The sequence below is a fragment of the Cornus florida genome, unplaced genomic scaffold (assembly GCF_030987335.1).
Source record: "Cornus florida cultivar Cherokee Brave unplaced genomic scaffold, ASM3098733v1 CherokeeBrave_3.0.0_Hap2_Chr02, whole genome shotgun sequence".
NCBI lineage: Eukaryota > Viridiplantae > Streptophyta > Magnoliopsida > Cornales > Cornaceae > Cornus > Cornus florida.
In genome coordinates this window covers 35,995,701-36,067,789 of record NW_026775572.1, presented here as the reverse complement: position 1 = coordinate 36,067,789, position 72,089 = coordinate 35,995,701, and the positions used below count along the sequence as shown (strand labels likewise).

Sequence of the window (72,089 nt, the reverse complement as noted above, 5' to 3'; positions counted from 1 at the left end):
TCTCTCCTCTCTCTTGGCCGGATCTTATGGCAGCCATGGCTGCCGGTCTTCTTCTTCTTCTTTTTCCGGCCACTACCCTTGGTTGAAAAGGTGTAATACCTTTATGTTTATTGTTCCCCTCGACGTGCTCTTTCATTCCCCCGAATTAGAATTCAGTTTTGGCCATTTCTTAATTTCAGGTTTGAAGTCAAGATGTTAAATTGATGGGGCTTCCTTGGGGGTTATGTTCACGGTGTTGTCCCCAACAAAACCTAGAAGTTTCGTTGGATTCGGAGCACATTCATTTTGGTGGGGATTTGAGATTTCATCTCAAATAGAGGTAGGAAATGTTTTAGGATTATTTGTGTGTTGTATTATGTGTTTCCCATGATTATACAACTTATATGTTTGCCTTGTATCAAATCTAGAAAGTTAGTAATTTTTATTTCTTTGCATGAGATTTAAAATTCATGATGATATATAACTTTGATTTGGATTGTGGCATGCTAGAAAGTTTAGTTTTAATATGTTGGTTAACATATATTAAATTGGGATTAATTAAATAAGGATTGCACTTTTTAATTAATATTTATCTTTTGTGAAAGATTAAAGTTCATGGCCGTACCTTGCATGAATTCAACTTGTGTTATGCTTTTGAATCATGTTTTAATATGTTCTTTAACATACTTTAATTTGAGAACATTTGGTTGAGTATAAAAATCTAGAAGGTTTAATTATTTTTATTTAATTAAATTATATCTTATTGTTCCATGGATTTAATCATGTTTTAGGAGTTGCTACTATTTTAAGATCACGAATTTAGACTTGTAGTGTATTCAGAGGTGCGCAGAACTGCCTGGCAGCAATAAAATTCTGCCTTGATCTTCATTTTTGACTAACCATCCTTGAGAATTGGATCTCCACCAAAACATGAAGTATTTAAAGATCTGAATTAGCTCTTCAAATCTTCAAACGGTTCGTCATTTGGAGTTCGGAGCGGAAAGTTATGGCCATTTCATCAAAGTAGGTCTGGGCAGAGCAAGTGAAGCATGGAGCTTTTTACACTAAATTTGAGTGCTCGAGGCCTTGCTTCGAGTGCTCGAATTTTGGGCAGAATTGCATCCGGAAATGGCCCATTTTCAGCCACTTGCATCTTGGGTTCCTCAATTCTAATTTTCCTCTTTAATGGTTGGCTGGAGATGTTGGTTGGTGGGGGTTTTTAGAGCCTTATCTATACAAGAGAAGGCAAGGGAGGCCACATATCATTAAGCTTGAGTTTGGATCAGATTTTGGGGGGAGAAGAGAGCAAGGAGATAGAGTTCTTCAAGCTTGAAGAAGGGAGCACGAAAATGGAGGAGGTCTTCAAGCTTCTTCCTTCTTCCATTGCTCCTATGGGTAACTAAATCTTCTCTAGGGAGGTGATGAAGCCTCCTCTTTTGATCATGTTCTAGATTAGGCTATACTTTTGGGGACTATAATGTATAATGTATGGTAGTTTCATAGTCTAAGAGCATATTCCTTCTTATAATGAATTTTAATGTGTAAATGGTTGATGTAAGTTCATTGTCATATCTTTGATGATTCTTGGATCAATCTTATTGCTTTTATTTTCATAGTGACAATGAAAATATAGACTATGAATGTTTTTCAAGGCATGTTGATTTTGAAACTTGATATTCCATTGCTTAGGTACCTCCTTTGATGGTTTATACTTGATTCCTACCTTCATGTGCTTCACCATTTGATTGAAAGCTTGATGGTCTTTTGCTTGAGATAGTGTATTCGATTCTACACCTTAGTTTAAGTAGTTTAACTATGGTAGCTTTTGATGGATCATTCTTGTTTTGATTAAGTGAACTTCTTGATGATTATTAAGCAACGGAGTTGCTTTATATTTCTTGACCATTGCATATATACTATTTATCCCAAAATTTAGACCTAATCTAGCATGTACTTAGGGTGTAGTGTGGATTCATCTCCCTAGTCTTTTCTACTTGTATCTCACTTCTTCAATTTCATTGCAATCTATTGTTTTATGCATTTTAATTTCTTAGTTTAGTGATAAACACACAAACCCTTTATAAACCCCTCATCACTCTAAAATGACTTTAGATACTTAGGTTGCTTTAAGACTAGCGTAGTCCCAGTGGTTCGACTTACCCGTCCAATAGCCCTATTTTACAATGATTCGTGCTATTGCGAAGAGGGTTGATTTATAATTGATTTCGATCGTCGATCAATTTTTGGCGCCGTTGCCGGGGACTTGCATACGGTTTAGCAACCAAAGTTCTAGGGTTAAATTTAGTTTGATTGTGAATACTTTGTTTTGTGAATATTTCTTGTGTGGTTTAACCATTTTTGTGTTGTAAGTGAGATTCTAGTAACTCGAAGCTCGCCGTGGGGAATGCTAGCAAATTGTAAGTCTAGAGGACCCCAAGTAAGTCTCTTGACCTTCTAGTTTCGAATTGTGAATATCGTGCATGTGTTAAGCTTAGAAGTAGATAAATTGCAATCCCTTGTCGAGGCTATTTCAATTGTGTATTTTCAATTCCAAGCATCGGTCCTTGTCGTGGCCATTTTAATTTTTGTCTTGATAATTGAGGACAAAGGGAATATCATTGTATGTGGAGTTGATGATAAAGAATTGTTGTGTTGATTATGTTGTGTGTTGTTGATGTTTAACTCCTAGATGGAGAATAATTATCTCCCAACTCAATTCTACACACCACATGCGTTTTGTGCTTTTTGCTCTAGTAATTCACATCATACAAGAGATTGTCTTCCAACGAGACAATTCTCGGATTTTTATCTAGAGCAACCAAATGCAAATTTATCTGAACCGGGTAGTGATCCATACTTCAATGGTTATGACTCGGGTAGGGGAGATCACCAAAATTTCTTGTGGCATGACATAGGAAATTCAACCCCACAATCTCATATGCAACCTTTTCAACCCAATGATCATCCTTTCCCGCCCTCTTCTCCTTTTCCACCTTCTCCATTGGATGAGCTAATTGTTGCTAACAAACAAATGATGGAGTCTATGCACACTCAAATGATGGACTCCAACAATCAACTATTGGCCTCCCTTATTAGCATGCAATCCACAGTAGAGTCTATCAATCAAGTGGTACCATATCACCAGTCCCAAGTTAGTGCAATGATAGATGACCAAATATCTCAAATTCAACAAAGGATTAATGCTAAAAATCATGAAGAGGCGGAAACATTTTCATTTGAATTTATGGCCAATCCAAAAGAAAATTCTATGAATGATGAGATTACTCCTAGTAACTTTCATCATGAGAATGATCAAGTGGTTATTACATGTGAAAATGATGAAATGGTGGTTGAAGATCAAATTGTTGCCACTCATAAAATGGAAGAATTTGTGGTTAAAAATGAGGAAAAAGATGATGAGATTGCATCCTTTAAAACTCCAGAACAACCCCTAAATAATCCTTTGCTTGATGCACCTCCTTCAATGGAGGATCCTCTAAAAGCTTGTTTTGCTCATTTCAATTGTGAGGATTTTAATGTTGACAATTCCATTTCGGAGGTGAATTCTTTGCTTAATATTCATCCACCTATTCATTCTCTTCCTTGGTCAACATCAAATGTATCTCTTTCTTGGGAGCTTGCATCTCATCCCATTCCCTCACTTGAGTTGTCTCAAGTTGTTGAGCCCGAACCGCCGGATAAGTGTGAGGAAGATGTTAAAATTTTGAAGGATAAGTTGTCGAGCATTCCCGTGCTCAATATGACCCTTCAAAAGCCTTTGCTAGGTGCACTCTCACCTACTCCATCTTCCTATAATCCAAATAAGCCCCATAATCCAAAGTTTTTCATTGAGGATGAAGAGTGGGTTGAGGTCTTTCCGCTACCTCTTTTCCACTTTTGTCTTCAAGCTCTTCCTCCTTCGCTTTTAAAAGAATTATCCTATTTGGGGAAGCTTGAATCTCTTGAGAGACATGGTATAGGGTAAGGAGGACTAACCTGATCTCGGTGTGTCTAGCTATCGAGATTTTTGAGGATTAGTACCTACTCTAACTTCGTCTAGCTATCGACATTAAATTTAGCAAAGCAAGGGAAGCAATTCTTTCAATTTCCAAGCTTCCTTCTCTTTGAAATTGCTCGTGCCTTGCAAAATTTTCTGGGAAACAGTTTAGAAAAGCCAAAAAATTTGATTTTTCTTAGACCTTCTCAACTCTAATTTTCATTCCCGGAAATTTCCATCGCGCAATTTCATCGAATCTTGGGAATGCTACTCATGTGCATAATGTCTCATTTGTAATACATTCTTGAAAATTTTCGCAAAATCATCCATGCATTGAAATTCTTACACTGTTTAAAATTTTTCCATGCATTTGCAATGTTTGAAATTTTTTCAAAATTCCCCATGCATTGTCCCATGCAAAATTTCAATTTCTTTCCATGCATGCAAAGCTTCAAAAATCCATCCATGCATTAGATTGGAATAATGTGCAAAGTTTTAAAATTTTCCATGCATGGCTTGAATTGAAGCTGCTGCTTGCAATGATTTTTCAATGCATTGGAATGACATGAAAAATTTTCGATGCATGGAATGGCATGCAAAGTTTTCAAATATTTTTCTAACTGCCATGCAAAGCTTTAAAAATCTTTCCATGCATGGGAATGGCATGCCAAGTTTAAAAATTTTCCATCCATGCATTAGAATGGAATGAATTTGTAAAGTTCAAAATTTATCCATACATTGGAAATGTGTTACATTTTGAAAAAATTTCCAATTATATTCATGCATTAGCAAGATGTTGCAAAGTTTGACACATTTGTTTCAGCAATTGCATCCACTCAAAATGCTCACTGGGCCAAGATTCTAGTGCTCGAATGATCTAACCAAAATTCCATGAGCTACTACCCATTTTGGAGCACTCTAAATTCCATTTGGATTGCTCCAAATGTCTTCACCATCAATCCCAAGCTCACTGCCCATTTTTGGAGCACTCTAGCTTCCATTTGGATTGCTCCAAATTACCACACCAACTTGCCGAAGTCACTGCCTTCATTTCGAGCAATCTAGCTCCATTTTAGAGTGCTCTAATTGTGAACCAATCTTGCATGCACCACTGCCCAATTTTAGAGCGCTCTAAATTCCATTTGGATTGCTCCAAATTTCAGTCCTCACAGCCGAGCTCACCCCCTAGCCTACTGAGCCATTTTCGAGCACTCTAAATTCTAGTTTGAGTGCTCGAATTTCATGCACCAACCCACCCAACTCACTGCTCTCAGTTCGAGCATTCGCCGATCCTATTTGGAGTGCTCGAACTCCACCTTCTTTCTCTCTCCATAGCCAACCCCAACATACCGAACCTACTGGCTCCATTTCGAGCACTCGAGCTCCCCCTAGCGAGTGCTCGAACACCTCATGCCAACGCCCCGAGCACTCGTTGCCTCACCCTCATCGCCTTCTCTTCCTCTCGGCCGTCTCATCTATAAACCAAACCACCCATCAACCATCCCATGCATACAAACCCAGTCCTCACCACCCACAACCCACCTTTCCCCCAACACAACACCACCCCTCGGCAAAACCAACCAACCCTTCCTAACCCCATGACCTCACACACACAGCACTCTCTCTCTCTCGGCTACCTCACCAACAAATCAACCTCACACAACACCAACCCCTCGGCATCTCACCAACCAAAGCTCCCACATCCAAACCTCTCTCTCTCTCGGTAACTTCAAGCTCCATCAACCTACCAATCATAAACCACCTCAACCATGCAAACCAAGCATCAACCAACCTCACAACACCCTACCCTCTCGGCATCCACTCCTATCTCCCTCTTTCAACCCACTCCACCATGCCATCCTTATGCAACCCAAGCAACCCACACCTCATTTCCCTCAGCTTCCAACACCAACCCCACCCTCTCGGCATCTTGCATGCACCATCAACTTCCACCACCTCAACCCACAAACTAACCTCTCGGCAACCCCTCATCATCCTCAACCATACATGCCACCATCTCTTTCTCGGCACCTTCACTCCCTAACCACCCACCACCCTTCACACTCAATCAACCCCATCCTCAATTCCTCCACAACACCCTCATGCATGCCATTCTTTAAAAAAAAAAAAAAAAAAAAATGGCACACTTTTGGCATTATTTTGTTATCTATTTTAAACTTGTGGCTAATGTCTGCATTTGTGTTTTGTTTGGATTTTTATCTTGCACTAAAATTCAGGTTAGTGTTTTTATTTCTGTTTTGGTTTTTCTTACGAGCCTATGCTTTTACCTGTGTACATTAGTTATGTTTTGATAGGTCTTCATGTCCAAGTTTGGGGGACGCCGTTGCGCACTCACATGGCTGCACATCTACGTCGTCGTCATTCCACTTGGTATTATTGTTCTTTTCCCCCCTTTGCTCTTATTTTGGTATGCTTGTCTTCACACATTGAGGACACTGTGTTATTCAAGTTTGGGGGTGCATTTATGCATTTTTAGTTTTACATTTTTGCTAAGCAATGATAGTATAACTTGACACTAGTTGGAGATGAAGCATATATTTAATACCTTGAGTATAGAAACAATTGAAATTTTTGAAAATAAAGAAAAATTTGAGTTGAAATGATCATGTAGATTCAAATTAGTCTGTATAAATGTCTCAATTAAATTCTCGCTGGATTTGACACTCTTTTAAACTTCACAATGCACAGATGCACATTGGAAACTTAACTGTGAGGCATACAACTTGATTGACCTTAACCTTGGCCTAGTTAATCTGATTTGATGAACCTAATGGATGAATACTTTTGGCATGAATCTAAAAAAAAAAAAACTGAGAAAGAAAGAAAATAATGATCAGTTGACGTTCGTAGCCTTTCCAACTCGAGTTATTAAGCCTAGGAGTGTCTCTACACTTAGCACCCTAAAACAGTCTGATTTGGGAGTTGTTGGCCTAACGCTTGCTACAGGGGTTGGTTATAAAGCGTAAGGGACTTAAACATTGCACGGTCATTCAAAAAATAAACAGGTAATAAACATGGTTCGTTGGAGTTCGTAGCCTTTCCAACTTGAGCTATTAAGCCCTAGGAGTATCTCTACACTTAACACCCTAAAGCCATCTGGTTTGGGAGTTGTTGGCCTAACGCTTGCTACATAGGTTGGTTAGAAAGCTTAAAGGATTCCAGCATTGCACAACCATCTTATGTTTTACTTCTGAGTTACAATAAATTGCCAGCTTTGTTCTGTAATAAATTCATGCCTTAGGGACCTCATTTAAAGGGGAATTCAATGATTTGTAAACTTGTGCTTGGGAATTGGAAAAGAAAGTAAAAGCCGCATGTTGAGAATCCAATTCACTTTCACTGAAGCTAGAGTTGATTTCCATTCAAGAGATGATAATTGAGTTATTTATATAGACTTTGATGTTGATGTATGTATATGGAAATGTATTTAGCCAATTTTTGTATCAATGTTTCATATATGCAAGGTAGTCTTCCCAATGACCCCATCTCCAGCTCTTTTTCTGTTTTAAGTTATTTTTGAGCTATGTATATATCTCATTTTACCATGGATGATATTTTTGTAGTAGCATGCCCATGGTTGTCTTTTCATTAAGTTTTTCATTGTAGTTTTGCTAAGGGACTAGCAAAATGTAAGTTTGGGGGTGTGATAAGCGCCGAATATTGCATATTCAAGCGCCCTAAATTGCATTAGTTAAGTCCATTATTTGATTTTATTATGTAGATTATCTTCATTTGTGCATTTTTGTTTATTTTCAGGTTCATTGGCTTAAAAGAAGCAAGAATGATGTTTTGTTGAAATTTTGAATGCAAAGGCACAATGCTGAAGCTTGGCAGCAGTGGAACCTGACTTTTGTCACCATTTTCGACCTAGAAAACTCAAGAACTGGACTTCCATCATAACATGAAATATTTAGAGCTCTGAATTAGCTTTCTAAATCTTCAAACGGTTTGTCATTCGGAGCTCGGAGCAGAGAGTTATGGCCTTGTTACCAGAGGTGCGCAGAACTGCCTGGCAGCAATGAAATTCTGCCTTGATCTTCATTTTCGACCAACCATCCTTGAGAATTGGATCTCCACCAAAACATGAAGTATTTAAATATCTGAATTAGCTCTCCAAATCTTTAAACGGTTCATCATTCGGAGTTTGGAGCGCAAAGTTATGGCCATTTCATCAAAGTAGGTCTGGGCGGAGCAAGTGAAGCATGGAGCTTTTTACACTAAATTCGAGTGCTCGAGGCCTTGCTTCGAGTGCTCGAATTTTGGGCAGAATTGCATCCGGAAATGGCCCATTTTCAGCCACCTGCATCTTGGGTTCCTCAATTCTAATTTTCCTCTTTAATGGTTGGTTGGAGATGTTGGTTGGTGGGGGTTTTTAGAGCCTTATCTATACAAGAGAAGGCAAGGGAGGCCACATATCATTAAGCTTGAGTTTGGATCAGATTTTGGGGGGAGAAGAGAGCAAGGAGATAGAGTTCTTCAAGCTTGAAGAAGGGAGCACGAAAATGGAGGAGGTCTTCAAGCTTCTTCCTTCTTCCATTGCTCCTATGGGTAACTAAATCTTCACTAGGGAGGTGATGAAGCCTCCTCTTTTGATCATGTTCTAGATTAGGCTATACTTTTGGGGACTATAATGTATAATGTATGGTAGTTTCAAGTCTAAGAGCATATTCCTTCTTGTAATGAATTTTAATGTGTAAATGGTTGATGTAAGTTCATTGTCATATCTTTGATGATTCTTGGATCAATCTTATTGCTTTTATTTTCATAGTGACAATGAAAATATAGACTATGAATGTTTTTCAAGGCATGTTGATTTTGAAACTTGATATTCCATTGCTTAGGTACCTCCTTTGATGGTTTATACTTGATTCCTACCTTCATGTGCTTCACCATTTGATTGAAAGCTTGATGGTCTTTTGCTTGAGTTAGTGTATTCGATTCTACACCTTAGTTTAAGTAGTTCAACTATGGTAGCTTTTGATGGATCATTCTTGTTTTGATTAAGTGAACTTCTTGATGATTATTAAGCAACGGAGTTGCTTCATATTTCTTGACCATTGCATATATACTATTTATCCCAAAATTTAGACCTAATCTAGGATGTACTTAGGGTGTAGTGTGGATTCATCTCCCTAGTCTTTTCTACTTGTATCTCACTTCTTTAATTTCATTGCAATCTATTGTTTTATGCATTTTAATTTCTTAGTTTAGTGACAAACACACAAACCCTTTATAAACCCCTCATCACTCTAAAATGACTTTAGATACTTAGGTTGCCTTAAAACTAGCGTAGTCCCAGTGGTTCGACTTACCCGTCCAATAGCCCTATTTTACAATGATTCGTGCTATTGCGAAGAGGGTTGATTTATAATTGATTTCAACCGTCGATCACTTCCGCATTTCGGACTCGTTATTGGGTTAACTTTTGGTTCATCATTAACGAACCGGGTTGAAAAACTCGGGTCACTACAAGTGGTATTAGAGCTCCTAGGTTCGAAAACCTTAGGACGATGGGTTTTGGGTGCATATCATGCTTCTGTTTCCATGTTCTATGTGTTTATATGCTTCATGATAACATGTTTTGGTTTGATAACATGTTTAGGTGCTTACGTGCTACATGTGGTGTGCCGTTTGTTTAAGCATGATTTTATTCTAATATAAAGAGCATGACATGTGATGTATGCTAGATTAGAATTGCATATGCATAACTGCGTTGCATATTTGGCATGACACGGGATTGGTCATTGAGACACGAGTTGAGGTTGATGGTGATTATGGTCACAGTCTCGTGGTGGTATAGGTTACCGACCTAGCATTGGTTTTGAGGTAGGTGTGGTCACCTTTTGTTTAGGCTCTTATGAGATGAGTCATTTGGAGTTACCGTAGCACTGGATTTATTGGTTTTGGGCCATTATGAGGTTATGGACCTCTTAGGATCCTTGATTATTCAGGATCATTCCTCTGGAACTTGCATTTTTCGTAGGCGGGTACGTTTGTGGGCGGGTGTATGGCACTGTCATGTTACCGTACTGGCAAGCTACAAGTGTAGTTCGGATAGAATCAGTGTTGGTTTTGTTTTGATAGGCGTTGTCCTTTGACCGATGATGATGATGGTTGTTTTGGAGATCAATCGTGGTGATTGATTTGGTTGTTACTGGTATGGCCATAGTTGCCATTTTCTTTGGAGTTCTCCTTGCGTGGTGACATTTTTTGGATCAAGTCAATTGATTGATGTTTCGGGTAGAGAGAGCATTACATTATTAGTGTCACTTGTAGTGTCACCTCTAGATTCGGAGATGGATTGTTAGAGTCTTACCATTGTGGTGAGGGCTCACGTTTATTTTGAGACAGGTTATTGTCGCATTGTTTTGGAGTCAGTTCATGGCTAGGAATTGTCCTTCCTTTTACCTAGACACTCTAGGACACGATGTCCATATGGTTCATTGTTGTATCATTTTGTCTTATGCAGTTTCGTTTACTACCATGTTAGTAGTATGATTTATATTATTATGATACATGAGTAAGTGGAGGTCTACCCACATTTACCTTTTTGTCGCGTGGCATTAGCATGCCTTCTTTATATGCTTAAAGATACCATGTTGTTAATGTACCTTAATGACATGCTTTTGTGTTTATGTGGAGACGTGCAGCATGTACTCTTAATTTTTATCTATGTGAGTAGATTTCTTTCTGGTAGTTACATTCCTTGTCACATGCATGACTTCTAGGTTTGGGTTCCCTTTTGTTTCTCCTCAATCGCACGTAGTGTGTATGTGGGTTTCCGTAAGAGTTTCGTTGTGAGATTCCTTGTAAAGGAGTTGTCACATTTGTTCCATCTTGAGCTGTCCACTTCCCTAAGGTGGGAAGGATGCTCCATTTTCGTGTTTGTCATATCAACACTTGTGAGAGGATAAGGTTTCTCCTCTTTTCTTGGTTTCGACTAAGGGACTTCACAAGGAGTAAGTCTTTTCTTTTCGTTGCGTTGTGCACTGTTTTGGGGTTGGCTGATATGTAAGGGTCACTATCATTGTCTTGAGTCCTTGGTGAGGATTTGATGTATTTTGGTCGACTTACTTCCATGTAGGGGGTGAAGTCTTTGACTTTGCTGTCTTTCATTTCAGAGATGGAGTCATGGTGTTGTCCTTTTTAGGACTGGCGGTTCTCTTTCTACCGTGTCTTCCCCTGGGGAGTTTCTACCGTGGTTGTTGACAATTGTGGTGCTCAGAGTGAGTTAATTGATGTGAGATCATTTTATGGGGACTTGTGTCCATACCATTGAGGATTTTTTTGATTCGAAAGGTGAGCTCGATACTCTTTTGAGAATGTCTTTTGGAGACTTGTTCCAGTTTTGGAGGCCTGGATGTGGTTGACTATTAGGAGAAATTTTGGAGGATCGCTGTTGGATATATCTTGTTTATGGAGTTTCTCGTCCTAGTTATAGCTAGGCGTGGTTTTGAGGAATAGTAGTTCTGATGATTGGTTGTAGATCAAAATTTAGGAATTTTGATTTAGCTTTGTGTTGCTAAGCACGGTTTTGAGAGACTCATTTTTGTGACCTTGGTTATTGGTATTTTGATGTGTGTGCCCTTTGGTGGATTTGTATTTTGAGGATTTAGTTATCCGTGATAGGGATGTGGATCTGAAGTTTGATCATGGTGATTGGTTTTATAGTTGATCTGTTTCAGGGAGAAATGTAAGACTTTCGATGAAATGTCTTGTGGTGAGGTTCGTTTTAATTTTTAGAGGTTTGATTTGCTTTTCAGGTTTTGGATTCTCGATTGATGTTATTGGTAGTAGCATTTTGAGACATTAGAGATATTGGTTTTGCCGTATTGAAGATTTGGGGCCTTAAGCATAGTGGTGCCTATGATATTGTTGTCAGAGTTTGGTATTGGCCGAGATGGTCCGAAACGTCTTTGGACCATATTCCAACTCTCACAGATACCTGGTTCCCATATTGCCTTTGGCCATGATCGTTTTGCGACATTGATGTCATTTGTATCGAGAGTTTCATGGGTAGACCTAGTGGGGGGCAGGTTATGAACTAGTGCCTTATACTGTCATGCTACCGTACAAAGTTGTGTGTTATGGGCGAGTACTAGTTGTCGTCGATGCTACCTTACTAACGAGTAAGTGTGGGCGGGCATTAGGTACTGTCATTGCTACCACACTTTTGAGTACGTCATGGGCGAGTTTTGGTTGTTATTCGTACTGCCACGTTGTTTTTCTTCCGTACCTTGGTTCGATATGTGGTTATCTTAGAGTTCTTTTGGTTGTTGTTTTTGAATCGGTTTAGAGGTTCATCAAGAGGAATGCTTACGATTGTTATTTTCCATTCTTTTGTCTGACCTTGGGTTCTGCGTGTGAGTTCTGACTCGTCGTGTGGCCATGTAGTCACTTTTCCTTTGAGAGGTTGTCTTGTCATGAGCACGTGGGTGCAAATGACACTGGTTTGTGTGTTCCTTTCAGCTTTGAGGTCGCTGGTGTGGCGTGTTGTGTGGGGTACTCAGAGATGTACTCCGTAGTTATCCTGGTTTCGCCTTTTATTTCGTTTGAGGCTGGATTTCGGGGACGAAATTCCTTTAAGGTAGGAGGGTTGTAATGACCCGGTCATTTTCATTCATTTCCCTTTCTCAGATTTTCATGGATATTTTTTTCCGTTGATCTTTTCTTTTCTGAGTTCAGTTCCTCGTCGCTTAATGTCATCTCGAGTGCTCTGGAGTGATTTCCGAGACTCTTTTCTTTAGATTGACAACTTCCTTTGAGGACCGAGTCATTTTCACATTTTTCGTTTTTCAACACTATTCACTTTTTGTCCTTTTCCCCATTTCGTCTTTTTTCCTATTTTATCTTTTCCCCGTTTGTCACTTTGTTGGCATAACCATACTTCTTGTGTTCGAAGTTGGTTTCTGACTTCAGATATCTTTAATCTCAGTGGTTTCCATGAAATACGTATCTTTACTTTTACAAGAAAGTACTCTAGTTGCTCCCGGTGCCCATAGGGGCATGGATGCAAAATTCTTTGGAAATTTTTTCTTTTCTTGGGGTGTTTTTTGTAAATATCTTTTGAAGATATTTTATTTCAGGGGTTTTTAAGAAAATATTTTTTGAAGATATTTTCATTCTGGGCCATTAGTGCAGTTTTCACTTTTTGGAGGGGTCATTGTGCAATTAATGAAAGTTATTACAAAAATACCTCGTCTGGAGCCTGGATCCTCATACGGGATTCATTTTCACTTTTCGTCAAGTCGTGTACTCTTAGAATTTCCTCCCGGTCGATGTTTTCCAGTTTCAGGATTTCTGGCTCCGGTTTGCGCCGAACTTATTTTGGGCATAACTTTCTTCTGTTGTTCATATTTTCTCATTTTAAATCTTTTTTGTTCATGGAGTTTTGTCGTTCGAGTATGTCTGCTCAAATTTCATTTTTTCGGACCCGACAGGGGCATTTCGGGACACTTTTAGGGTTTTTCTATAAATAGGGTGTGAGACAAGAGAAATTAGATATTTTTCTCTCTCTCTCCTCTCTCTTGGCCGGATCTCATGGCAGCCATGGCTGTAACAACCCATTCTACCACATGGTATGATATTGTCCGCTTTGGGCCTGAGCCCACACGGTTTTGCTCTTGGGCTTCACCCCAAAAAGCCCGACGTCCCCGTCGGCACACTTCCGGCTGGGTTAAGCTCTGATACCATTTATAACGACCCACTCCACCACATGGTATGATATTGTCCGCTTTGGGCCTGAGCCCGTATGGTTTTACTCTTGGGCTTCACCCCAAAAGGCCTCATACCAATTAGAGATGACACACTTACAAATAAGCACTTCACCTTTCCCTTCCCCAGGAGATGTGGGACCTATGCACCCGTAGCTCGCCAGTGTGGTGGTTACGGTTCGTTATAGTCGTGCTAATGTTTGTCTTTCTATGTTAACAGCATGGTTAACACTAGAAAATGACATAATCTGAACAGTCGACAGAGGAGAGTGGCACGTAGGCAGCAAGAACACCTGCGGCATCAGCAAATGGAGGAAGAGCAGCAAATGCCTGGGTTTCAGTATGATGATGGGCAGTTTCAGGAGGAGCAGGAGGCAGTTCAGCAGACTCGGGATCAGGGAGGAGATCCAGAGTATCCTCCTCATATTAATGACCTCATTGCTCGGGCTATAGAAGCAGGGGTAACAGCTGCACTTCAGAATCAGCCTCAGGTACAGCCGGCACAGTTACCACCACCAATTGTCCAGACTGATACTTGGGAGAAGGCTAGGAGTTCTTTCACAAAGGGGAGCCCACCTGAGTTTACAGGCTCCACTGATGCGAAAGCAGCTCATCAGTGGAAGAAGGATATTAAGCGACATCTTCGTCTGGTTCAGTGCACGAAGGTTCAGAAGCAGATGCTTACTACCTTCAAGCTAATGGGAGATGCACTACAATGGTGGGAGTCAGTTACCACCACAGAGGAAAGGATGACATTGACTTATGATCAGTTCAGTACTCGCTTTGATGAGAAGTATTTTCCTTATGCAGTCAGGGCAGCTATGAAGACTGAGTTTCTAAATTTGCAGCAGGGGAATATGACAGTGGCAGAGTATGAGAAGCAGTTCATGCGCTTATCTCTTTTTGCTCCTGGGGAGGTGGATACAGAGGAGAAAAAACGTACTAGTTTCGTTAAGGGATTGATGTGGTCTATTAAGCGATCTATTACAGGTAGTCGAGCCTACACTACTTATACTCAAGTGGTGGACGCAGCTTTGCAGCTTTATCAGCTGAATGAAGATTTCAAACAGACTAGGGGTGAGAAACAGGGTGGCAGAGACGCTGTTATTCAGCCAGCTGAGAAAGTGAATGATAATGGGAATCGACAGAATAACAAGAGCAGATTCCAGGGCCAGCAACCTTGGAAGAAACATAAGGGTAATTCAGAAGTTCAGAGAGATGGAGTTCCCACTCAGCAGAATGGAGCACCTCAGACTGGACAGGAACAGCTACAGGGTAATCACCAGGAGGGGCAGTCAAATATATTTAGGGGTCATTGCTATAAGTGTGGAGATTATGGACATTCAGCCAAACGGTGTCCTGGGTTGGCTCAGAAACAGCATGGGCAACAGGGACAGCGGCAACCATTACCTACTCCACAGATTCCACGAGTGTAGGCTCAAACATTTTTGGCCTTACCAACACCACCGCCACCGCAGGGACAGCCTATACAATAATTGCATCAGGGCATGGTGTACAATGCCACGCCTTGTAATGCATGGGCACCTTAGAAGAATTGAGGGTATGTTTCTATTTGAGATAGACATAGACATGATTTATTAGATACAAGTGCATTATGTTCATTGGTATCTGGATTTTTTTGATTTATGATGGTGATATATATAATGATATATATATAAATTTTGGGGCACATTACTATCGATATGTTCATATTGGATATCTAAGATGGTAAACGTATCGGATTGAATAAAGTGAAAATTTGGGAGAAATAACCAGAGTTTCATTTCGTGGATTCGTGAATTCCGAGGACGGAATTCCTTTTGTTAGGGGGGAAGAATATAATACCCCAATATTTTTAAAGGATTTATTAATTAAAATTAATTATTTTTATTTTATTTTTTTAAAAATAATTTATTTTATTTATGATTCGTTTTATTTAATTAAGTCCGTAGATAAATTGTGGTTTGTTTTATTTAATTAAGTGTGTAGATATATTGTCTTGTTTTAATTTAATTATATTTTATAATTTTATTTGTTAAATTTGTATGGTGTTTGATTTGCGAAATGCTAATGAGTGAATTGTTTATTGGATTTGTGTGTAGTTACGCTTGTGTGTATTATATATTTAGTTATGTATATATATACACTGGAAAGATGCAAATCGGCGCACTCAAAAAGGATTCAATCCAGTGCGGCGCGGCATATAGTAAGCGTGTGTATGCGCGGTTGTGGGCCTTTGATGCGGCTGATGGAGGAGGGATGGTTTCGGTGCTTCGTGGTGCATGAAGGGCTGGTGTGCGTGAGCTTATGGACCGTTTATTGGGTATAGTCAACGGGGAGATTATCCGATGTAGTGCGGGTTACCAAAACCCAAGCAGCAACCAATTAGAGGCTGTCAGCACGCGCTGAGAGTGGATTAGGTTTGTGAGGGCGCGTGGCAGCACGTAGACGCGCCTGCCAATGAAGGGTGGCGCATAGAGGCGTGTGCAGTGGGTCTAGGTGTGTATGGCGGCGCGTGGGAGCGCGTGCGGGGGTGTTTGAGGTCCCTGAAAGTTCCTGTGTGGTCCAATGAATTCCCAGAATTGGTTTTTAAGCTGTTAAGGTTGAAAGCAACCATTAAAGGATGTGTTCGTGGGGTTTTGGGAGGTATAGAGTAGCATTGCGGTATCTAATTGTGTGTAAGTGTTAAATTAATAATTGGGGATGGAGGAAAGTGTGCATATATATATATATATATATATATATATATATATATATATATATGCATATATAAGAATTAACTAACCATACATATATACATATAACATATATAACCATACATATATGTTAGTTAATTCTTATATATGCATATATATATATATATATATATATATATATATATATATATTATTTTAATAATCAAGGATTTTTGTAGAAGGTGTTTATACGTATATTTATATTAGATAATATATGTGTATGTGTATATACTATTTAAGATGATTAATCATTAATCTTAATTGGTATATCTTAATAGGCTGGTTGTTATATTATATGGTATGCTTATAATATGCAGGGAGTGCCTATGAGTGATTTGGTATATGGTTGAATTGTAGGCATAGGTGAATTGCCAAAGGCGTAAATATTTGGCCTTATTATTTATGATTAAATTTCACATATGAGAGGTATGGATGAATTGCCAAAGGCGTAAATATTTGACCTTATTATTTATGATTAAATTTCACATATGGAAGGCATGGATGAATTGTTATTCAAAGGTATAAATAAATATACCTAAGGAAGCATGGTTGAATTGCTAATATATAAAGAAATATATTTGTAATGGCATTGTTGAGTTGCCATTTAATAATTAAATTATTATGTGTTAGGTGATTAAAATTTCAACTGTGATGATTGTATGCATAGGTTGGGATAGGACTAGAATAATGTAGTACTTACAGATTAATGCATTATTTTATATATAGCAATAGAATAATGTTGGTGTGACGTGGATGATTTGGCAAGGCCTAGGTATTCGTTATGTGATTTAAATAACTAGAAATCACTATTGGGCTTTGGATTTAATGTATTCCTCTTTTAATTGTAATTTATTGCTTAAATGATTAAATTATTATCTAGGATGGAATTAAGGAATTGGTGTGCTTCTTTTAAAAGAAACATATATTGGCAGATTAGTGTAGGTATGATTAGTAATCAATCATTGGTTAATGGTTTGGCAATTTAATGAACCTATTAACATATTGAATTGTTGTATTACATATATAAGTATTTATATATAGATTCGTAGCATAATATATTAAAGTTAAAGTTTTGTTAGGGATGGTTTTAGTATAGATGATCTGTTTATTAGTTTTCAGAGACTTGATAGAGAGAGCTTGCTCGTAGGATTTAACCCGCGATTTTTTTTCAAGTTGTTAGAAGGTCAAGTCTCAAGGTTGAGGATCCGCAGCTGGAGGACTTATTCATTCCTTCTGTTTAGTTAAAAGTAGGATATTATTATTGTTTCAGTTGATATTAGTATTTATTTTCTGGAATTCTAAATAGTAACTTTTGGTTAAGGGGTCCTTGAGTTACGGGATTCCCGAGTTGTAACCATTTGGGAGTTATTAATGGATTTACTATTAATTAGTTTTCTTCAGCGTTTTATTTTATTCTTTATTCCATTTTGTAATCCGTACTTGTTTAAATACTTTAATTGTTTTGATATCCCTTAATTTTGTGCGCAGATTTGATCAACCCGTGTTCCAAAATTAGGGGGTATCACAAATAGTGTGATTTGCAGTGTTTGTTTTAAATTCAAAATTTTGAGCATGATTTGTGTATTTGAGGGATTTTCTATGATTGGTCCATAACTAGCTATGATTTTGATCTTTTGAGAACTATATTGCTTAAAATTTAAAAATTGCTTAACTTGAGAGTCCAATACTCCTTGTATGCCTTGTGAATGCCATTTAGGGGTAAATTTTTCAAAAGATTGATATCATGCTTGCACTTGTGGTCCGCATTATCCTTATTTTGTGATTGTTTTGAGACTCACTCTAATATTATATACTAGCACAGGCGAACACTAACATTCATTTGTGAGGTACATGCTTTGTTAATTATTGAATTGGTTATATCCCAATTGGGGTAGTAGTGCATTGAAAGCTTTCATTCTTGATAAAGGTGGATAACAACCCCTTTTCACTAAGTAACCGGGATGTAGCCTCATCAAGCACTGAACTTCTCGCACCGAAAGGTGGAGGGCCCGAACTCTAGGTTAATAACTTGGAAAAAAAAAAAAAAAAAAGAAAAAAAAAAAAAAAAAAAAAAAGAAGTTGCAAAAGTAATAAAAAGTGAGGACTTCTCCCAAAAGGTGAGAAGTGAAAAATGATTAGATGGAAGTTATCTTGATTTGTAGCCTAGTTGATTTGAGCTTGTAAGTCCTTAGGGGTGTTTGAACACCTAATGCCCTAAAGCCGTCCGATTTGGGAGTCATTAACCTAATGCTCGACCTCATGAATCGCTAGAAAGCTTAATAGATCAACATATTGCACCATGCTTCCATCTTTGATTCTAAAAAAAAAAATTGAGTGAAAAGAATAAGCGCACCTAGAATAATAAAACTTTAATAAAAGGTCCACTTTTTGTCTTGATGATCGGTACTAGATTTGTGTGCTAGTTTGAGGGTAAGGATGTGATTAATTCTTTAGTTCGCTAAGATAGCAACATACTTGATGCCGGTCCACTCAAAAAGAATTCTAGAGTTGTTTTGATTTGCATGATCATTTTCTTGATGTGTGGAGGACCATACTTGTTTGCAAAATCTCAACATTAAGCAATATTGGTTACAATATTGAGGTAGTTTTCTCCCAATACTTGTTTACAATATTGGTTCCTCTTTTGAAAGAATGAGCTTAATGTTTGTGGTTCTGGAAACCCTCACGAGACTTCACTCGTCCACTATGGGTAACCTAGGGGTTTAAAAGGCTTGTTGCATATGTTAAATGCAATCGTGTTCCCTACGAAAGTGGCATTATCCATTTATTGCTTTCTAGTTCATAGTTGTATAGTTGTTCATTTCATTCTTTTACTTTCTAGTTCATTGCTAGGGACTAGCAATATTTAAGTTTGAGGGTGTGATGAGCGCTGAAAAGTGCGCATTTAAACCCTTTAAGCTTAGGTATTCTAGAACCTTTATCTATCTTATATTCCCGCTTTAGATTAATTTCGTATTATTTTCATTTTCAGGTACTTATCCCCAAAATAAGCTAACTCAGCTAAATAAGAGCATAATTGAAGCAATCTTGAGATGAATCAAAGAAGGAGCAAAGTGGGAGCAAAAATAAGCAAGTGGTGAAAATTCAGCAAGTTCGATCGATTTCAGAATATATTCGATCGATCGAAAGTTCATCGATCTCAGCATTCCAAGATGGATCCAAGCTCTTTTGTCCTTATCCAAAGATCCCACAAAGTTTGATCGATCCAACTTTCTTCCAATCGATCGAAAAGATTCCATCTTATCCACTTGTACCACCCTACCTACCACATTTGTCTCTTTCCCAAAAATATCTTCAAAATATCTCAAATTTGTTTTTATCCAAAAAGGCGCCGCCATAGAGGATCGATCCAGCTTAAATTCGATAGATCTCAGCCATGTTCGATCGATCTTACTACAAGTTCGATCAATCGAACTCCCCAAATCCCGAGAAAATCCAAATTCCAGCTCATTAAAAGTTGTCTTATATCCAATCATTGGAAGAAATATTGGTGTACGAGCCCAGCTCATTTGGGGTGATATTTGACCTACCTATATAAGGAATATGAGCCACTTTTTGAGGGGGAGACTTGATATGCTTGAGAGTAGATAGAGGCACAATATTGATATTCTTAGTGAAGAAGAAAAGAAAGGAGGAGGTTAGAGACACAAGCTTGGAGTTCTTTCATCAACCAAGAAGAGGAGCAATCTCTACCATGGAGTTAGTCCTTGAGGGTTGGAGGACACCATCCAAGAGTGGCTAGACATCCTCTTGGGGCTAACGTTAGCCCTAAGCATACTTTCTACATCTTGATTTATGTATTTTTGAGGGAATTTGTATTGTGATACATGTTTTAACACTTATATATATATAGATCTTATTTATTCAATAATTTGTATGATTTAATGCTTCCAATTGATCATTTCATTCTATCCATATGTCTATGTAAGCTAGAATAGATGTCCATGTGTTTGTCTCTATTTCTTGTATTGTTGATGCATGTCTATGTGTATTAATGTTATAGATCTAGAGATTGTCAAGACATAGTACTTAATGGAATGCTCTTGTGCTTTGTTTGATGGTTCATACTCATTTCTTGATGGATTGTGCATCTCCCTTAATTTAATTAGTTTAATTTCATGTCATTAGTTTAATTGTAGTGTAATTGTAGTTTAGATGTTAAAAGGGATGACAATCCATGCTTGTTGTTTGATGTTTCATACTTATGAAAGCAAATAACATATATCTCTAACCTTGTGATGTGTTTGGATTGTGAGCTTAAAGAAAGGATTAATGGTTTAATTTGATATATTGTGTTATCCACCATGTTGCTTAGACAATATATGCTTAATTTGTCATCCATGCTTTTTGAAACAACCACACACACACACTATGTTGCAATACATGTTTTTCCCCTCATTAATCATTCATTAAGGGTGTAGAAAAGCTATGCTTAGTGGTGATCTCTAAATCCCAAGATCTCCCTCTTATTTTCTCTCCATTACATTTAATTGCCTACTTTAGTTTAAATTGCATCTTAGTGTAATTCAACCACCAACCAATCTTTTGATCACTTGACCTACTAACCATAATCTTGATTCCTCAACCTTTTACGACCCACCAATCCCTTGGGACGATCCCTACTTACCCAAACTATATTTTTAGTGAAAGGTAGTAGTGACAATTTCTAAATGTAAAACTTGGCCACATTCATCATAACTCTACACCGTTATCTTTTGGTGCACAAACTCGTGGGGTTTGGGTTGACGCCCCGAGCCATACCACTATGAAATCAGAGTTGGAATCTATATATTCTAATAAAATCTGGGATCTTGTAGAACTTTCTAGTAGGGTGATACTTATGGAAGACAAGTTAATCTACAAAATGAGACCAAAAGATTTCTTAGTGAATAAATCACAAGTGTACAAGGGAATGTCATTATTTTTCTAATTCTATATATATATTGATGACATCCTACTCATTTATAATGATGTAGAAGCTTTGTCGTTATTAAAGAGGTAGTTGTTCAGTTATTTTGAAATGAAGGATCTTTAAGATGTAAGCTAGATTCCTAAGATCAAGCTTTTGTAAGATCGAGTTAAAAGGAAAATAGGTTTATCTTAATAATCCTACATTGATAAAGTTTAGATCAAGTTTGGTATACAAAACTCAAAGAATGAGTTGTTGTTTTATTGACATGGATTGCTCTCTCTAGTAGGTAGTTTTCCAAGACTAGTAGAGGAGATTGAGCAAATGACACTGGAACAATATGCTTCGGCATATGGGAGTCTTTTATATGCTATAATCTATACCAAACAGGACATCAGCTACATGGTACAGATAGTCAGTAGATATCAGTCCATACTCGGACTTGATAACTGGTCTGTTGTGAAAAATATCATTAAGTACCTTAAGAGAACCAATAATCTCATACTCATTTGTGGATGTGATGATGTGGTTCCAGTTAGGTATGCTAGTTCTGATTTTGAATCAGTTATAGATACTATAAGGTCCATGACTTTGTGTATGTTCACTCAATGGAAGGGAAATCAGTTAGTAGATTGTTAAGCAGATTTCAACTGCTGACTCAAACTTGAAGGTGGAGTACATTGCAGCCTTAAAGGCAGCAAATGAAGCCTTTTGGTTTGATCTCACTGATTTAGAGGTTGTAGAGCATACTAGCCTGCCTATCAAGCTATATTGCGATAATAGTGCAAAAGTAGTCCAAACCAATGACCTAAAGTTCTATAGAGGAACAAGGTACACTGAGAGGAAAGTATTATGTCCTACATGATATTATCCGGCAAGAAAATGTACTCGTGGCTATAACATTGCATTGGAACATAACTTTGTTGATCCATTAACAAAGGTGTTATAATCAATAGTTTTAATCGTCACCTGAATAACATTAGAGTTAGATGCAATCCGAATTGGCTATGAGGGCAAGTGGGAGCTGTTGGATTTATATGACCTGACATAGCAAATTCCTATTTGGATTGAAATAACATATGTTCCTGATGTATCTAAAATATTTATGCTTTATACAATTGGTGAATTAAATGTATTATGTTTCGATTCATTATGGAATTGATAGTATCCACTTGATTACAAGAGATATTTATATATGTATGTAATGGCGATCAATACATGAATATATAAATAGTAATCATAAATGGTTCATAGTCGGTAATTATAGATGGACTCATAATTAATCAAGACTTGAACTGGATTCGCGTTAGGTTGAGATATATTGCGAGAGTTGTCATATGCAATTGCTCCCTATCACCGTCATGGCATTTGACTCTTAAGCATGAGAGAATTATAGACTCTTTTATTAATTAGTAATTATTTTGATTTGTTCGGCGAAATTTTCGGAATCCTTAGACCGACACTTTGGGTAATTATGTAATTAATAGTTAGAAGGTTATATTTTCAATATTTACATCATTACTACTTGTATTTATTTTGTACTGATTATGGTTGATCACAAAGTAAATTCGAAGGCCTTCGTGTGTTTTTAAACAAAATGATTTATTATATATTTATTTATTTAAATTATTATTTTTGTCAAACAAATGTTTTATTGTGATCAAGCCAGAAATAATCAAAGGTACCAAAATAAATATATTAATTAAGTAGTCAGCTTTATGGCTTTATTTATCCGATAACTAATTATGCATAGAGAGGTCAAAGTGCAACATTGACTTAGAGGTTATTTATTATTTAATTGGAGTTCAATTAATTTCTTTTAGTGGAGTAGAAATTAATTTATGAATTAATTGAATTGGGTCCATGGATCGGGCCAATTATTAATTCATTATAGCCAATAAAATAATAAGCTCAAAGGATTTCACTCATAACCCAACTTGATATTGGAATTCTATTAGATTTGAAACTTGTGAATTAGAGATTGAGAAGGATTTATTATTTCCTATTCTTATCTTTATATTGCCTATATATACATGGTCCATGTATATTTTAGTGGAGACTTTTGAAAAGAAAAGAACGAACATATTTTCTCTCTCTAGAATTTTAGGGTTTGCATTCTCATTTAATGGAGGCTCCTACAAACCTAATTTTCCAAGGTCATTCATGGAGGCTTATGGATGATTCATAAAGGCAAAACCATTACCAAGAAGATAGAGATCCAAGGAGAAGGCATCTAGCAAAGGAATTTACAATAAGTGAGAATATTCATTTTAGAGAAAAGATTTAAAGGTTCACTCAAACCTTTGATGTAAGTATTCAATTCTTAAATTAAATGATACATCATATTTTATTATTGTATAAAACTTATCTCTATGTGATGAATCAAGATTTATGTATGAAAATCTCTCGAAAAGTTTTTAAAATTTACACGTTCCCAACAATAAACTATACATGCCTTTCACGTATTCTATTGATGGATGATCAAACAATTTTTATTCACAAATTCTAACACGAAGTTGGACTTGGGTGACAACTTATACTGTTGCAAGACGAGAAACCCAGACAACATCCAGTTGGTATCCACCTGAAAACGTGCCTTCTTGTTTATTGTCTCACCTGAAGGAGATTGGGATTAAGCGGTTTAAAAGGGAAACGAGTATTTCTTGAAAAATTCAAAAGTTAAGGAGAAACTGATAATTCAAACTTGAATTAGCAGAAAGCCATCTGAAATTAACATAATACGTTTATTACAGCTAGTTGCTTCTGTGTAACCAGGAGGGCTTTCATTATCTGAAAATTTCTTTCCTAGCCTCTTTTTTCCCTGCCTTCAATGTGCAACTCATATTATACAAATATTACATATAATGAAAGCTTACATTTTATTTTATTTTCATGACCTGAGTTGTTAAATCTTACTAACAAAATACAATCATGTAATTCGACCACCATTAATAAGTACGGATGTAGAATTAGGATAAACAACCTGTGATTAGAGAGGTTTAGGTATTTAAGAAAAATTAAGGTTATTCTACTTGCTAAAATATTTATATTGCTCCAATGAGTTCATATTTCAAATTCCACAAAATATATGCATTTTCCTTGAAAGGTTTCCCCTTGCACTCAAGCAAAAACTGGCACCAGAAAGAGCAAAGCAAGGGATTGTCATCCGCAACTAATTCCATATGTGACACTTATTAAGCACAATCACCAGAGCATGTCAACTCGAAGAGTGAACTCAAAAAGTTTTTTCAAATTTAATTTTAAAAAACCAATCTCAAATAACTATTGGCCTGGTTCATTTATTTGCAAAAATATTAGCAAACCAAGCTTCCAAACATGAACGAATTCGTGATTATTTTGTTAGAGCTTGACACTATATAATATATAAAAAGAGTGAATTAGGAATCAAATATAGAAAATCCTTCCTATAGTATTAATTTGTTATATATGTCCAAGTTCCAACATATTATTATTATTATTTTTTATTATTGACACAAAATTCAAAAGGGTACTCAAACAATTTTAGAAACATTTTAGAAAGCAGAAGTGAAAAGACATACACGAATTCGTTTAGAGCATATCGTTTAGTAACACAATTTTCAAAAATTACTTGCTAAGTTTCAGTACCTCGGTTAGTGAACCGTACTGTATAGCCGTCAAATTATCGCGCGGCTGGCACGTCAGATGAATTTTATATTTCAATCCAAAAATGCCCTCAACCATATGCACTTGCGTGTCGATATGCAATCTCTCTCTTCCATGAAGGTCCACCTTCTCCACCCTCACACCTACCTTTGTCTCCTCCACCACCGTCCTCACATTCATCGGAACCTCCGCGCATACGCTCTACACCACCGAGTTCCACCCACAGTGGCTGATCAGAAACCCGTTCACACTTTTGAGGTCCAAGACGTGATCAAGTGCCTAGAGATAGACAATTCTCTCCCGTTTTTGCCTATGGTCACTCACACCCCTCTGAGTCCTCTCAAGGTCGAAGCTTAATTGTGTGGTCTCTTGAATCCACAAGCCAAAAACGACGCCGCCGGCGACCTTCTACAGTTGTGTAAGTTTTCACTCCTTTCTCTCTCTAAATCTCTCAATCTATCTCTAGCTTTCTCTCTTATCTCTCAAGATTTTCTCTGATAATTTAGGGTTTATGTTTTCTTCTAAAAGTTTACTCATCAAATCAACTGCATGCTTGTTTATCCATTCAAGTTTTCTTTATTCATTGTTCGATCCATTCAGTTATGTACTTAAGTTGTGTGTGAGAGAGTACTCGTCTTGCAAATGGTGCAACTCAGGAACAACGGAATGGTGTGAGATTAATGAGATTAATGTTGATGTATTTTAGAATCAACTCAATATAGGTTGGATCTTTGGGTTTTTATTTATTTTTATTTAATTTTAACTTGACAAGAAATACACTTACACACTCACTTATCAGAATTGAAACCATTGACCTTCTACACTAAAAAGTGATGAAGTACCATTAGGCTGCAGCCTTGGTGGTGATCTTTGACTTTGTTGAATATAGGATTGGATTGAGTTAGAAAAGTTTGAAGTTGTTGCAAATTTTGTTTCCATAGCTAGGTTTTATTTTTTTTTTTATCAAAGTAAAAGAAATTTTTAATTGATTCATAATATTGTTAAAAATGTACTTTGTTTATCTTCTCATTAATTGTTTATTTCTTTTCTCTTTCATTTATTTCAATGGCTTAGGATGTGGTTTCACAGAATTTTATAATTACTATATATAAAAAATTCAAATCCAATAAAAATTCTAGTGAAATGTGTAGTTTATTCTACTTCAATGAGTGAGAACTTGTACAATTACTATACATAAGAGGAGCTACATGTGTCAATGACATTGCTCCTCACCTCATGACAAGTGAATTGCATGTATTTATTATCACATTGTACCTCTTTCTTATCTTCACAATTCATATGTTTCCAAGTTCTAATATGCTATTTTATTAGACCAAAAGTGCTTGAGTTATTGAATCTACTGCATGCTTGTTTATCCATTCAAATTTTCTTTATTCATTGTTCGATCCATTCAGTTATGTTGTGTGTGAGAGAGTACATGTCTTGCAAATGGTGCAACTCAGGAACAACTGAATGGTGTGAGATTAATGAGATTAATGTTGATGCATTTTAGAATCAACTCAATGTAGGTTGGATCTTTGAGATTTTTTTTTTTTTTTAATTTTTTTTTTTTTTTATATTTAGTTTTACCTTGACAAGAAACAATTTTACACACACCCACTTATGAGAATTGAAACCCTTAGCCTTCTACTCTAGAGTAGAAGGCGAGGAAGTATCACTACACTACAGCACTTGGCAGTGATCTTTGAAATCGTTGAATATAGGATTGGATTGAGTTAGAAAAGTTTGAAGTTGTAGCAAATTTTGTTTCCGTAGTTTTTTTTTTTTTATCAAAGTAAAAGAAATTTTTAAGATTTGATTCATAATATTGTTAAATATTTACTTTGTTTATCTTCTCATTGTTTCTTTCTTTTATCTCAATGCCTTAGGATTTGGTTTCACAGAATTTTATAATAGCTACATATAAAACATTCAAATCCAATAAAAATTCTAGTGAAATGTGTAGTTTATTCTACACCAATGAGTGAGAACTCGTACAATTAATATACATATATAAGAGGAGCTGCATGTGTCAATGCCATTGCTCCTCACCTCATGACAAGTGAATTGCATGTATTTATTATCAGATTGTATACCTCTTTCTTATCTTCACAATTCATAAGTTTTCAATTTCTAATATAGTATTTTATCAGACCAAAAGTGTTTTGAGTTATTGAGTTAGTAGGAAGTTTGGATTCAATTATAATATATTATGTGATTTTCATTAGGGAATTGATATTTGCGCTCCAACAACCTCGTCTCACACTCCAGCTCCTTTTGTTGGTAAAATGAAAATACTAACAAATTGCCTTCTCCTTTGTTTTTGCAACTACGAATTGCCTTTTCGTTTATTTCCTCTTGTGATCTGTTCTCTCTCTTCCTCTTCCAAACCTTGCACCTAAATGTAATGAGATGCATTGAACTCCTAGAATTACTAGGAAATAAATTAACCTAACTATTCAACAATAATGCTTGAAACATTGAACCTACATATCCTGGCAATGACAATTATGACACTGCACTCGGACAGTATGTCGAGTGAACGTTGGAGGAAGCTAATATCCACGGTCAATGATTCGGGCATGTTTTGAAGTTGGGACTTAATTTAACAATGGCTATCAAATACTACAAGATTCCGGCTTATACTGAACCGGAGAAGATCTACTGGACGGCCAAGGCCATGGGTGACAAATTGACAATAGAACCTTAAATAAACGCGTTCAATATTACATGGATACTCAGAGTGTATTTGGGCTTCAATTTTCTGGTTAGGTTTCATTTCTGCATAACCCAGGAGGGGGATTGGGTATTTCGGGTTTGTATCAAAGATCAGATTGCTGATGCTTATATGGACATTATAGTGCATAGTGATGTTCTAGGGTTCTAGTCTACAACATGTATTTTGTGTTCATGGAAAGAGAAGGCAATCATGATCTGTGTCAACTTTTTTTTTATATCTGACACATTAACACACATGCTTTTGGTTATTAGAAAATAAGATCTTCTCATGGAGTAGAGAGGATACCGGGATCTTAAAAACATTTTATTCATAGAAAGGATACGAAGAAGAGAAACAAGACAACACTAATTTGTCTTCATGGTTAGTGGAGAGAGAGAAAGAACTGGTACTAGAGGAGAAAGAGAGAGCACAACAAAGCACAATAGGTGGAAGTTAGAAGTAGAGATGAGAGAGAGAGAATATATCACAGTAGATGGACTTTCATAGTTGATGTACAAGGAAAAAAAGCCACTTCGGTCTTATTAAATTTGGAGCGTGAATAACAGCTCCCTTTCCATTATCTTTTTTTTTTTTCATTTTTCAATTTTTTTTTTTTTTTTTGGAATCCAACCCAACTATTTAATGACAATAGTTGACATTTATTAACGAGAAAAAACTTCTCATAAATATAATCTCTCCAAAAAAGATCCGGACGCTCCACTACTATTCTTTTATAGCTGAAATGATAAATATAACCCTAAATTTTCCATTGAAAATAAAACTCCGTGGTTTTAAATAAATTAAAAGAGTTTTATAGCCGGATAGTAAACTACAAAATATAATATTTCACTCCTTTGAGCTTTCTATTAGCCCTATACCTCTTTGTGTTCCTTTATTTCCTTTTCTTCATAGTCAATGTTGATACATACCTGATGGAGTTTGCTCCTCCTCTCTCTCTCTCTAATTTTCCTTATTTGTTTCAAGTTCATCCCAGTTTTATCTAAACTCTTATCTCTCTTGTATTCCTAATTGATATGGTGTTGCTTTTTATTTGGTTTAATACAATGTTAATTTTTTTAGGGAGATAAAAGTGATTCAGGTGGAGTAGAGAGCGAAAGGAGTAGAGGAGAGGGAGACAAAAGGTGTCGTTGAAGGTTATTTTTGTCATTTTATTTATCAAGAAATATGAATGGAGCGCCTGAGGTACTTTTTGGAGCGCAAATAACACCTCCCTCTTCACTTCCATCACCCGGCCAGTAGATTAAAGGAAGATGCCCAACTCTTTAGCCAAATTAATGTGCTTCAATTCAGTGGTGCTTGAAAGGTGAATCCTTTAAGTGCCTTTTTGTTCAAATTTTAATTCAATTTCAAAAATTAGCAAAACAACCCACCACAATCAATGTTCTTCTGGGTTACCCAATGGATAGCTAGATAATCTTCCACAATTAAGACTATATATAGCCATACAACTCTGCAAGTTCTTCACATTGTTCACTGCCATCTTTTCAGTATTTTATTATATTTGTTCACTTCAATAGGAAATATAATAGAAGTGATGCATTCACTTTGGAGGCATTTTAAGAAAGTGGAAGTGGAGGGAAACGAAGACAGAATTAGCAACTTACCAAGCTGTCTTGTCGGCCATATCCTCTCTTTCCTTCCAACAAAGTATGCTGTGGCAACTAGTGTATTGTCAACAAAATGGAAGGATCTCTGGGCCTCAATCACTAATATGGACTTCGATGATGAGTTGCTACTCAAACCTATAAATCCTCAGACATGTACCAAAAGAAAGCTTCAGTCAGTGGAAATGAGCTTCATAAAGTTTGTCTGCCTCTCATACGCAATATGTCAGAGTTGCGTACATTCCGCCTGAGATGTACTCGCAGTTATGATGTTTCACATCTTAATGTTATGGTTTCGGCTGCACTAGCACGTAATCTGCATGAACTTCATCTTCTCTTCCTAATGGAAGACTATGAAATCTAAGATGAGCTGGCTCGTGAGGTTTTTACTTGTACAAGTCTGGTTGTACTTGAACTTGTTGGTATATTTGTTCTCAATGTCCCTACTTCGGTTTCTCTTCAGAATATCAAAATCCTCTTTGTTAGGGGACCTGAATTTTCGGATGATGAGTCAATTAATGGACTCTTTTCTGGCTGTCCTATGCTTGAAGAGTTGTCCATAAAAGAATGCGAATTAAAAAATATTAGTGTGTTTAACATTTCTTCTACTGCTCTCAAGAGTTTGATTATAGATTGCTGGTCTAAGGGTGGCTACAAGCTTGTACTTCATACACCAAATCTTCAAGATCTTGAGTATGAAGACCGTGTAGCAGAAGGCTATGCATTGAATAAATTAAATGCCTTTGTCAATGCCAACATTAGTTTTCTACGAAGAGACTTCCTGTCCATGATGGTTCTATGGAAGAACTTGTACCAGAATTTGTTAAAGGAATATCGAAAGTTCAGAGGCTCTGTGTATCAAATAATTATTCAATAAAGGTCAGATTGCTGAGCTCTGTTCGTCTATTTCTGATGATTTGTTCTATTTTTCTTTATGCCCAAATGTACTTTTTGGACCATTGGTGGCTTGCTTCAAATTTTTATTGACTTCGTTTTCTTTTTGCATGAAACCCTTCAGTTATGCAGTTCTCCGCTGCCAAAGTTTTTCCATTTAATTTGTTTGGATATTGGTGGTTATGTTGCATGGAATTTGCTACTGGATTTTCTTGAAAGCTCGCCACAATTGGAAACACTAATTTTTATGGTAAATCATTAAAGCTCAATTTGATTAATTTACTTATGCAATTAAATGAGAGTTGTTACAATTTATGTTTCTTTTCTGATAAGGGACTTTTGCAAGATAAATTTGAGGAAAACCAGACATGCAGTTGGTATCCACCTGAGAACATTTCTTCTTGTTTGTTGTTTCACCTCAAACAGATTGAAATAAATTGTTTTAGAGGGAAAAGTGACAAGGTGAAAATGGCAAAGTATTTCTTGAAGAATTCAAAAGTTCTAGAGAAACTGAAGTTTCATGCGTCTTCTTGGACTGATACAAAGTCGGCTGAGATTTGCATAGTACTGATGTCACCCAGGGGCTCTGAGAAATGTCGAGTTGTGATTTCTTGATATTTTCTTTTGAGCTCTATGTTGTATGGTTGGGGGGAAATAGGTGTGATTAACCAACTATGGTCTCTTTTTGTTTCCCTTATTACTTCTGCTTTTAAGTTCAAGTAGTAAAAAAAGACTACAACTAGTCCTATATGGTATATCTGGTGGCATAGGAATCAGGTTCTTCATGAAGGAGTCTCCAATAATGCGGCTAATATCCTCGGACCATTCTTTGAGATATGCTGATATCTGAATGGGGAATTGTTGTTGTTGTTGTTTGTATGTTGTTTGTTGCTGCTTTCTGGAAATGTTTCTTCCAGTGTTTGTTGTATCTTTGAGGAGTCATTCCCTCTATTGTTTGATTAATAAAATTGTCCAGTAAACTGGGCTCTTATGCAGGAAAAAAAAGGACAACTAGTTACTTCTGTTTAATTCATTGGTTATTGTTTAGTAACTATATATTTTAGCATATATCTTTTACCCAAAAAAAAAATCTATGTTCCAGAGGTGCTTCTGGAGTTTCAGCCTTCTATGTCTTCCGCATGTTATGCAAATACTACCTTATGATGAAAGCTTACATTTCATTTTATTTTCATGACCTAGGTTTAAGCTCCCATCTCTCACCTTCACTTTGCTGATGACACTCTTTTCCTATGTGAATCCAATCATTTGCAGCTCATGCTCCTTAAATGTATCTTTGGTTGTTTTGAGGCAGAGTCAGAAAAATTGACATAGAAACCGTAATTCTTAAGGAACTAAGTCACATAATTCTTCTAAACTGATGCGGCTTTCACACTCCGCGCGCTTCTGCTCTCAAGCGCTGTGCTAAAGAGTCCTATTCCCACTCTGTATAACTTTAATTTTGTCGCTTTTGCACTCCTGTTTTCACTCTCACTCCCACTCCACTTTTTGTAACTTAGTTCATGAACTAGTTGATAAAAAAACAGTTCTGTTTTAAAGCAAATGTTGAATGCTAGGGAACTCATTGATCGTTTGCAGCTTGATTTTGGTCAGGTCCACCGGACAGAATTGGCTCTCTAGCTCCAAAGTTGTCGATACTCTTTGGTGGTGCATTACATGCTCCTCATGCTTTGTTCCCCTCCTTTTTGTTCCTTTTGAGCAGCCTTGAAATCGGAGCTTTGTATAATTTTATAGGGTCACAACGTCCCGCCCCGCTTTTCTATTAGGTTTAATTTTAATTTGGAATGTGTACTGTTGCCATTGTAAAATATTTGTGATTTGAATTTTATGTTAAGTTATTATTGATAATGTTTTTTGTGTGGGTTGTATTCTTATACGATTGTGTTTGGGGAAAAAAATAAAAAATAAATAAGGAAAACATTTGCAAGTAAACGAGGCGAGGCGGATGTCCGCTGGATGAGAAAACAAAAACGAGGGCAGGGATGGGAATGGGGTGACAGGCCACCCCGTTTAGACGATTTTGGGCGGGTGCAAGACAAGGTATTTAAAACAGGGATGGGAGCGGGGAGGGTATTCCCGCCCCGCCCCCGTTGCTCCTGTTCTTAAGTTTTGTCCAAATTTTTCTGACTATTCTTAACGTTAATTAATGTATTATTTTCTAAATGCCCAAACTACACTTGACTGAAAAAAAAAAATGACTTGATATAATACCAAATGACCATTTCAACTAAATTTAATTGAACAAAACTACCATTTCTTATATCTACCCTTTTGGATTGTTTTTGCGGAGTTGAAAATAATTTTTTTGTAGATAGTTGAAGACAATTTTTTTTTTTTTTTTTTTTTTTTTTTCCTCCTTAGATCACGTGTATTGGCCCCACAACATGCATACCACTCAAGTTAGGAGTGCAGTTCAAGAGCAGTTCGAGAGCGAAATCTCAAGGACTTACCTCCTGAATCCCCTGCCAACGCTGCAATGCCCCTAGGTATAGTTACTATGCCTTCCTCCCTCGCCCCTGACTCAAACAATGATGAACTTCAATGGCTACTTTCCGTCGTTCAAAGCCACTTGTAACACATCTTGAATGGGAAGCATCATAGAAACAACAAAAAGAGGTTTTCAACACGAAAGATGGTCATCCAGAGGACCAAGCAAAGAAAACCCAGGAAATTGTACGTATTGACCCGGTCCCTTCCTTTTCTGTCTTATTAGGAAAATAGCTCCAGTGAAATGGATCAAATGCGGAACACTGCATGTATCGCTCTACCATACGAAATTCCCAAGACCATTTAAAGTCAAAAGGGGTGAATCCCAAAAGCGGCGGTTAAATCCTATGGTCCCTAAGGGAAGGTCCGAAAGTGAAAGCGAAAAACAGTCCTTAGCCCATAACACCTAATAGGCGCACAGCATCCGCAGATGCTTGTTAAGCAAGAATAGCAAGCGGTAGCGGGACGCTATGGGGGAAGGCCAGGGCGCCCTTTTGTAAAATAATTGTTTGTGGACAACTGAATACAAATTTTGTTTGAACAATGGGTTCTTGATGAATCAAATGCTGAATTATTATTAGCCAATGTGTATTTTTGGTGAATCATACTCCCTCTGTTTCATATTAGTTGTCAATCTTTCCATATTTTGTTATCCTAAAATAATAGTCCCGTTTTGAAAACAAATGCAATACGTTTTGCAACATTTCCAAACTACCCGCACACCTCATCATAATAATTGTTTACAACATATTTCAACCAATAAAATAATATTAAAATCCAATCACTAAAAAACTGATAATTTCAAATTTTGATAAGTAAACTGGGAAAGATATAGTATGAGTTCTTTATTCAATACTTTATTTTGACAACAAATGTGTTAAATTATAAGGTAAATTACACTACACCTCTCCTGAACTATGATCAGATTGTAAGAAATTCCCCACAAGTTAAGTAAAACCTCATGAACTATCATTTTGTTGTAAACCAACAATCAGCCGTTAACAAATAAAATAAAATTACCTTTTAACCCTAAAGTTGAATGACGTCGTTTTGAATCCCATCCAAGTTCAGCTGCTGACATGGCAAGTACAATGTCAATGTCCAATAAAAAAGCAACAGCACATCAACCTTATCACTTATCACAATTGTTTTTTTTTTTTTTCCTACGCCAAACAGTCCCTCCCCCTTCATCTGTTTCAGTGATGTTTTACAAACCTAGATTGCCTCCATCACGCATGCTGATTTTTCTCAGTAGTAAGTTGCCTCTATCACACACCACATCAATAAACCCAAATCATTGATATATGCCGAAACTCAATACCCTGCAATTTTCTGCACATATACCACAAGCATGTATGGTGTCTATATATATATATATATATTGCGATTTACGACCCACAAACCATCTACATCGTCCTCTAAAGCTCTTGCATTTTATGTGTTCATCAATATATTTATGCATATTATATATTTCCTTTTTAATTGGACCAACATGATCTTCCATCACTTCCCAGATCAAACTAGAACCATAAACCCATTTATTTGTCTATCGCATCAAAAGCCTTCCTTTGCGAAACCGCACGCCTCCGTCGGCATTGGCGAATCTTGTTGTGGCGGTACCAAGACCATCTCCATGATTTTTTCGGTGAACTGGCTTAGCTCCGACAAATTCCCCATTTTTTTATGCCTCATTTTGGTCTGATTCTCCTCGAATTTCAACAAAAATAAAAGAAAAAACCAAACTTGTCTATACATACACCTATGCTGAAATGATTATTTTGTATACTAATAAAGTTATTTGAGTCGTTTCTCTTGTTTAGTGATAATTTAATCATTTATAATATATTTCTTATAGGCAGACTTAACTCTGACTAAAGTTTAAGTTAATTTTTATTGAATTGTGCATATAATATGTATAAATCCAAGCATTAAATTTTTATTGAATTGTGCATATAATATGTATAAATCCAACGATTAATTCAACTGTGATTGGAATTTCCTCGATCCAACAGCTCTCCCATCAAGTACAGCACCACATGCGTAACTAATATAACTCTCCCTCAAGTTGTTGATTAAATTGGTGATGTGACATCATAACCACCGTAACTAACTTTACTAAGCATATGGAAGTCAATGAGCAAATATTATCCCACCAGTAACTGGAGAATACACGGCTAGAAAAAAATACTATGTGCACAGCAAAAACAGTGTAGATACTTGAAGTTCTTTTATTTATTTACATTTAGATTAAGTGTAAAAAAATTCACTCATAATACACAAAAATGTGTAATTATCCCACAGTTCTAAATTAACTTTACTTTATCATTTTTAAATAAAAAAAAACCAGGAAAGAGGCAAAATCATAAAATTACCCTTAATGTCATGACAATATTATACTATATCCCTGAGACAAATACACTCTTTAACACCTAAAACACACCCAAACCTTTAGACATCACCAAACACACTCATCCGCCCTCACTTGAATGATCAATCTTCACCCTCTCTTTCATTGAACCCACTCAAGCTCTCTCTAAAGGTCTTTGAGTCCCTCAATTCTATTTGATCTCACTGAATCTTTGCTTCCTTTATATTCATTCAATTATTAATACTAAAAATGAAATTCTTAAAAATGTCTTTTCGTTTAATTTCTTTTTTCTTTTAATACCAAAATCCCGGAAAGAATTACTGATTCGACCTTTGTAATAGTGTAAGTGCTGTACTGATAAGATTTCAAATTTTACCAATTACAGATTGTGAAATTTGAAGCACAACGGACACCAAAAAAAAAAATGGAAAAAATATGGAGAGGTAGAGAGAAAAAAAATATATTCAATCTGAAAAGTCCCTAACAAATCAATTTTAGAGAGAAAAAAATATTTGTGGAGGGAGACTGTTCAAAATTCAGAGAGAAAGATTGTCCCTAACAGAGATATTTTAGAGAGAGAAAAAAAAAATAGAGAGATTATTTAGAGAGAGACTATCGGCAATACATAAAAAAAATTTAGAGAGAAAAATATTTGAGAGAGAGAAATAATATTGCGGCCCCAAAGAGATAATTTAAAGGGATGGAAATAAATTAGAGAGAGATAAATAAAGAGATTTTTAGAGAGGAAAAAAAAAAAAATTAGAGAAATAGATTATGAAAATTTTCCTTAGACGGCTCTTGAAACACATCCAAACAAGTCCATTCAGTATTTAAATATATACAAAATTGGTAAGGGTATTCTTATCATACAAAAATGGCACTTTTGGGTTTTCAGGAAAAAAATAACATCACCAACAACTATATTTCAATGGATCTTTTCAATAGGGAGAAATTTGCTCAAAAGATGGATAAGACAAGGAGTTATATGCAATTTTTTTTTTTTTTTTTTTTTTTCTAATAAGGGTGTTTCTTGCTCATTCAAACATGTTTAAAAAAATAAATAAATAAATAAAAATAAAAAAGGCAAAAGTGCAAAAAAAAAACCCTTAACTATCAAGAAATTAAAAAATAACCACCTAAACTATCTTGGGTTGCAAATTAAACCTTCAACTATAAAAAAGGTTGCAAATAAGCCCATCTTGATTACCGGACCACATTTTTTGGCATCTAAAAGATCAAAATTACCAAAGAAACCTCACTTATTAATTTACATAAAAGTTATAAAATATCAAAAATGTACGATACCCAGAATACCCTAGAAAGGCCATTTTGTAACTAACCAATAGTTCAAGGATTTTTTTGCAATTTTGCCTAATAATAATAAAAAATATCAATAATAATATTATTATTATTATTATCAATAATAAATAATAATAGTAGTAGTAATAATAATAAGAATAATAATAATTAATAATAATAATAATGACTAGTATTATTATTATTATTTAAAAATAACAAAAATAAATTACTTGATTAGTTGTTTGATGGATCCATATGATTACAAACAGTTTTCACAAGCTCATAAATAATCAAAAATTATTTCAAATAATAATAATAATAATAAATAGTATAGTAGTAACAGCAGTGGTAGTAATAAATATTAAAATAACAAAAATAGATTGCTTAGTTGCAAGATATGTGAATCACTTTTAGAACCCTGTGAATTAACAATATGAATAATAATAATAATAACAGTAAGAAGAATAATAACTAATAATAATAATAACAATAGTACTAGTAGTGGTAATAGTAATAATAATTTAAAACAATAACACATAAATTATTTGATTAGTTGCTTGATGGACTCATATACCTATAAACAATTTTTGCAAGCTCATAAATTATAAAAAAAATTAAATAATAATAATAATAACAACTAATAATAATAATAGTAATGGTGGTGGTGGTACTAGTAATAATAATAATTGATAAGTAGAATTTAAATAAGCATACAAGATAAAGTGGTTCAACCGGGTAAAGATAACCTCGGAACAATTTCAAATTCAACGGAGCAGATTATCTCTCCAACTAATCTCCTCTGATCTGGCAATGAACAAACCTCCTCGAATCTCCAACGAACTGAGGAAAAGCGGGCTATAAGAACGAGACCCTACCAGTCAACCAGGTATGACAAAAACGATATATTAAATTCCTGCCTTTCTTTTAGAGCTCCGGTAACTAACTTAATATTCAGAGAGCTCTTGGCAGACACTATACCGGTATCGTTAAGATTCATCGATCTTCTACTCTCCTCTTTGCAGGAAAACAGTGTCGTACCGAGCCGCGCGGATTTCTTCCCCCAGCAATAATAATTTAAAATAACAACAACAACAACAACAACAACAAAAAAAAAAAAAAAAAAAAAAAAAAAAAAAAAAAAAAAACCCCTATTAATATTATTGTTATTGTTATTGATCAACGGGTCGGTGACCTAGCGGTATCAGGCCCTTACTTCCCAAAGGGAGATCAAGGGTTTAAGCCTCAGTAGAGGCATGTGTGTGTGAGTACCAACTATGAAAAAAAATATATATATTATTATTGTTATTGTTATTATTATTATTATTACTATTAATATTATTATTAATACTATTCTTATTACTATAATTACTAATGGAGTTTTAGAGAGAGAGAGAGAGAGATTGAGTAGAAATACGAGATAATGGCTACAAATGGGGGTATGATGTGTGTCAAAATATACCACTCACAATAGTACGAATCTTTGCAGGATATGTGATACCCCTCGACTTCGAGACATGGATTGATCAGGCCCTAGCCCAAACTCGAAGGAATACCCAACAATTAATACTTAAGTGAACACAGAATACAAAAAGATTTAAGAAATAAACCATAAGCTGAACGAATTCTAAATATAAAATCCTTAAACGTTAAAGATTAATATAATCCCAAACTTCCAAAACATTAAATATGTACAACTCGAGAATCCATCTAGTGGACCCTTAAAAATCCCAATCCAAAGTAAAGTGCGGAAACAAAATCCAAAACTAAAACATAAAGGGAAATCCTACGGAATCGGAGGAATGAGTGACTGTCTTTGCTCAGCACGATTAAGCTCTAAGGCTAGAACCGTCGAACACCTGAAAAATAAGAGTGGGTCAGGCCCACGAACAAGTTCTATTCTAACTACAATCCAAATAGAGACCCGATACGCAGATACATCCTAGATATCTCAACAATATATATCTAGTCCATACATATATATATATATATATATATTCACACTAAGGGATCTCACTGGACTACAAAAGGGGTCTCAACCTGAATAGAAGGCAACATGCAAAACGCAGCCAGAGGTGGGCATGAGTACCTAGACCTAACAGGGTACACTTCAACAGTCATAGCTAGCTATGCATCCCACTGCATATATGCTCCCTAGCCAACAATACTGAAACTCAAGCTCATATCGTGGTACCATAGTCATATATATTTAAAGTCTGTCCAAAACCAAAGTATATCATTCAATTGTTCATTGATCTGACATAAAATTAACTAATCCAGTTAGTCAATCAACTTATTCAGTTGATCTAACTTAACCACAAATAATTAATAATCCAGGTAGTCACTCAACTTACTCAGTTGATCTGACTTAAATATAAGTAGGATTTAGTTTTACAATCCATTCCCTTATTCCAAAGTAGGTAGAACTTAGCGTTTGGAGCTAAACCATCCCTATAGGGATTGCAATGGGGCTAGGTGGGGCGGGGATTCCATTCCCCATCCCCGATGCATTTTTCATTTCCCATCCCCGCTTAAAATTTTGTCAAAATCCCCATACCCGCCCCAGCCCCCGACACCTTATCCCCGTCCCCGCCCCGCCTCGCCCCCTAGCCCATAATTTTTTTTATTAAAAAAAAACACATTTTTTCTTATTTTCATATATATAATAAATTATTATGTGTAAAGGTATATTAGTAACTTCACACTTAATCGGGGTGGGGCGGGGCAGGGCGGGTTTACCCCATCCCCGCCCCTGGCCCCGCCCCCAGCGGGGATTCATAATTTGCCCCTATCCCCATTCCTATTTAGCTAAAAGGATCCTCATCCCCGCTATAAACGGGGAGGGGCGGGGCACCGGCGGGGATGGGGAATTTGCCATTCCTATATCCCTAATATGCCACCGTCTCATACCAGTGCATACAATCCATAACATCCGTGTAATTACAGAACATAATATAATAGTTCAGCAATTTAAAGTCCAAAACATAAATTCGTAATTGACAGAACAAAGTTTAATAGCTCAGCAATTAAAATCCAATACATTAATCCATGTCATTGCAGAACAAAATTTAATATTTCAACAATTAGAATCTAAAGTAAGTATAGATCAAGTCTGATAAATCAATGACCCTATTGAGCATCCAAACCAAGGTTTATAATCATGCTATAGTCCTTTAAATTGCTAAAATAAAATAAAGCAATTAAATCCCTTCTATCCTTTAACAGCATGCAAAGTTGTTTACTTTCCTACTATTCAATCCATTAGCATAAAGGTTTAAATTATGCCATAAGAGGTTTTAATATTACATAAAACTAGTATTTAGCACCCCCCCCCCCCCCCCCCCCCCCAGTAAAGTCCCAAAATAATTCGGAAAGAACAAATCGTCTAAACCGTGCCCAGAAAAATTCCAGAATGTTGTAACATAAGAGAGCCTTCTCTCAAAACTTGAGAGCAGGCTCTGTCCAAGCATGGAGCCGGCTCCATGCACCTTAGAGCCAGCTCTAGAGGGGTGGGAGCCAGCTTTCTAACCCTTAGATCTGGATCTTCACTTGAGGGAGCCGGCTCCCACTTCCATGGAGCCGGCTCTCTCCCTCTCTGAGAGCCCTGAACCGTTTCTTTCCTTCTGCCTCGTCTCCGGCCACTTCTAACCATTCTGTTCTTCATTAATACTGAACTTCAGAGTCTAAATTATATCCAGTGTCATCCCAATCATTTATTTAAAACAATTTGCATTAAAAACAACAATGAAAACAGTTACCAATTCATTATGCTTTAAAATCAGACAATCAAAACCAAATTTGCAAGAACTATACCAAATCAAATTAAACACATACAGGCGATTAATTTTACCTATACTAAGCATGCAAGATTCATTTAATGTCCGATTAAAATCCTAGAGATCACCTAGGCATGCACAGAATACATGTCAAGGGGAGAGAGAAAGAATAAAACTTGCCTGTGAGATTTTGAATCAAAATCTCGTCGCCGTCTTCCTAAGTTTTCCGACGACGTCCATTCACTGTCAACTTTCTACTGCTCTGGTTTAAATCCACAAGCAAAACCTTCCCTCCTCCTAGGTCCGTCCTTTAATCCACAGCCAAAACCCCAACTGTAATCTCTCTGTTTTTCTCACAATTCCCTGTTACGTCTCTCTGCCTCCACTGTGCCTTGAATAGGGTTCTAAAACCCTAGGCAGACTTATTACATATATTTATAGGCACAAATAAAAACCTAGGTCCAATTGTAATTAGAGACGGAAAACCTAACTAAACCCTAGTTGGCTAATACGTGATTTCATAAAAGAATAAAACCCTAATTTAACATTAATAATTAACAACACTAATTTAATCAAATAACCCAATTAACTTATTTAAATAATTACATAATACAATTAAACCATTTAAACAATTAAAACAATTAATTCAATTAAAGAAAATAAATAATACAATTAAATAACACAAGAAGTAAAACGATTAGGCAAATAAGCAAATAATCAACTAAAAATGCTAAAAATGCAATAAAATAATAATTAAAATGCCGAGACTATCATTTTAAAATTAGAGGTATTACATGATAAGACTATATAGAGGGTGTCAAACCCACAGAGAGATGAGTGTTTACCATTTTATTTCAAATTAATCCGATTTTGATTCAGAGATAAAAGATGTTTTGATTGATTGTTTGTCACGAATATAAACTAAAATTAAACTAAATTAAGGTAAATAGATCAAAGAGAAAGAGTCTTAGGGCTTGACTTTACCACGAAACTTGTACTATGGTCAACTGTTCAACCTTGGGATTTCATCAATTTATATATCATATGAATTAAACTCAGTAACATTAATTTAATTCGGTTTTAAAGAAAGATGTTTCATGAATTTCAATTAATTATAACCTATCTGCGGTTAGCATGAACTATCCACCTACCTACTTCTAACTACTTCTAACCAATTTTGCAGTACAATTCATCATTCATGAAAAACGTTGGAATACTATTGCATGATCTCCATTGTAATGTCAAGAAGCCCTTATGCCGCCGTCTCGTCCATTAATAATGGGTTGAGAATAATTTAAGAACAATTATATCTAAGACAAGGTAATAAGTACTCAAAAACTATTATTTCATTAAAATACCAATTGATGTGACTCAATTACTCATAATCATGCAATCAAAATATATAAATCATTAAATTTCCAAAGTTAAAACAATCAAACCATAGTACTTAGATCGGGTTACATCAATGCCCTAAGAGAGGAATTAGTTACTCATGACGATGCAAGATATCATCTGTGTTATTGTAGTTTTCATCGTCATGGACTGCACTTCTCGTCTCGAGATCTTCATCTTCTAGCACTATAGAAACCCTAAAAACCGCCACCACAATATGAGAGAATTCAGAATAAATCGAGAGAGTTTTTTTGTGGCCTTGTGCCTCATTTTATAGAAGAATTAGCTTCTATTAAGGTTCTGATGGGCTTTTAGGTTTTCTGGTGTCATCTGGCCCATCTTGGATGAAATAGGACTTAAATAAGACAAATCCCGCATCTAAAAAGTTTGACTTATCATCAAGGGCTTGAGCTTAAAAACTTGGGCTTGAACTTTCAGGAATAAGGCTCGAGCTTTCAGGAACAGGGCCCGAGCCCTAACATCTATATTTAGCCAAATTACTTCAAATTTTTTCCAAAACGTCTTTTTCATCAACACTTAGAATATTTTTGGATTAATTTCTTCTTTAACAGTGCTCGATCCTTTCTTCATGGTGCTCGAGCCCTAGGTCTTGGGCTCGAGCTTCTTGCGTGTAGGCTCGAGCTTTTTGGCTGTAGGCTCGAGCTCCTTGGAAAACTGCTCGATCCCTTGAGTTCTGGCACGAGGTCCTGGAAGCTTAGTTTTTTTTTTTAAATAACTTTTCACATTCCGACACCTAATGTGCTCGAGCTCTTAGGCAAAGGCTAGAGCACTCTGAGATTAGGCTCAAGCTCTGGAGATCAGGGCTCGAGCTTTACTGCCTTAATGGATTTTCTTGTTTCTTTCTGCTATGCTTGACTTATATAACTGAGGCTTGAGCCTTGGCACTTGAATGCTTCTAATTTTCACCATTTTGACTCTCGGCTTGCTTCGGATGATCGACAACGACTCTCTATGCTTCGATATCAGTCTTTTCATTTTAAAGTCCCGATTTTAACCATTTCCTTGGGAAAGTACCTACAAACACGAAATAAACATAAATCAATTTAAAATAAAAGTATCACTTAAGGACTTAACATACGTATATTTAGGAGATCGAATATGCAATATTTAGCGCTCATCAGGGTATAATAGTTTTGTTATTTTTATATTATTATTATTATTATTATTATTACTACTACTACTAATTGCAAAAAAAAATAATAATAATAAATAAATAAAATCCAACCCTGAATTTTTGGTTAGTTGCAAGATGGTCCCTGAAGGGTATTATGGGTATAATAGATTTTTATATATTTTATAATAACTTTTATATAGATAAATAAGTGTGGGTATTTTGATAATTTTGACCATCTGAATGCTAAAAAATATGGTCCGGTGATTGGGATGGGCTTATTTGTAATCTTTTGTATAGTTGAGGGTTTGATTTACGACCCGAGATAGTCCAGTGAGTTACTTTTCACTTTCTTGATAGTTCAGGAGGTATTTTTTTTACACTTTTGCCTAAATTTTTTGTACTAAAAAAATAAAATTTATTTTATGAGTAACAAACAAAACAATCCATAAGTGGCACTTTTTAATCTTATTACATTTTCTTTTTGGGTTAATGTAATTTTTGTTGAAACATGGACTTGAAAGACTTCAAGTGCATAAAACTAGACTGGTTTAATGTAACGGGCGGACGCTTGCTCATTTACACAAAAGCTTAAGTGATTATATAGTGCTGCATACCCACCTATTTATATTCATTTCACTTCTCAACCAGATCCAATGTGGAAAAAGTATCCCTTGTAACATTATCCTCCATCTGAACTCGTAACACCCTCGTTGCGGTTGGGTCACTATGCCTACCCGGGTAACTCACCCAAACGCCCTGAGTTTGTCTCTAATACTAACTGTAATAGGTGAGCGATTGCCCATTTACGCGAAAACTTAGAACTCATTTAGGATTACTTCTCTACTGCTTAAAATCTCTTTTATTTTGAAAAATTGCGTTTAGATGTGTTTGGTAACCATTATAAGTACTTTAAATGATTATCAAATTTAGTTCAGTAGGGCGTTTGAATGAAACTATAATTTTGAGCTTATAAATCTGCATTCTAAGTAGAGATTGAATATTTTTGATAACTTTTTTTAATTAGACAATTTTATTTTTTATAAGGACAATTACCCCTTCTTAATAAAGTTACGGTTATTAAATATGATAATATCATATTAAAGAATACTATTATAAAATTAACAATAAAAGTGTTTAAAAAAAATTTGTTACCAAATAAATAAAAAAATAATTTAATTGTGAAAAGTACTTCTTATAATATGTCACCAAATATCTAACATATTTTTTACATATCGCAATTTTTTAACAGTTCTATTGATAAAAGCATTTCCTATTTCAACAATAATTTCAAAATATTTTTAAACTATTAAATAATATTATGTAACCCTCAATTGATACCCATGTCACGGCTCATAAAGTGTACGCTAACATTAAACCAGTACACGCACAGGATCACAATGAAAACATGTTGGGCTTGGTAGTTTTTATTGGAACGTTTGGACATTAAAACATGTTGTCAGATTTTACTTACCCCACCTAAAAACAAAATTGGTTGTCAGATTTCGCATTTGTAGCTTTCAACAAGTGGATAACATGTCAGATTTCAAAATTGGAGCTTTCAACAAGTCGTCATCAAAGTTATGGACAATGGGTCCCTTCTCACCTTCGCAGAAAGTCCCTTCAAACCTAAAATGCCAAAAATAATTCCTACTGCAAAGTTAATGTGAAGCTTAAGGTTTGATGTTTAGACACTGAAAAATTTTACATGATTCAGAATTATATAGTCATTTTCATGGGTAGATAAATGTGTTAAATTTATTTAAATTTTTACTTACCTATTGTATTATTTTGTTAGGCACATGCGTGATACGACTGTTCAATTCCTTCCTTCTATCAAATACTTATTTTACATTTTTAATTCAAAAGATTAAAATTTCATTAATTTAAATTAACCTGAATTAATACTTTAATATGTTTGCAAAAACCATATTTTCCAAATAGAGAAGGCATACCCAAAATCATACTAATTGTTGTCATGTCCTTACGTGGGGACCAATGGCTAACATGCCACTTTCTGCAACAAGGATTGTTCAGAAAATATGAGAATCGGGTCAATTTCGTTAGTGATACAAAAATGGATTAACTTTTTTAAATAATTTTAATAAATAGAGTAAGGAACGAAGTCAAAAAATAAGATGAGTAGAGTAAGAATGAATTTTTTTAATAATTTTAAAGGGGCAATAGTAATATTTTATGAATGTATAATTAAAAAAATTAAATTAACAAGGATAAATTACTATATATATATATATAGGAGGGGGGAGCAATTGCCCCTCCTAAAATACGTGTAAGCTTGGTCTGTGGATAGAGTCCAACATTGACTTTTGTTAACTTTTAATAAAAACAAATATTTAGTATTTATCTCAATCCATTATTAATTGTCACGTCAATATATTTTTATTATTGATAGGCAAATTGATTATTTTTCTTGATAAAGTCATTTGACTCTAAAGTCAATCAAAGTTTATATAAGATTAATGAAATTTATGTGGAAATGCGAAACTGTCAAAGGTAGTTCAAATAAATGTTTTTGTTAATGGCCTTAAATCCTCTGCCAGCCTCTTTTGGTGATGAGTGGACAACAAATGTTGACCTAGTTAGTTAGTCGGTATGAAGAAATGGTTAACCCAATTGACATTGTCATACACGAGCTAACATTAGTCTTAAACCTAGTTGACTTGGTTTTTACTTTTATCAAATATATATACATATATATATATATATGTATATATATATAATTATATATACATGTTAGGTACAAGAAAATTCTTAGAAAATACTTTTGCTTTGTCAACATCGAGAATACTAATTGAACACTTGACATTACATATCCCTTTTAAATGATTGAAGTGTTTAAATGTAAAATGAGAGTGATAATTTACCTGAATGACATCCTAATTTATGTGTGAATAGAATTAGATTCCAGAATTGGAATAATTGCATAAATTAATACTGTAAAAAAAAAAGTCTTCTTTAGTTCTTATCCTTTCAATACCCAATTAGCGTAGCTCACTCATTATTTTTTGAGGCTGACGTATTTAATGTTTTCACTTTTGAAATTCCAAAATTGACCCTCTTATATATAAAGATTTACAGAATATTTCAGATTTTGTAAATAATATGGGAAATACATAATTTTTGTATAAAATTTTTCAAAATTATACCTTTTATTTTGAGACACCCAAAAAGAGAAAGGGGGCATACTTATTAACTTTAATACAAGTCGAGAAAGAGCAAATCTAGTCACAAAATTTAATTTAGTGATACAGATCTCCTCCTGTATGCAACAAAATAAGTGTTATTAAATTTTTTTTTTTTTTTTTAGAAACATGGAACTTCCCTGGGCATGGTCCCTGAGTGACCCACCCCAAGCTACAAACTGATGATACTATAACCGGCCCCTCAACTACAGCACCGGTTAAATCAAGAAAATTGAAAGGCTTGATAGGAGTCGAACACTGACCAAGTAAATTCTAGCCCCGAACTCCTACCATCACTGTCAAACCTCCGGAAGCTAAGTGTTATTAATTTGGTACACGGTATAGAGCCGTAATATAATAACTACATTAAATTTTATATCTGTATGTTAAAATGATAGTGCACATATGATGGAATCCTCTTTCCATAAAGAAATGATTTAATTCTTGAAATTTTTTTTTTGATAGCCTTACTATCTAAAATGAGATTCGTTCATGTCAATTCCAAATGATGCTATACCTTTAATCTACCATATCTACCCTTTTAAACTCGATAATTTGACTTAATTAATTTGTTTCAAAAACAAATTCCTTTTAAATCAAGTTGGTAGGGTCAACAACTAGTTCCTTCCGCAAATTTTGCCCTAGTCTGGTCAGTTGGCTAATAAGTGGGTAAGCTCTCATTCTTTCATTCGATGATTGGTCCCCCCACTTGACCAAATATATTCCTCATCAAAACATTATTATTAACACAATCACCCAATCAAATGTCCATCTATTTGTCTGTTACGCACGTCTACTTTTTCACACAATACCATCTGCTACATCCACACATATATAGTGTATATACACACACATTCATCCAAATAAGAGAAATGTATGGATTTGGATCCAAATCCGGCAAATATAATCGACTCTTTTAATAAGAACTTCCAAGTGGACATAGTAACGTCCTTTAGGAAAATGACCAAATCAACCCTCAGACACCGACACCAATTATTCACCTCCTTCGTTTCTATTCTCATCATACAGATAAAGATCAATGGCAATTTCGTCAAAACATAACTTCTGCGCATGAGCTATAGTGGCTTTTTCTTTTTGGAAAATTTAAGCTATTGTGTGGCCTTAGCGTGAAAGCAAAGTCTAAAGTATATATTCTTATTACATTTATCAAGACAGAGACAGGTGTTTCTGAATTTAACGTTGGTGGAAGACATCATCAATGGTTTCTTCTTGGAACCTCCATCGTTTGTGAGCCGTTTCTGGGTCCAATTCATTTTTGGGGGTGTGTTTGTGTGCGTTTTTTGGGGTGTGTTTGTGTGTGTTTTGGGTTTGTCTCTGCAAGCAGTTCCTGGGCTCTGTTTGGAAGAGGGTTATGTGGGTTCAGAGGAGAGTGATGAGTTGGAGGAGAGTGGCGAAGTCTCTGCAGGCTGTGGTGGCTCATGGTTCGCTCTTCTCTTTCACCCTCTTTCTCGTTCTCAAGCTCGATTGTGCGGTGTCTTACTCTTGGTGGTTAGTAGTTTCTCTTGTTGCTTTTCTTTTTTCTCCGTTGTCAATGTGATTTTCTTTTCAACTGTTTGGTAGCCGAGAAAATGATAAAACAGATGGAAAATTTGGGTTCTTCGAACAAACATCCTAGAACCCAATGTTCCCAAAATTTTCTGTTTCAGTGTAAAATAGGTTAATGGTTTTAGTATCTCTATGAAATACCTTTTATTTTGGAGATGATGTGGATTGCTTAGAAATTCATTAATTGTTCTTTGTATTTATGTTAATTGATTGCCTGATTCTGGTACATTTGAAAACTAAGTGTTGTTTTTGCTTTGAAATTTTCTAAACGTTTAAAAATACATAAGCAAGTTCATTTTTTTTTTTTTAATTATTCAAATTTCCAGTTGCTTGTGTTTTGAAGTACTCTTTTTTTGGTTGTAGTGGGGTCATTTGAATCTAACAATTATATCTTTTATACCTCAGTTACTTGAGATAAAAATTCGGTTCTTTTTTGAAAATTAATTAAATCATGGTTGAGATGACATAATTCAGTGATTTTTAACCTTTTTAGCTGAAAACTTCTTAGAAAAAATGCCAAGAGTGTCAATCTCAATTCAGTAAAATTGTGATCGTCTATGGTAGAATTTGTACATAGGGGGACCATGCTAGCAATATATTGTCTATCTCTGTTCCTTAAATAAATTTAAATGTAGGTGCTAGTTGTTTCAACTAGTTCAGTCTTTCTATTATTGACATTTAAAACGGCGTGCTAGTCATTTCAACCTAGAAAGCACGGACGCTCCTCTGGGATGTGTCACGGCGATGTTGGATACATGTCTTGGACACAGCTACAGAGTGGCCTGGAGTTTGAATATCTTTTTTTTTTTGGTTGGACACGTTGGGAAACTTTTGGACGCAAAGAGATAGTTTTGCAATTAGTTTAGAAATACGGGGTTTCAATTTAATTTCAAAACATATTATGCGTTAACAGAAAAATAATATAAAATTTTAGGGGAAAAAAAAAGAAAACACTCATCCAGCCCTAAGCCCCAAATTAATGATTATATTCATGGTATTGTGGATGAAATGAGCAAAAATCGAACTTTTTGTATATGTGATTGTTAACAACCATTTACTCTAAAAGCTTAAACTGTAAGAGAGGGTGTAACTTAAATATATAAATCCTTATAAATCCTTCAACAGTGGTAATATATTATATCATTATTTTATTGTTGTAGCCTGGTGTATACTTGTTATATTTTTGGAGATTTGTTGTATCGCCGTGTCCGTTGCGTTTGTTACCTATGTCCCATATTTGTATCGGTGCTTCATAGATTCCAACTAATTCATTCTTGATGCTCTTCTCCCAGAGTATAATCCCATCATCTGCAAAATAATTCCAAGGTGACACTTGAATGGTAATATAAGTATTTCCATCGTTTAACACTTCCATTCACAGGGATATATGAATAGCGTTTCTATTTTATGCAGTTGCCCTAACTATGTGCTGTATATGAGCAGTAACAAGAGAATATCGTGTAATGTTAGTCACTCAGGAGGGCAGCAAATATTTTAGTTATTATCTGTAGAAACATTTTTTCCAATTTGATGCACTAATTTTGTCTTGTAGGAGTATGCGGGATGTAGTGTTAAACTTCCTTCCTCACTCAAATTTTAAATGGCTTTGCTTTTGGTTCAATTTGCAGGATTATTTTTGTACCCCTTTGGTTATTTCATGTGGTTGTAGCACGCGGCAGATTTTCCTTGCCTGCTCCATCAATGCCTCATGATCGCCAGGTATGACACATTATAATGTTTTACTTTTAATTATTATTTGTTTATGTGTCAATTTGTTATGTTGTTCTTGTGGAAATACAGAATTTGTTTCTGTATGCTATGATAATAATAACAAATTATGCACTCTTCCGTGGACAGTGGGCACCATTTCACGCCGTCATGGCGACGCCGTTGCTTCTTGCTTTTGAACTACTCGTTTGTGTGTATCTCGAGGGCAGTTATGGTATACAGGAAACACCCAACATCAACAAATATTATCAGACATTGCCCTGTTTTTTTTTTTTTTTGGTTATAATTCTTATTTTTATTTCTAATTTTGTTTATTGTTATTACAATTGAGAAGTTCAACAGCCAAATTGTTATTTGCTCCATGCTAAAAATCTTTATCTAATTTTATTCATTTGTAAACTTCATACAATGTTATGTGTGACTGTGCATTACTAAATGTCTTCATCTGCACTGGTCTTGGTCATTCTTCGAGTAATTAGAACTTTCCAACTCATTTCATTTATGAATTGTAATGTATTGCAGCTGTAAACTTGAAGATTGTCTTTTTGCCCTTGCTGGCACTTGAAACAGCAATTTTGATAGATAATGTCAGGTAACTTTCCTCTTTTGCAAGCAGATGGATCATATATTTTAGGTTTCAAAGCTGTGTAATATACTAAACCAAAATTTTAAGTAACAGCCAAGATACAAGCTATTCATGGTGTTAACTAGATAAGGCATCTCTTTTATGGTCATTACTTATAATTTATAATTTATAATTTTTTATTTAACTTCCATCATACACTTTCCAATTTATCTTGGCAAAATGTGTTTCATTCTTAGCAAGCAACATTTGTTTCTCATTTAGGATGTGTAGGGCTCTAATGCCTGGAGATGAAGAAATCATGAGTGATGAAGCAATATGGAGGACCCTTCCTGTAAGTTTGTAGTTGGTCGTACTTTGAATAAAGAATTGTTTTCAAAGAAGACGCAATCTGATTATTGTGGACCAAAAGATGCTTAAATGATCACTACCTAGGCAGGATATTGAGAACTTGGTTGGGGTGTGCAAGTACTGACCAGGAAACCAATTAACCAACTATGGTTTCTTACTGCACCCATATGTTAGACCATCACTTGACTTAGGCTGTTGCAGTTTGCTGCTCTCGCCATAGCGATTACTTTTAGTTGGTAGCTTATATTGCTCAAGTGCAATAAGATCGAAAAGGAGCAAGGATTAATATTTAAAGATAAAGAAAAGTATTAAAAAAATTAGAAAGTATCATTTAAAAAAAGAAAGGGGGGGGGGGGGGGGGGGGGCACAATTGCGGGGTCTGGGGAGGGTCAGATGTATGCAACCTTACCTCCACATGGAGAGGTTGTTACCGGTTTCGAACCTGTAACCTCCATATCACAATACAACAACCTTACTGTTGTGCCAATGCCCACTCTCAAAAACAAAAACAAAAATTATTAAATACGTAGGTCAAGTGGTCAACTATTTCCTGTTTGATACTTTTTATATTCTTGGAAAAATCAAATGATTAAATCTTGAAAATTCGGGCAAAGATTTTTGTATTTACCATGTTATTCGAATTGAACATTTATATGGTATCATTAAACAAAAAGCAAACATACCTAGAATAAAAATGATTGGTGCATTATATGTGAAGAGAATAATGTTCAAATTAGAAAAAAGAATCCCTAACCTTTCAAGCTCTTTAAAAGTCTACATTTGGGATATCTTGACAGAAATTTGCCTGCTATATTATACTCTGGGTTGTCTGACAGAATTTTATTTGATTTTAACGTTTTGATTGTCCAAGTTGTTCCATTAAGAGCTGCAAAGGACGGCACCAATTGGAAAGATAAAATCACTAAGGTCTAGTCAATGGTTTGTGGATCTTCCAATTATAATTTATCATTTCAAAATAGATGTATGCTCTAAAAAGAAGTCGAGGATAAGCTTGCATTCTAGAAGCGGTAGCTTCCTGCATATTTATTATTTCAAAATAGTTGTATGCTAAAAAGAAGTCAAGGATAAGCTTACATTCTAGAAGCGGTAGCTTCCTGCCTCCTTCATTCCTACTGCCTCCTTCGGAGGGAAGTTCCCTTCCCTTTTCTAAAATGCCTGATTGGTCTGGCTCAGCAAACGTACAATGTGGAGCTGCCTGCTGTTTGGCTGACCCTCTTTTCCCCATTTGGGTTGGGTTGACCCAGAAGTAACACAAGAAGGAATGGAACCACTGGAGAGTCATCTGCAGTTCACACTTGGGCAAAGACGACTAACTTTAATACCATGGTTGGACATAATTGATCATTGTTGGGGAATATTTTGTTATAAAAGTAACCCTAAACTGGATTTATGTCAGTATATTACAAGATGCTACGGGAAAAGATTCATTTCCCTTGTCTTCTTTTTTGTGCCTTATTTTTCTTTCTGGTCATTAGGTAGCATTGAAGTGTTTTTTAAAAATAATTTATTCTAAAATTGTTAGAAGGATAATGAAGTGAATTGAATCAATTTTTGGTTGAGAGATCTGTATCTGATGCTTCCTTTATTATTGCCTGGCTAAGAAATGATCATGTTTTCTAATTTTTACTCATGTCTGTTTGGAACTCCCTAGGGGATTGTTAGTGACTTGTTTCTTTGATATCTATATGTTATGAATACAAACTGTTGTCATTATTTAACCAAATTTGATTCTTAATGTTCCTTGACATTTGTTGATACAAAGTTGTCAATCTTTCCTTTCAGCACTTTTGGGTTGCAATCTCAATGGTGTTCTTCATTGCTGCAACAACGTTTACTCTTCTAAAGCTATGCGGTAATTTGTTTGTTGAGAAATATTGAAATAGCTCTTTCCTCTGTGATTAATTTTAACGAAGTATGCAGTTTTCTTTTTTCTTTTTTTCTTTTTTTTTCCTTGCTGTCATTTGTTAATTTGGAGAGACTTTTTTAATTCTCAGCGGGGTTATCTTTATTAATAAGAAAATTGTAGGATTCTTTTACTCTTCTTGTCCTGTCAAGTCGTGGATCAGAAAAAAAGTACACGCTTCTAGTCATTTGGCCCAATATCATGCTTGCTATGGGGGATATTTGTTTTTGGTCATAAATTTTTCTTCGATTAGGTACTCACTTTGGGTTAAGAACTAGTTCTATAGATCATATTGTTGATGGTGTTTAAGCTTCAAACTTTGCTCCAATTTCAACTTATGAAAGAATAGTATAAATTAGATTTTGAATACAAATAGATGGATTTTTATCTTACTGTCAATTTTACTTGGGAGTTGGTTTGCGAAAGGCGTCAATACACGCATTGGTTGCTCTTGATGTAGTGTTAGCAGGTGCCAAAATGTCAGTCTGTTTGTCTTTCCTTCTTTATGAGGTTGTTCTTGTTGATTGTGTCATTTAATCTTCAGGAGTTATTTAGGGAAAAACAAAAAATCTTCAGGAGTTCGTTATGTATCAAGATGCTCCTGTTGTGGTGTTGTACTTTGGATTCTCTGTTTCATAGATAAGATGGACTTCTTATAATGGCAGCATTCTAGGAATATTCTCTTCATAAATTACACCAACTCTGCAGATTTAATTGGTAACAAAGAGCTGATTTTCCAAAGCCTTAAAAAGCTCTTTTGTAGGCATTTTAAAAAGTGCAATTTTATCTCTTATTATTTAGGAACTTCTCCGGATCGATCAAGTCTCAGCGCCTTGGTCAAGTCATAACAGGCTCAGCCGAGTCCGAGACTGATACTCATCGATATAACAGTGGGAATCAGAATTTGGCCTCGACTTGGCCTCGTCTCATCCGAGTCCCTAGGGAATTGACCGAGTCCATCTGATGGTTTGCAAGGTCAATAAAATTTCACGACTGGTACAGATCTCGGACTCAGCCAAGTCCCTTGGGCATAGGCCTCGTCTTGTGTGACTCCCTAGGGAATTGACAGTCTATATGATGGTTTGCAAGGTATTATCGGGGTAATGTAACGGAATCGATATCTCAGAGGCCTTTGTTATTGCTTGTCTTGATTCTAATGACTGTCATTGTATTAGGATTCAGGAGTTACTTTCTCCTCTCTTTTTTCTCCTGTTACTTGTTCATCCTCATTCTCCTTTTCCCTAGTTTCTTCTCACTCACTCCATTTATAGTGTACTAGAGTATTCTCTAGCTTTTTCTCTATTCATTCAGGATACCAGTATTGCAGATAAAAATAGATCTCTTATAGTGATCATCTCCATTACTGTCTTTTGGTAAGCATACCTGTCATTATCTTTTATAATGTGTTATTCTTCCATTAGGAATTAGGGAATAAAGAGGGTGTTTCCCTTGGTGTTGGGAGAAGATAAATGAAATGGAGAATTGCTTTTGTAATATCATGAAACTGTCGCTTAGCTACCAAGTTGAAGATGATTCACCGGCTATCTATGGTATCAAATGTTGGGTGAAAGAATTATGTACAAAATAATATCATAGCCTAAACGAGGATGTTAAGATCGACTAGTCCATGTACAAAATAAAAAGGAATGAGTGCATACGTAAAAAGCTAGAGCTATCATTTATGATGAGAAGACGAGGAATAGAAGTCCGGATGGTTTTGTCATGTGCAACAAAAACAAAGGAATATGTAGTCATGTGCAATATGATTTGATTTTAAGGCACTTTTAGGACCGGAGGAAAGTCAACAAATGTACGGTTGAGGCTCTGACATAAGATATTATGTCATAAAGCAACACTACCAAGTTAGTATTAAAGCTTTGTGGAGTTGAGTTGGGACTTGAACTTTCTTGGACAATAGAGAGAATGGATTCTGATCAAGGATACAGTGGAAAATATGTAATGTAATAACAACTATGAATAGTTATACAAGTGCAAAAGCAGGTGTCAGTATCTGACAAGGAATTTTTCTGGTGCAGTGACTGCTAAAAATTCAAAGAGCAATATACCTATAAAAAAGAAGACCCAGAAAATGACAAAGGAGGAAAAAATAGGTATGTCCTTGTCATGAAGAATGTGAGCAATATTGAAGTGTTCAATGGGAGTGGCAGTGAAAATAAATCCTTATGCAGTCTTACTTGGACATTGTTTGGAGGTCCACTGGTCAGATGAAGCATTCATAAAATTCATCGACTAATCCTTGGGATGTTCTCTGTTTGATTTCGTTCGAAATCACAATATCTTTGGACATCTTGAAGAAGCACAATTTAATTGTATACACCTTAAGGAGAATTAATGGATACTCCACAGAAAAAGATCTGCATTTCCACATGAACTTGTGAAAATTGGATGTGGTTAAGAGCAATACTTATAAGGTGGCGTTTTTGAGTTCGGTTCCCCTCCTTTGAGGTCAGCCTCACTGGGATTTTTTTCTGGATTAAAATTGGCATATGGCATTGGTGCCTGCCATGTGTCTTGAGGGGATTAGTCTCACCCAAAGGGTGGGGACACCCCTCTAGTCACCAAAAAGAAAAAAGAACTTGTGAAAATTGGATGCATAGAAGGGGATAAGTTGAAAAGGATGTCAAAGAAACGTTTCAATGGAGAAAAAGATGGTATCTTTTTCGCTGCAAGCAAGTTTGCGACTTTCATTTTTTTTTTTTTTTTCATTATGAGCAATCTACATTTCTCGTCCAAACAATCTTTGTAAGTTTTTCTTTATTTGGAAATAAAAGGAGCTGGTACTTGATTAGAATCATCAATTCTTAAGGAATCAAATGTCTGTGTTGTTCAAACATGTGGTCTACCTCTAATAGGCACTGCTTTAAAATTTTCGCTTGCATATAGATGCGTATAAACAGGAATTGTATGTCCTTCCTAAATGCATTGTGATAATAGTTTCCTTTTTCTATTTTATTCCCACTAAATGTGCATTTATTACTTGGAAAATATTTATGCATGGTATTGTTTAGTCCTAGTTCGAAAGATGTACTTTTTCCACTTTTCTTCCAGTATTTATCAGGTATGTTCTGACTGTTTCTTCTTGCAATTATTTGCAGGTGATGTAGCTGCCCTTGGTTGGTGGGACTTGTTTATTAATTTTGGGTACACTCATTTGTGTTTGTAATCATCATGCATGATTGGTGGTTTTTCTTCTGCATCTTTGGCAGTTGAAATAATATTGCAACTCCTTCTACAGTATTGCAGAGTGCTTTGCCTTTCTTATTTGCACAAAGTGGTACAATCCTGCTATCCATAGACATTCTCACATTCGAGAACCTAGTTCATCTTCAACAAATATTAGATATCTTGACTGGAATAGTGGCTTAGTGGTTTCAACTGATGAAGATGAGTACCAGAGTCGAATATGCAGCTTGCAGAACATTGGTGGTCATTTTATGAAAATTCCATTCATTAGTTTTCAGATACTGCTTTTTATGCGCTTAGAGGTATAATGGGGTTTGGAAAGTGTCTTATTGTACATGCCTCCTGACGTTCTATAAAGTTGACTCATCCTTGTTCCTTTCTGATTTTAGGGAACACCTTCTGGTGCTAGACGCATTCCAATTCCGATTCTTTTTTTTCCTCTTCTCTTGCTGCAAGGAGCTGGGCTTTTGTTTGCCATATATAGATTTGTTGAGAAAATTATTCTGTTAATATTTAGTGGAGCTGGTTCAGCAAGATATTTTAGAATATCCTCGAGAGTGCGTGATTGTTTTAGTCTCATGCACCATGGGTCGAGGTAAGCTGTAACATTTGAATGAGCTATTATTGATCATCGCTAAGTTAACACAAACTCTGACAATAATTCAAGCACTTTTTAGAAATTTTGTTCAATATGGCTGTCTAATTATTACAGGTTGCTTGGTTGGTGGTCTATTGATGAAGGAAGTCGGGAGGAACAGGCTCGACTTTATCATGATGGGGCATCTGGGTCAGTGTATTTGTGTATTGGAATGAATTTAACTTAAACTGACACCCTACATGAAAATACTGAACGTTGGTTATCTATTTTAATTCTACTGTATTAGATCAATTTTAGGAGTGTAATAATTTCTTTGTTGAAATTCTGAAGTACGAATCCAATTTGGTTGATAACCACTTCATTTTACTGTGTCATTTCAAGTGGAAGATGTCAATGCTAGGAGACAATCTGTGCAAAATGCAACTATTAGGCGAATGACTTTCCGACTCCTAATTTTTCTTCTATAACACAATATATCCCAAGTTGGAAGACTAGAAATTTTTGTATTTTGTGTTAATCGAAGAATTTGATTCTGTAATACTCCCTGCAGTGGCAAAGGTTGTAATTCTGCCATCTCAGAAAACTCAACTTGATTCTTATAGGCCCTGAGACACTGAGCCATTCACATGGCTTTATGCCAATTCCATCACCCTGCCTCATGCTGATACACAGTTCATTCCCTGTGTATCTCTAGGGCCAATTGAATATGGACTGCAAGAGCAGATGTGCTCTCTGGGGAATTTTTATTTCCATTGATTTAGTAAATTCGATATATTGGAATCGCAGTAGTAATCTTCACCATAAATCCATTGATATTTGGCATTTTTAAATAGGGTGTTTTAGATTAAGGATTGCCCATCTGAATTTTGTTTGAATCTATCAATATACGCATACTCTCTTGATGCTTCATAGTAGCTGCTGTTACAAATCTAATGCTGTATGCATTTTCTGTTATTTATATAGTCTCAAACTAATATGTCGGAGATTCTTGGTTTGCTGATCTTATTATGATTCTTACCAATCAGGTACAACACCTTTTCACCTGATGCTGTGAAGAAAATGCCTAAATCAGATCTAGCTGAGGAGGTGAATACAATATCTTTTGTCATTCCATCAATATTTTTTAAGTTCTAGCTTATGCTTTCCCCCCATCCTCATGTTTCAGCAACTTTTTAGGGTCAATGTAATCATTTGACTAATCCAAAGTTATTTTATGCTATGTTGCTGCCTAAGAATATCAATTACTTTCTTCAGATTTGGAGACTACGAGCAGCGATTAGTGAGCAAAAGGAGATTGCAAATTTTAGCGAGCTGGAGTATGAAAGACTACAAAATGTAAATTCTACAACTTTGACTGAATGTCTTCTGCATTGGGAAAAGTGGATTTATTAGCTTCTAGTCATAAGAATTTATCTTTACCAGTGCAAAAATGTCCTCTAGTTCATTACAAGTAGTTCAACTGGTTATCAAGAATTACAATTCCCAAGTGCATTGTCCAGTGCCACATCATAGCAACTGAGTGATGTTACCTGGTTCAGTGTTTCAATGATTAAGCATCAGTGCCACTGGCGTGAGTTGGAGCCTAAGAGCAGTCACTTTATGAAAATACCAAAATTAGGTTTGTCTCGATCCCTCCCTCCCAAAGAGGCTAGGACCCTGTTGTGGCAAGACTAGAACTGGGTAATGTCCTTTTAAGTGCTTTGTTCAGTGCCTTCCATCTGTCCAACTTAGACTGTAAATTGATAGTAGGGAACCACGAATAAGATGAATGGTCTGTCCTTGAAACAATTAATTTGGCTGTGTATTTTGGATTGCAATCCTAATATATGCATATTACTATTGACATTTCAAAAACACTTGCGCAACACAAGTGGAGTTGTCCAAATCAATGGCCCTAGTTTATTGCTTGTGTTACCTTATTTATATTTTTCAATAGCATTTTCATGCAAAACAAATGCATGTTCTTGAAGTAGTGTTTTCTTTGGTCTCAAATAGTAGTGTTTTATTTTTCTCTTTTTTGTCGTCCTCGTTGGCAGCAAATAAGTAGTTTAGGTTGTAAATTAGGCTGCATTATTGAAGCTTGAGGAAGACAATCAGCAGTTTTACGATTAGAACTTAGTGTTGGCAAATTGCGTAACAAAAGCAGGAGTCTGTATTTTTATTTTTAAATTTCAAAAGTTAGTTTAGTTAGTTAGTCAGTGGCGGTATCTATGTCCAAGAGAAAAGTCAAAATTTGAAGATACATCAAAGGGCAAAAAGGTAAAATCACCTCTTGAATAAGTGAATAACTAATTCACCAATTAGGGTTCATAATCATACATTCTCATTTACGGCACAATGCATACATGTTTTGATTCATGAAAAAGATATGCTGAATGCATTAAGTTTTTTTTCAATAAATATATTTAAACAGGAATTGTTAACAAAATTTTTACTTATCTGGGAAAAGTTTTGAGTCTTCTATATTAGGAGTGTAATTAGGGGAGTATTGGGGTAGAGGCTGTCACCAATAATGCTCAAGGAAATATTTTTGGTGTCACTTATTGAAGTTCTACAGTTATACAACTTATACTACTTGAGATTTGGAATAAATCTTGTGGGAAATTAACTGGACTCCCCTCAATTGTTGTGCAAGGCAATATGAGATGATATTATTTTCACTAAAAATACCATTGAACTTTTGTATGCAGACACCTTTGTTTTGACTTTCAATATATATAGCTTTTTAAAATCTCATTTTGCAAAAGATAGAGAGACAATATCTTGTGCTCCTAACCTCACGGGTTGTGAGAATTATTGTTATGGGTTAGGATTTACTCATGTTTTGAGAGGTTTGTTGCACTCAGAAAAAACTTCTTGGCACTTAAGGAAGTACACGGAACAAAATGTTCCATCTGTATGCTTATTCCTGTTTCTGATGTTAAGAGTCTACTATAGCTCTCACATACCGATTTGCTGTTTTTTTCAGGAAAAGATCCTGTGTAGGATTTGCTTTGAAGAACAGATAAACATAGTTTTGATCCCTTGTAGGCATCACATCCTTTGCAGGTATTTGCATCTCGTCTTGTGCTACCAACATATTTCTTTTCCCGTGTCTATATATATATTTTTTCAAATATATTTGTTCATTTATTTCACTCGACTTGAGCAATTCAAATTTTTTTAGACTGCAAATTCTGCTAGATTGTTGCCCCTCTTACCTAAATAAAGGAAAAAGAAAAAAGAGTGAGTCTGCTGAATAAGTTTTTTCAAAGCAAAATGTTTTCCGGTAGTTTCATAGGCAGTCTTTTACTTGAAAGTATGTGGATTTTCTTCGCGCTCCTCAGATAAGAAAATTTATGTTTCTTTTTTTTTTTTTTTTCCCACGATATCACTGTACCGTTTTTGCAACTCATGTACATGTCTCAGTCAACTTCCAATGAGCGCACATATTCACTCTATTTACCATCTTCTTTCTATGTGCAAAAGGAGCCTCACTTGTTCTGACCATTATTCTTTCTTGTGCCCCTCAGCACCTGCTGTGAGAAGTGTAAAAGGTGCCCCATTTGCCGTGTCTCCATCGAAGAACAGCTGCTTGTACATGATGTATAGTCTAAATCATCGATTGACTTTTCACAAATCGCTGAAATCAATAGCTTCTTCCAAAATCCTTATTTGTTGGTAATGACTGTAAGTGAAGCAAGCATTGATTAGATGGAAAATGCAGCTTCCATGTCATGTCCGTATAGCAATATCTAGTCAAAAATTGTACATATACACTATTGTACCATTTCATCAAAGTAGCAGATGCCTTGTATGTTTTGATTCCTTCTAAAATCTTGGTGTAAATGAAGAGGATTGAGATGGAATGTAATTTGGTTTTTTGGCATTAGTCTCCAAAATGCAGGTTTCTAAAATCAAAGTCAAAAGCAACAAAATCAAATTGAGCTTCTTTATATGTTTGGGGTGTCACTTGTTATTTTAATTTTATTATTTCAATTTAACTTTTTATTTTTAGGGTGGTCTGGGGGCCTAAGCAATTTGTTGGGAGGTTTAGACTAGAGAAAAACTTATGCTATGTTTGGTATAGTGGAAGAAAAAAAGAATGGATAACGTTATGAGAAAAAAAGAAAAAAAATTAATAAAAGAAAATAAAGAAAAGGATAGTGTTGTAATCATGTTTAGGTAAAAAAAAGAAATGGAATTATTTTAATGAATTTATCAACATATTATTTTTCATAGATTTTGTCTTATGTAAAAATAAGGGGGAATTTGGTATTAATAAAATTTCATTAAAAATACTAATCTTTCTGAAAGGGTAAATTTGACTTTCCATTTCTCACCAAAGCGACACGTGTCACCCAATTGATATGGGGGCTTATGTCAGCCCGATTGACCCATATGGAGATCCACCAGCTCGAAGTCCAGCCTGATACAGCCCAGCCCATGTGTAAAAGAGGCCCAAATATGGTACAATTAGGTAAAGACGAATGATGTATAAATAGGGTAGGGAAGGAAAGAAGAGGCATAGTGTTTGGTGTAAAGAGAAAATAACCATCAATAGAAAGAGAATTTTCTCACATCTACACTTTCCTTTCATTTTTTAGAAAACAAAACTTTAATGTATTACCTAAAATTTTCCATTCTCTTCTAAATTTTTATACCAAACATAGGAAACTATATCTCTTTCATTTCTTTCTTTTCTTTTCCTTTCATTTCTTTCCAACAAAATTGGGCCTTAATCTTAATATCATTATAAAAAAAGTCACAATGGGGACAACAATAACTTCTTGAATTGGAAATAGCTCCAAATGTTCAATGTTGATTTCAATTGTGGAATTCCCATCCTCGTTTTGAGAAGACACAAGAGAAGTGTAAAGCAATGCTAGTCATAGGGTTGCAGTTGAGTTTTTCTGTTACATGTTTGGGAATTTAACGAGTTCGGCTCATTTACTAAACAAGTTTGAAATGTTGTTGAAGTCTAAACTTTTTACTTAATAAATATACTAGAGTTGATTCTTACTAAGTCGAGCTCGAACTATTCATGAATTTGTTCAATTACAATTCTAAATATTATTGTTTTACATTTCTAAACATTAATTCGTTAAGCATTGCTTGTATTCTTCGTGCCACATTCGAAGCTTTGGAATTAAGATAGGGATCCGTAGTTAGAGCCTCATCATTGGGCCATCCTGGTTCGGCCCATTGCCTTCTAGGGGGCTGACCATCGAGTCAGGCAGTGAAGACCAATTGGCCTTGGCCCAAATGTGAACCAGCTAGCCAGGCCTACGGCCCAACACATTTGGGCTCTGCGATGTCCACTTTGATCATGAGTTCCTAGAAGTTAGACAGCTCCTTCTGAGAAACGTCAAGCATTTTGAGAAGATGTTGAAGGTAACCACTGAATTAATTTTTAAGGATGTTAGGACCCCGACCCACCATCACCAAAAGATCGAGAAGACATTGTTAATAAGAAGGAAAGGAAGGGTAAAAAACGGAGTGGAAGAAAGTCATCTAAGAAGTTTCGTTGAACCTTGTAACCATTTGGTGTGTGTGTGTGTATATATATATATATATATATATATTACTCCCTTAAATATCTAGGTCAAGTGGTCAACTATTTCCTGTTTGACAGAAATTTGCCTGCTTTATTATAGTCGGTTGTCTGACAGAATTTTATTTGATTTTAACGTTTTGATTGTCCAAATTGTTACACGCAGCAATTTGGAAAGATAAAATCACTAAAAATATGTCAGAAATAAGAAGAAAAAAAAAAAAAAAAAAAAAGATAAAAATTAAAATAAGAATATAGAAAGTTTTACAAATTTTGAAAAAAAAACGTGAATGAGGAGTTGAGAAAGACGGAAAGAAAAAAGAGGTAAGATAAATATATAAATCTTTTGGTCCTGTTAAATCTCTATTGATTACTAATAATGGATACAAATAAAAATTTTAAGGAGGTTATAATATAAGAAAATAAAAAAAAAATTGAGGCCTTTTTATTGGGCAGTTTAATAATAAAAAGAAAATAACATTTTTAAGAAGATTATAATATAAATAAATAATTTTTTTTAAAAAATTATAATGTAAAAAAATATAAATTTTGGGATCTTTATATTATTAGTTAGACTGATAATAAGAAGGAAATAATTTTTTTTTAAAAAATATAATATAAAGAAATAAAAAAAAAATTAAAACCTTTCTATTAATTGGGTCTTACACAACCACCTAAGTCGTTTAAAGATTCAGCCGCCTCCGTGACATTGCTATTTTCAATTAAAGTCCAAGTTCAATAAATTGAATGTTGCGTTGGACAAAATGGGGGTGCTTTTTAAGAATCTTTGGTGTACAGCACGTAATCGAACGTTGACCGCGTCAATAAAGTGCTCATCACACCTTAAGATAAAATTAACAAAGAAATTCTTTGTGGCAGTTGACAAAAAATAATAAAACTATAAGATTGTCTACGCCTTCCTATTATTGAAAGTGTCATGTTATAATTGGACAGTTAATAATACTTTATATACAATTCAAATATTTGAAAATTAATAACTTAATATTTTTATAAAATCAAATACTTCAACTGTATTTTTTAAAGTTGCTCTTAAGATTTGTACCTCTAAAAATGACTTATAACTCTCACAATGATTATGTCCTATCGATATCACAAATCATGTCATATTGTAAGAGATCATGTAACGTTATTTTAGAAAATGTAATAGTTGATTATATTCATGAGTTAAAAATTTAGTTATGTGAACTAGGCTTAACGAAGTCTATCATGTATGCACATGAGCTCAAAAATAATATAATAGTAAAATAAGTTTATGAGTTCAAATATTAAAAAAAAATCTTTTTTTCTTTTAAAGGGAAGAAATTGAAATAAATTATTGTACAACACATTAATTGATATTAGAAGTACGTGTATTTAGTGTCATAAATATTTTTAAAAAAAATTATTTATTATCATAAATGTATATGATATATAAGTACATATTAACATTTTCGCTTCATTTTCAAGAGTTTAAAAAGATAAAATGAGAGGAAGAATGCACGGTGCCTAAAAGACTAAGGCCCTGTTTGGCGTGGCTTCTTGGGTGCCTGAAACGGGCTTCCAAACCCAAAAGTCCGTTTTGAAAAAAATAGAGTGTTTGGCGTAAAATGTAAAATGGACTTCTAAGAAAAGTGAAAGTTCCTAAAATGGACTTCTAAGAAAAGTGAAAGTCCCAGAAAGCCCATTCTGGAGAAGCCTACAAAACTTGCTTTTAAATTCACGTTTCCGAAGTCAAGTGAAACTTTTTAAGTAACATATTTCATTGACGATTTTACCCCAATATATTTCCTAAAGTAGTCGATCATATCTCACTCGAAGAAGGAAGAGTTGTAGAGAACCATGTTTTTAATCTCAGGTTCATATTTCTGATAGAATATTTTCTTACTCGCTTATTCACCGTAGATTAGTTGCTCATTGATGTAGCAGAATTTTTTCTGGGTCATCTCAATACCCAAAAACCAATAAGACGCCAATTGTCGGAAAACGGAACATGGACATCATTGGAGACGCCGGAAGTTGAATAAATTGATCGAGCATCGATTCCAGCGCTTGCGAAGCATGGAAGCTGCCAGCAAACGATGCCGGAGACCTCCATGTTCGGTGCTTTCCGGTGTAGATTGGGAGCCAAATCAAATTACACCAAAACCGACTAAGTTTCACCCCTATTTTGCCATCACCGATAAACCGCCATAGTCGCACCACCACTACCGCTCAGCCACTGTCGCGCCAACACTACCGCTCAGCCACTATCGCGCCAACATTACCGAACTCTCTAAGCAATCTTTCTAAGCAAGGTCTCTCTCCACAGTACTAAAAGAATTCTAATGAGTCAGGCAGAAAATTATTCAAAGTTATGGTTGTGAAATTAGGGGAGAAGCACATAGATAATAAATGCACTGGGCTATCCTCCAATTCTATATATTAATTGTTCTTCATCCAATTCCACCACTGCCCTATTCTTTCTTTTTCTTTTTTTCCGATTCGGATCAATGTTTCAGTATGGTCCTCTCAATCTTGAATTTTGTGGACAAACGAAGTGATTTGTAGGGTAGAAATTCACTCCTATATATTTAGCAAATATCTTAGCAATTTCAATTTTAATGGGATTCTAATTCTCTAAACACAGCAGACATATATATTTCTATTTATCTCATTCAATTTACATTAAATAGTCTACTGGGTTATACCTGAATTTCAGGGATTTGAATAGGCTCTTAAGAGCTTTGGACATCAAAATTTCAATTTATTAGAATATTTTTTTCCACTAAAAAACATCTTTTTTAAAATAGCAACATATATCATATATATATTCCCAAAAGCTAACATGGTTACTGCAATTAAAGATTAATATGATTCAGTATTATGTCAAATGCAGGTAAATATTATAAGGGTATTTATGTAAATTTGTAATTATTTAATAGCATAAGGACTTTGTAATCAAACGCATATCACGTGAGTAAAATGATTTTTTTTAAGATAAATGAACATTTTAAAAGTAAGTCAACCAAACACCTTTTGATTCCCAAATTTTTTCATACAAGGTGATTTTTGTAAGTTCGTTACAGTGAAAGAACTTTTCACATCAGGAAACTCCTCCAAACATGGCCTAAATTATTTTGTTCAATAAAGTCGGTACTCATTGGAGCTTCTGACTGTGAGAAATATAGTCATAGGTCCAACCCGTGATAGGAATCTCCAATCAGCATTAGTCTCTTACCAATATGTACTGAATGATAGAAAATAAGCATTACTACATCAATGAATGACATTTCATAGTGCCAATGCCAAGTGTTGACCAAAATGGTGTAATTCGACCATATATTGTAGTATTACTATTTAAATATTATGTAATACTATAATATATATACCACTTCGGCCTGTCACCAAACCTCCCTTCCTCTCGAACCTCACTCCTACCACCCCTCCATTTTTCTCGTCTCCAAATTCCAGATTATTGAGGTCCACAATACATTCCTCTTTATCACCCGATCACTCATCAAACTAGTTGGTGGTTCCTCTCTACAACCTATATCCACCGAACCTATCTCAAATTCTCCACCACCGCCTCTAGAGACTGAAACCCTAATCACAGAATCACCAATTGTCAAAGAATAAACCATTTGAAGATGTCTGACCACCAAACCTAATTTAAGTTTCCACCACTAGTTGTGGTGAGGGGCGTAGGAGAGAAGGGGTGGTGGGAGCAAGGTTCGAGAGGAAGGGCGATTTGGTGACAGGCCAGAGGTGGTTACGGTTGTGATGTACCACTGGTTGTTATGAGGGGCGTAGGAGAGAAGCACTCCCTTAGAAAATGGTAGAATAGGAAGAGACAAAGGGAAAATTAAGGTTTTTAAATTTATTTTATGTCAATTTTGACCAAAAACTGGTCAGAGGGACTTATTTGCACATTTTTAAAAATTTATGGACTAAATTGCACATTTTCAAAAAGGAGGGACTATTTGTGCACAAAACCTATATTACAGCGGGGCATTTAACCTTATAAAAAATCATTTTTTCTTTTAAAGGAAAGGGATAGAAACAATGCGATTCGTTACGCGCTATAATAACATCACATGTCGAATTTTCAGTGTGCGATTCGCTACACGCTATAACAATATAATCCAATATTGAAAACATAATTTATAAATCTATTACAAGTCTAAAATCATACTTCAAACATACTATCAATGCCAATTTCAGGATTTAATCATTAAATCAATAGAAACGGAATTTAATCAAATAAACTAATTAAATTCCCTAACTTTCAAATCTCAATCAAATAATCCCTAATCAATGCATATTATACAATATAGCATAGTATATACATACATTCACTAAAATCTCAATTAGGCCAATGGCACAACAAGGTAGAATTTAATTATATCATGATAATTAAACTTCTAAATTTCAAAGCAACTTCAAATGGTCCCAATTTAATATATACTAGTACACAAGTCCTAGTCATCATGATTATCAAGTAAAAAACTTAATTGGGCCAAGGGAACCACTAAATAGATTTTAATTAATCATTTAATTTAAAATCTCTAGATTTTCATACTTGTCCAAATACTCTCAAATTAAAGTATGTTAACAAACATGCTAAGACTTAATTTAAAAGCATACTACAAATTCATTTCATGAAAAGTATGGCCATGAGATTTAATCTTTCACTAAAGATAAATATTAAATAAAAAGTGCAATTCTTATTCAATTAATCCCAATTTAATATATGTTAACAAATATATTAAAACATGATTTTCTAGCATACCACAATTCCATTTTAAGTTATACACATCTTTGTGAATTAAATTTCATACAAAGAAATAATTAATACTAATTTTCTAGAATTGATACAAGGCATGCAATTAAGTTGTATAATCATGCTAAACACTCAATAAAACACACACAAAAGCCTAGAACATCCCCTACCTCAATTTGAGATGAAAATCTCAAAAGCCACCAAATGGAAACCGCTCCGAATCCGACGAAACTTCTAGGTTTTGTCGGGGACTACACCGTGCACATAACCCCCAAGGAAGCCTCATCAAAATCACAACTTGACTTCAAACCCAAACTCAAAGAATGGTCAGAAATGGGTTCTAATAAGGGTGAAAGAAGCGCGTAGTCAACGCGAACACTAAACGCAAAGGCCCTTCTATGTTCTGACGAAGGAATGAAGCTCAAAAGAGGAGAGAGAATGTGGCAGCCTCCCTTGGGCTGCCATGGAAGCTTTAGGTCATGCAAGAGAGTGGGGAAGATGAAAAAATAAAATATCTCACCCCCCTTTTATAGAAATCTCAAAAAGTGCCCCGAACGAGCCCCTTCGGATCCGAAAAAGTGAAATTTGAGCAGACGCACTCAAATGACAAAACTCTATGAACAAAAAAGATTCAAAATGAGAAAATATGAATAATGGAAGAAACGGCGTCAAAAACTGAATCCCGAGCAGAAAGTTATGCCCCAAACAAGTTTGGCACTAACCGGGACCAAAAACCCTGAAACTGGAAAACAATGACCAAAAGAAATTTCTAAGAGTACACAATTCGACGAAAAGTGAAATGAATCCCGTACGAGAATTCAGGCTCAAAACAAGGCATTTAGTAATAACTTTCATTAATTGCACAATGGCCCTCCAAAAAGTGAAAATTGCACTAATAGCCCAGAATGAAAATATCTTCCAAAAATATTTTCTTAAAAATCCCTAAAATAAAATATCTTCAAAAGATATTTATGAAAAATACCCTAAGAAAAGAAAATAATTTCAAAGAACTTTACATCCATGCCCCTATGGACACCGGGAGCAATTAGAGTACTTTCTTGCAAAAGTAAAGATACGTATTTCGTGAAAACCACTCAAGATGGAGATACATGAAGTCAAAAACCAACTCCTAACACAAGAAGTGTGATTACGCCAACAAAGTGTCAAACGGGGAAAAGACAAAATAGGGAAAAGGACGAAATAGGGAAAAGGACGAAAAGTGAATAGTGTCGAAAAACGAAAAATGTGAAAACGACTCGGTCCTCAAAGGAAGCTGTCAATCCACAGAAAAGAGTCTTGGAAATCACTCCAGAGCACTCGAGACGACACTAAGCAAAGAGGAACTGAACTCAGAAAGGAAAGACAACGGAAAAAAAATATTCGTGAAAATCCGGGTCATTACAGTAAAGCAACAGGGTGTGTCAAAGACATGAAGGTGAGACCGAACACCTATATAAGGAAGAGGTGCACGGTGTGTGTGGAAAAGTCATAGCTAGTTGACTTTTGATAAATGGAATTATCGGTTGACTTTCCATATCGATAAGTCTATCACGGATCAGTGGTACATGGATTAAGTTGCAGAGTGAGCTTTTAAAGATACTCCAATTTAAACAATGGGTGCAAATGACAGTTGGTGGTACCAGACTAACGGTACTTTCTATAAACAAATTGGAAAGAGGATGCAAGGACTGAGTTTCACAACTCTTAGTTTTTTGTTCATCCTGGTGGAAATATAATGCTTCACAGTATAAAGCAAATGTTTGGAGGATAGGTAGGAGGAGGGACATAGTGATTTTGTCTGCAAGTCTAATATCTATTAGATAATCAAGATAAACCATCAGAGATCACTAGATCCTTGTAGACATTTTCTATACTGAAGTGGAAATGACAGAGTATTTTCCACGGATTTAGTTAAGGGATTGTCGCTTTTATACAAGGGTCAGGATTTTGGTTGGGATATTGGTTCACTGATAAACTAAATCAATTTCATTATCTATTTTGAACTACTAAGATATCAGATTATATAAATAGAACGAATCACGAGACTACTTAGATGCATCAAAATGGTGATTTACACTTTGCATTAAGTTCTGTCTGATGGAAGGGAATATGGATGTGGATGCTCTCAACAACCGATAGGATATTCAAATCTTTCGGTTAGTTGTTGAGTTGGCAGTTACCATTTTTGTTTGTGTAATAATGACACTGGCTCTTACCAGGGTAATTGAAGAGGTCAACTTAGAATATCGGAGCTGACCTGGAGGCGGTTTTACCTTACTCAAATAGAGCTTAAGGCACTGGAGGAGGATTTATAGATTCTGTCACTGATGTTACGGAGGTCGGAGTGCCTAAAATGTAAAATATATAATTTTACGGTGCACTCAGATGGTTATGCGTTACATCGGGACATCTATTGTTAGTTTTGGTGCGCCGGTACGAATCGGGACATGTACAAAACTGTCTATAAGTTTAACACCTGGTGGAAAGGTGAAAAATTGATAATCGGATATCACTGCAGATTTTTGCCACTTCCTTTTTCAAATTAGGAGTAGGACTAATCAGGACTAGAAGGTCGGTAGAAATTATCGACATTAAATTGGAAATATTTCAAATAGGATAAGAGTGATGGATTAAGTAAGTTCGCTTATAAACATTAACTAGAGTAATGTTCACTTTGGAGTTTTATATCAGTTCTCTTTGCACTAATAATGGAGAACATTATAGGATGTGGATATCCGTAATAATGGATGAAAGTGCTATTTCGAAGGAATTTTCTGACGATGTTGGAGTAGTAACTTTGCTTCACATCTTCGAATGGGGGATTTGATCGGGACATTATATTTGATCATGGAGGATATGCTTGGGACATATATCCTAGGTTTTCATGGATAATTGGAAGTGTTTACTTCACTTTTCGGAGTTTTTGTTTGTCATATAGTTGGTACAGGGAGGTTGGTGTGACAACGATTGCAATTTTGTATTTTATAGTGCAGACATCTCATTTGTTGGTTTTAAATGAAGGTAAGGGTTGTACAATCAGACCTTGACTTCATTTAAGGATACGGCGGAGAAAAATACTCTCATTTCTAATGAATTACGCGCGGTTTAGTGGCGGCAGTAGTATTTTGTAAATAATGAACTCGTCCACTAGAGTTTCTATCAGGAAACGGTTGTTTGGGATGTCTTCCATATTGGAAGTAAGGAGTTTTTGGAGAAAAGTCAGTCTTATATCTTAAATTGCATTTTCACGGAATGTGTTTATAATTTTGGGTAGTAGCCTATAATTTAGCGTTACCAAAACGTTAGCGTTGGGTGCATAAAAGTTTTGTGAAATCTATGCTATCGAATTTGGAGGAATATGGATTTGTACCCTGGTATAAATATTGGGTACGGATGAGTTGTTGTAACTTACAACCTACGTGTCGTATATTTTCGTATTTCTTAAATATAGGAACCATTAACTTTCTAGGAAGAAGTTGGGATTCAGTGGAGCCCATACACAAAGGCAGCGTCCACAACGGAACGGAAATGAAAAGAATTCAGAGTTTCGTGAATTCCGAGAAAGGAATTCCTTTTGTTATGGGAGAAGAATGTAATACCCCTAGTGTTCAAAAGGATATAATTGAAATTAAAATTTTATTTCTTGTGCATTTTTAGTTGTTTATGTGGCTATGTGGTTATGTGGCTTGATGGTATGTGTTTAATTGAATTAATTATTTAATTGATTATTGGGCTGGTTGTAATTGTTTCTTTGTATAATTGTTTAGCTTGGTTTAATTGTTTTAAATTGAAATTATTTTGTATAATTGTTTAAATTGCATTACTTGTTTAATTGAAAGTACATGTTTATATTATTTTTATTTGTAAACGGAGTTAGACTTGGATAGGATCAATGGACTATTTGGATAGTGTAAATGGGTACAGTTTTTACCCATGGATATATGGGTATATATGTATTTTGGGTTAGTTTAATTAATTATAATTGTTAGTAATTAAATTAGCTTCATTATATATTTTTTTATATATATGTAATATCAAGTTTTAGGGTTTTAGATATATTCATTAAAATTACCGATTTATATAAATATATGTATTTTATATTTTATTTCTGTGTTTGCTTTGCCGACTCCTCACATGAATAGAATTAGGTTAAAACTATTTTGCCTATATATATATTTTTTATTATGTCTGCTTAGGGCTTAAAACACAAACTGTATTCACAAACAATGAGGTTTGAGAGAAAATAGAGAGAATGAGTTAGGGTTTAGCCAAGACAAGGGCTGAACAGATGAGGGGTATTGGACGCTTTCTCATGGGTTGAACCTAGGGTAACAAAGGAGTTGACGACAATCAGAGGTCACCGAAAAGTCTAGATAGAGGACGGTTAAAGGTTTTAATTTGAAACCTAGAGGCAAGTTTTATTTCTTGCTATTTTCCTTTGACCTGTGTTCTGTGCATGCCTAGGTACTCTCTAGGAACTAAACGGATATTAATAATGATTAAGTATGCATGTTAATTCAGGTTTTAAACTTTATATGATGTATTGATTGATTGAAAATTAATTGTTGATCAAAGTGTTTCATATTCTGTTTAATTGTTGTTAATGTTGCATACTATGTTTTAAAAAGTTTCTGGGATAGTTTTGGGTCATGGAAGGACCTCTGGGGACCTAAACAAAACCTTACAGAGGGTTTTAAACATTGTCGAAGATGAAGATGACGACAGGAAACAGGGATAGAGCTGGCTCCCAAGGGGTTGGAGCCGGCTTCCTAAGTATTTTTGCCCACGGCTCTCTGTGAGAGAGAGAGATGGCTCCATGGAATTAGGGAGCTGGCTCCCGAGGTCACAGAGTCGGCTCCCAAGGTAGGGGAGCCGGCTCCCTTGTGTGGGAGCTTGCTCTCTCATTTATGAGAGCAAGCTCTCTTGCATAGTTACTTACTGGAATTTTTTTTAAAGCACGGTTTTGATTTTTTTTTAGATTTCAGGACTGTCTTGGGTTGGTAAATGGGATTCTAAATTATTTTCATGACATATTAGGATCCCATGATGTATAATTTTTATCTATATGCTATGTATTTGAACAGTATGGAAGTTTAAATAAGTTTGCATGCGATTAATGGACATGGAGGATTAAATTGCTTAATATTATTTTAGCAATTTAAATAACTGTGACATGATTTTTAAAACCTTGATTAGATGCATAATAGGGTCGTATGTTTATTAAACTTTATTTATGCCTATGTTGAATTTTAATTGATGAACCATTAAATTTTGTTCTGTCAATTACATGGATTTTATCCTAGATTTTAATTGATGAATTATTGAATTCTGTTCTGTCAATTACATGGATGCTTATTCTAGATTTTTAATTGATGAACCATTAAATGTTGTTTTGTCAATTACATGGATGTTATGGATTGTATGCACCGGTATGGGATGGTGGCATACTAGGGACGGATTAGTTTAAAATACTAAGTCCTACCTACTCTAGAATAAAGGAATGGATTATAAAATTAAGTCCTACTTATATTTAAGTCAGATCAGCTGAACAAAGTTGAATGACTAACTGGATTACTTACTACTTATATTTAAGTTAGATCAGCTGAACAAAGTTGAATGACTAACTGGATCACTTGCTACTTATATTTAAGTCAGATCAGCTGAACAAGTTGAATGACTACCTGGATTTCTTATGAATGGATATGATAGGATTTATATATATATGATTATGGTACCGCGATATGAGCTTGAGTCTTAGGATCGATGATTAGGGAGCGTATATGCATTGGGATGCATAACTGGCTATGATGGTAAAGGTATACCCTGTTAGGCTTAGGTACACATACGCACTTCAAATGCGTTTTATATGTTGCCTTCTATTCAGGTTGTATAATACCCCTAGTTTTAAAAGGG

General features: G+C 35.3%; 2 protein-coding genes across 2 annotated transcripts; both read left to right on the top strand.

The window, feature by feature from the left end:
* The first annotated feature begins 29,518 nt into the window (after window positions 1-29,518).
* Window positions 29,519-30,873, top strand: LOC132296039 (F-box/FBD/LRR-repeat protein At3g26920-like). The gene is made up of 4 exons (XM_059794284.1): window positions 29,519-29,656; window positions 29,828-30,157; window positions 30,383-30,508; window positions 30,592-30,873. Exons 1-4 carry the CDS (start codon window positions 29,519-29,521, stop codon window positions 30,871-30,873), a joined length of 876 nt encoding a protein of 291 aa, XP_059650267.1.
* A 16,134-nt stretch (window positions 30,874-47,007) lies between these two features.
* Window positions 47,008-59,755, top strand: LOC132294684 (uncharacterized). Its single transcript, XM_059792627.1, has 14 exons — window positions 47,008-47,439; window positions 49,125-49,215; window positions 49,354-49,438; window positions 49,747-49,816; window positions 50,072-50,141; window positions 51,962-52,031; window positions 55,199-55,244; window positions 55,339-55,588; window positions 55,676-55,881; window positions 55,999-56,073; window positions 56,910-56,970; window positions 57,139-57,219; window positions 58,853-58,932; window positions 59,397-59,755. The coding sequence occupies exons 1-14, from the start codon at window positions 47,303-47,305 to the stop codon at window positions 59,473-59,475; spliced, it is 1,401 nt and encodes a 466-aa protein (XP_059648610.1). The 5' UTR covers window positions 47,008-47,302; the 3' UTR covers window positions 59,476-59,755.
* The last annotated feature ends 12,334 nt before the right edge of the window (window positions 59,756-72,089 follow it).

Bases quoted from the DNA above. Each gene is read 5' to 3' on its own strand.
- LOC132296039 (XM_059794284.1), top strand. From the start codon at position 29,519: ATGTACCAAAAGAAAGCTTCAGTCAGTGGAAATGAGCTTCATAAAGTT. The intron at 30,158-30,382 runs GTTCTATGGAAG...GAAACCCTTCAG, and splicing joins GAGACTTCCTGTCCATGATG to TTATGCAGTTCTCCGCTGCC. The intron at 30,509-30,591 runs GTAAATCATTAA...TTTTCTGATAAG, and splicing joins TGGAAACACTAATTTTTATG to GGACTTTTGCAAGATAAATT.
- LOC132294684 (XM_059792627.1), top strand. From the start codon at position 47,303: ATGTGGGTTCAGAGGAGAGTGATGAGTTGGAGGAGAGTGGCGAAGTCT. The intron at 55,245-55,338 runs GTACACTCATTT...CTCCTTCTACAG, and splicing joins GACTTGTTTATTAATTTTGG to TATTGCAGAGTGCTTTGCCT. The intron at 55,589-55,675 runs GTATAATGGGGT...TTCTGATTTTAG, and splicing joins TGCTTTTTATGCGCTTAGAG to GGAACACCTTCTGGTGCTAG.